Source organism: Notothenia rossii (genome assembly GCF_949606895.1).
Source record: "Notothenia rossii genome assembly, chromosome: 5".
NCBI classification, from domain to species: Eukaryota; Metazoa; Chordata; class Actinopteri; order Perciformes; family Nototheniidae; genus Notothenia; species Notothenia rossii.
The window spans coordinates 38,088,678-38,149,625 of NC_136903.1; the positions used below are offsets into that span (position 1 = coordinate 38,088,678).

Here is a 60,948-nt window from a genome sequence, read left to right on the forward strand (position 1 = left end):
TTGTTATTTTTGTTTGTTATTTTTGTGCATATACATGTTTCGAAATGTTGTTGTCATGGGTACAGCAGCAGCCGCAGCAGCCGCGTCCAACCCGGCCACAGCGGCAGGCGGAGAGACGCCCACAGCAACTGCAGCGTCAGATTCGCCCGTCGGCGGCGGCAGGGGCTCCGCCCCGCGTCTCCGCTCCCCCGCCAGCGGTGGGTCAACGGGGAGTGAGGCATTCCCGCTCTTCGTCTGCTCCACGAGAGCCTCCGAGGAAACAGAGCCGTTTTTGACGTGTTGCGGGGGATTGTGAGGAAAATAAAAAAAGTTCATTTTCCAACCTTTTGTCTGAGTCATCAGTATCAAATGTGTCTCACATATCCCCCACTCTGTGTGAGCCGGCTGCCGGTCAATAGCCAGCAGGGCTCGTTACAAAAGCCTGCAGTTTTTAATCTATCGGTTAATAAACTGCAGAGTTCGGTAACTAAGCCAGCTGCCACCAATCTGTTGATTAGTAGGCAGCAGGGCTCGCTGCAGAAGCCTGCTGTCTTAACCTATCGGTTAACAAACCGTAGAGCTCGCGGCATTCCTCTGTCCGAGATACGACACCTACACACGGTCATAATAAACCCATGAGCGCCGTTATAACGCCTCATGTGGACGTCACTGCACACACCTCCACTCATCCCCTGAGCGTGTACGCGCCTCATGATGAGAGTCGGAGTGAAACGCATCGTATGGAGGCTCCCTCACAGCCCTTTTGCTCTAGGCCCACCTTGGATTGCCTCACGGGCAGCGGTGGCGAGGGCTCTGGCGTGGCCCGTCGTCATGACGACCACAACACATCTCGAGCATGTGCGCCCGCTCTCAGAGTGTTTCTCAGAGTGGCAGCGCGTGTGTCTGATTGGCAGATGGATGAGCAGGCTGATCAGCAGAGGGTACACCCTGCAGTTCGCCTCCCCCCCCCCCACAGTTCAATGGGATACAGGAAACACTCCTGTCATCCCAGGAACAGTGTCTTGCGCTCCAGTCAGAGCTGCAGGAACTCCTGTTGAAAGAGGCTATTTCCAGGGTTCCTCGAGGGGAAGAAAATCAGGGGTATTACTCCCACTATTTTCTTGTTCCGAAAAAGACTGGGGGAATGAGACCCATCCTCGATCTATCAGCTTTCAACAAGGCAATAAAAAGGCCTTTTCACATGCTGACGATCAAACAGGTGCTAGAGTGTGTTCATCAGGGAGACTGGTTCACCTCTATAGACCTGAAGGATGCATACTTCCACGTACCCATCATCCCACAACACAGGAAATTCCTGCAGTTCTCATTCCAGGGAATAACGTACCAGTACAACCATCCGCCGTTCGGTTATTCCCTGGCTCCTCGCACCTTTTCAAAGTGTGTAGAGACGGCGCTGCAGCCGCTACACAGAGGAGGGACGAGAGTACTATTTTACCTGGACGACCTGCTATTGCTGGCTCGCTCCAGGGAGGAAGTTGCTTTACAGACGGTACAGCTCGTATCACTTCTGTCAAAGCTGGGTTTCGTAATAAACTGGAAGAAGAGCTGCCCTCTTCCCTCCCAGAGTATTATTTACCTCTGTGTGCAATTAAACTCAGCCCCCATGAGAGCGAGACTCTCGCAGCAGAGAGTGGAGGCACTGACAGCTCTCCTTCGACGCGTCACACCCCGCAGCGTGGTGACAGCCCTCTCCGTGATGCAGCTGCTTGGCATGATGGCAGCTGGTCACGTGGTGATTCCCCTGGGTCTCCTTCACATGAGGAGACTCCAGAGGTGGTTTATTTGCCTTTGCATTGACCCCGTGCGACAGAAGAGGCGCATGGTGGCCATCCCTCCTTCCGTGGGTTCAGACTTAACCTATTGGAAAAGTCCCCACGCCCTGTCAGCGGGTGTGCCCCTGGGCAGAGGTACGTCACACATCTCTGTGTTCACAGACGCATCTCTCTCAGGGTGGGGAGGAACGTGTATGTCGCAGGCAGTGGGGGAACAGTGGCCGGCTCACATGTCCCTCCACATAAACGTGCTGGAATTGCTCTCCGTACGGAGAGTAATTCAGCATTTTGCCCCGTTGCTGCAGAATCAGCATGTGTTGATTCGCACAGACAACAGAGCCGCGGCAGCACATCAATCGCCAGGGCGGAGTATGCTCAGCGCAGCTTCTGAACACAGCCAGGTGGCTGTTGATCTGGGTGCGCGCACACTTGCTCTCCATCAGAGCAATGTATGTTCCCGGCGAATTGAACAGAGGGGCAGACCTCATGTCCAGAGGAGGTCCTCGCCAGGGGGACTGGAGCCTCCATCCCGAGCTGATCTCCCAGGTTTGAAGCCGGTTCGGGAGAGCAGAGGTGGATCTGTTCGCCGCACGCGGGAACGCGCAATGCGCCCTCTGGTTCTCTTTGAAAGCGCAGGAAGGGGGGTGGACGCGTTCGCACATCGTCCATGGCCCAGGGGCAGTGGCGGACTGGCCATCGGGACGTTCGGAACGACCGGTAGCCCGGTACCAAAATGGGCCGGTCGGACCACTCGACGCGGCCCACTTCCCCACTCCGATCGGCCCACTTCGGTACAGGTGAAATTGTAATCAGCTTAATGCTTGGCCCATGTATACGAGTGAACGTGGATCGCTTTATTTAATGATCGGAAAAGCATTCCATGTAAACGGGGCTATTGATAGGTTGTCAAAGTTGTCAATCTTATGTTTTCGAAAGTAGGCTAATAGATCAACTGAGGGGTATGGCCGGGAGAGATGAGTCGTCTCTTCCAATTGGAAAGAGGGCGAGGCCCGCATCAGAGGTCCACTCACAGACAAGCTCCCTAGCTTCGTTTGATGATTGATCAGTAAGTTAGCTAGCGAAATTGAGAAAGACAAGATGAAGAACAGTAAAAAAAGAAAGGGTGGGACTGAAAAAGCCAGAATGAAAAAATGAAAAATGCGAAAATAACAGAGCTGTTTAGTAGAAGGGCTCCCGCTCCCAGTTGCAGTAATAAGGAGGAGAATGATGAACCACAGATCCGGCATATAATGACAGCAGGTGCAGTGTGCAGGGCTGTGTTAATTTATGTTACTGTTAGCAATAGCGTTAGTTGAAAAACCGTCAAGAAAAAAGTTTAGCGATGTTACGACTAGTATGCCCACGGCTGTGATTGACAACCTGGACAGCCAGTCAGAAGCTAGAATGCCAACCTAGAGAGCCAATCAGAACCTAGAACGGGCTGCAGGGCTGGCCAGACTATTATATTGTGCATAAAGTTAGATGCATTAGGATAGAGTCATATGCTCATGATAATCCAAGTTAAATTATATAATATTAATATTATAATTTTAAATAATATTAATATTCAATAATATTAATATTGAATAATAAGGACACAGAGATATGTGGCCAATTCACTATTGCATTCATTTTAGTGATTGACATTACTGTGCATGATATTGTATTCCTTGAAGTTGGTTATTTTATACTGGACAAGTGCTCTCATGACTATTAGAGCACTTGGCATTGATTGAATATCTGAGCTGCATGTGCATTGGCACTTCTTTTTGTTTACAGCCAGGCACAGGCAACCATTTTTGACAATACCCATTTGCTATACTATTGTACTGACTCCTACTTATCCACTTTGACACACTTCACACGGACATTTTTAAGAAACCTTAACTAAAAGGAAGGTTTCATTTTGCACCTTACTCCTGTTGTCCATCTATTTTATGTTATGGCTTGACTCTGGGGAATCTATACATAACAGTATACAGTATATGAGCATAGTAGATGTATAATTTATCTGTAGGCTACAAGGGTGGCCCGCATGCGTGGGCGGTGGCCCGGCGGGCCGGTGCGGTCTGAACGTCCCGGGCTGAATTTGTGTCCCTGTCCGCCCCTGCCCAGGGGACTGTTGTACGCTTTCCCACCAGTCCCGCTGAACCCTCGGTTCCTGGACCGAGTGCAGGAGGAGCGACTGTCAGTGATCTTAATTGCCCCGGAGCGCACGGGCGCTTCCTGGTTTCCATGCCTACAGCGTACGCTGTCAGGCAGACCGTGGGAAATTCCGTGGCGCAGTGACGCTCTCTCGCAGGTGGAGGGAGCGATCAGCAGTCACCCAGTGATAGGCCAGCACTTATGGGCATGGCCCCTGAACGGGAACACTTAGAGGGGTTGGGCCTCTCTCAAGATGTTGTACGTACCATTCAGGGAGCCAGGGCCCGTCTACCAGAGCGTCCTACACAGCCAAGTGGACAGCGTTCCAGCGTTGGTGTGTAGAAAAAAGCCTGGACCCCATTACGTGCCCCCTGCCTTACATGCTGTCATTCCTCCAGCTGTTGTTGGACAGGAATTTGGCCTTCAACACAATCAAGGTATATGCTGCTGCCATATCATCTTCTCACGTGGGTTTCGGGGTTGGGACGTTGTTTAATCACCCCCTGACTAAACGTTTTCTTCGCCTTATTGTGCACTATAGAGAGCACTCGATCGGGCAGCCTCTATCTGCACAACGGCTGTCACACTGGCTGTGTGAGGCTGTGTCACAGGCATATGTCTCCTCTGGGGTGGATCCCCCGGAGAACATCAATGCGCACTCCACCAGAGGAATTTCCTCCTCCAAGGCTTTGCACGGAGGAATGTCAGTGGAAGACATTTGCACTGCTGCTTCTTGGTCTTCCCCCTGTTCATGTATTCAATTGTATTTGAGGGATGTCTCCCATTCATCTCTGACACACCCTGTACTGAGTGTCTTGTCAGAGTGAGTGATGTCAGGGATCCAGCTGTGCGCCTCTCTCCTGCCTCTCGGCACGCGGAGAGCGGCCCTTTTTCCCTCAAATGAGAGGGATGTTTCCTTTTTTTCCTCTGACACATTTTGTACGGAGTGTCTTGTCAGATTTTGTGACGTCAGGGATCCAGCTTTGCGCTCTCCTGCCTGTTTGCACGCAGAGAGCTGCTGTTCCCCCTCTTTTGTTGCTGGGCAAAGTGTGACCTTCGTCTCTACTTCTCACAGCGGCGGGTATGTATTGTTCCCAGCCTTCGTCCCCTCATGGAGAATATTCATGTTATGCTATATTCCAGGGACGGTGATGCGCCATTACGCATGGCGCAATAGGCATGGGTTGTTATTGAGCAGGTGTGTCTGTGCTTCTAGTACTGGGCGGACCCAGTGGGGCGCAGACTACATCATGCTTCGCCCTTAACCCAATAGCGATAGCCTTAGAGGGCGAAGCCATATACGAAATAGAACTGAAGTTACCTACTGTAACTCCAGCTTCTATGAGTAATGGCATAGCCCTCTAAGTGCTGGGCCCCGCTGGCTCTAGGAATAGCTGAAGAAAAGTTGTTTTGTATGGGAGCAGATTGTCGGGCCTCCTTCCTATTTATACCGGAAGGGAGCCCGAGGGTGGGGCCCACCTTGCGGGTGGGCGTGGACTACAAGTGTTTCAGTGCTGCGCGGGTGCGCAGGGGGATTACCCAATAGCGATAGCCTTAGAGGGCTACGCTAATACTCATAGAAGCTGGAGTTAGGGTTCCTTGACTCCCTTTCCTAATGTGTTCTCCCGCGCTCATCAGCGCCAGCCCCGCCCCTGTTTGTTTTAACCTGTTCCCAGTTATCTCCTGATTATATTCCCCTGTTTCCCCTCTGTTTGTTGTCAGTTCGTCTTGTCCTGTCATAAATTATATGAATTATACTTTACCTCTGGCTCCCGGGTCGTGCATTTGAATCCTTATTCCCTTGTGTAACCAAGTTCTTAACCGTAATGTACAAGGATTAATAGTATCTCATGCATGACTTTTTAATGCAGGAACGATACCTCAACTAAGGCAGTGTTTCTCAAAGTGGAGGGCGCTCCCCCCCTGGGGGTAGCAGAGGCATGACAGGGGGGGCGCGACAGACCAGGAGGAAAAATTGTTATTTTAAAAAAATGAAAATCATAATTTGAAAGATTATTGATTCTAAAATAATATGATACAGTACAGTAACATTACGTCTGGGTCTCTTTGTTTCATTCAAGCTCGTGTGTGTGTGTGTGTGTGTGTGTGTGTGTGTGTGTGTGTGTGTGTGTGTGTGTGTGTGTGTGTGTGTGTGTGTGTGTGTGTGTGTGTGTGTGTGTGTGTGTGTGTGTGTGTGTGTGTGTGTGTGTGTGTGTGTGTGTGTGTGTGTGTGTGTGTGTGTGTGTGTGTGTGTGTGTGTGACGAGCCATTTTTGTGCGAGAGAGAGAGAGAGCGCACCGGTACCGGAGATCGTTGTTGTTAGCTTCTGGTGCTAGCGAACTAGTGGCCGGGTCTCAAACGGTTTGGTCACCATTAATGTAAACAATTATTTCCGAGGCACACGTTTATATGATCCTTATAATTATAAAAAATAAGAGAATAAATGAAAAACAGGTATGAAATACTATATGACAGTAAAAAAAGAATAAAGTTTAAAAGGTGAGTGATTTGTAAAATATCCATAAAGAAAAAGTAAATCTGTTTACAGTTCTGTTTCATATGGGTGTTGAGAGAGGTATCCATAGATCTCTTCATGTTACTCTCAAAGTGCACCAGATTGATGCTTTTAACTTCAATATTTAAAAAGAAATCTTCCAGGGGGAGCAAACCCCCGGCTACAGTGGAATTTTCTACTGCAACATTCCCCACGCAAATACACAGTGTACCCGCGACTGTTACAATGAAGGCTCGATAATCAGCTCACGGCGTATAGGTGTAAGAAGGGGTAAAGCACTATTTTTACAGGTGGTGTGTGGACCTTACATAGGGGGGTCGACCGGTACATCAATGGGAAATCCTAAATGTTTGAGCACCCTCTATGAAACGTCAAGCTACCCCACAGCGCCCCCAAAAGAAATCGCTGGCGCCGCCACTGAGCCTGCAAACCCGTTTTGAAGAAATGTGCAGTGCAAAACCGGCTAATTGCAGACACTAAAATAAAGAGCTTTTTGAACATTAAAGCATGGAGACATGTCCCCACTTGATACAACATGATCAACCTGAAAATGAGCATAAAATGTCCTTTTTTTTTTAGATCTATTCACCTATTCTCTTCTAAGACACACTTTGCCAAATATCAGCATTTTCTTTGCAAAGTGGCAAAGTATTATAACTTATTGTTCTAGCAAAGGGATTGCACAATTGTATTATGTATTTATTGTTTGAGCACACAGACTTATGGAGCATTGTTTTATTATCACTGTTCTAGCAAAGTGATTTTTTTTTTTAAAGGAATGCTCACATTCATATTGATGTATTTTAATAAATGTTAACTTGGCCCATTAGGTGACTATTTGTGTTGGGGGGGCCCAACTTTTTTTTTTTCCAAACTAAGGTATGTCAATCATCATGACTTCTGAGTTATGAATGATGTTCATGTCTTCTTCATATACACTGAACAAAAATATAAATGCAACACTTTTGTTTTTGAAACGTGCAGTTTTGCTTTATTGGGGGGGTCTGGGGGGGTCCGAAAACCAGTCAGGTTTAACCCTAACCCTTACATGTCACCCACTGACATGTTAGGGTTAGGTTTAAACCCTAAAACATTTTTTAATGTGTCAGTGGGTGACATGTTAGGGTTAGGGTTAGGGTTAAACCTGACTGGTTTTCGGACCCCCCCAGAGCCCCCAAATAAAGCAAAACTGCACGCTTCAGAGTGGCCTTTTATTGTGGCCAGCCTAAGGCACACCTGTGCAATAATCATGCTGTCTAATCAGCATCTTGATATGCCACACCTGTGAGGTGGGATGGATTATCACGGCAAAGGAGAAGTGCTCACGATCACAGATTTTTTCAGATTTGTGAACAATATTTGAGAGAAATGGCTTTTTGTGTATATAGAAAATGTTTTAGATCTTTGAGTTCATCTCATGAAAAATGGGAGCAAAAACAAAAGTGTCGCATTTATATTTTTGTTCAGTGTAGATCTGCAGTTAAATTGACAGGCCAAAAGACTGACCAGTCACAGCAATTCCAAGTGTTGTAATCATGATTAACTAAGCATTATTTGGTCATTACTTCATCATGTTTGTGCCCCTTCAAATAAAGTGGGGACCTGTTCCGTCGTTAACACTGATAAATCACATGTGATTAATGGCCTATGTGAAATCACCGTTATTAGCCATTTGGTGCTCATACATCAATCATCTTTGTGATCCCTCAAATAAAGTCAGCCCTTATGTCTATTTAGGCATCATGTATTTGGCAATATTACAAATGCAAATTAGATCATAATTTTGGACTTAATTTCAATTATCAATTATTTAGTTAGGACTTTTTTTTATTTATCATACAGTATTATCTTAAAGCTCACAAACCATTTAAGATAACTCATTCATCATATTAACAAACTTTAATTTATAATCCAAAGCCAACAAGATCATATTTTCACACATGTCACATAAGAAAGCAATACAATTTTTTTGGAAAAGACACAAGATACATGGCAATAGTAAAGTTAATAGTAAATCATACCATGTTTATATTGTTGAATTATTTGTGATTTTAACTTGACCACAACAGATAAAATGCACTGAAATTACTTGCATATAGATCATCAGGGATTTATCTTTCAGAAACAAACTCCTGACTCATAATGATAATAGATGTGAGGCACGAACAGGGGCTATCTTGAAACGTCCATCTTCTTCATATCTGAAGTCAGTGAGCTCTTGGTGGTTCAATCAGGGAAACATGACACGAATGTCCTTCAGTCAACGACCAAGAGGTCCTTTCTTCTGCCTGTTTCCAAGCCAGCAAGTCCATTCTATAACTGCAAGATGTTCTTTCAAAAGTTTCTCAGTTCGTTTCCCCTAAGCCGCCAAATTATTGATTTGTAGTTAATCATGATTACAACACTTTGAATTCAACAGAATACATGCACTGCTGTGACAGGGTCACCACTTTATTTGAAGGGGCACAAACATGATGAAGTAATGACTAAATAATGCTTAGTTAATCAGGATTACAACACTTGGAATTGCTGTGACTGGTCAGTTTTTTGGCCTGTCAATTTAACTGCAGATCTATATGAAGAAGACATGAACATCATTCATAACTCAGAAGTCATGATGATTGAGATACTTTAGTTGATGCACTTGTTACGGCTGCTGCCTTCCTGGTCGTCTGAGTGTTTTCAGCTGTGTGTGTTCTATGTAAATGAGCTGTGCGGTTGCCCTCCCGGCATTGGCTCCCATCTCCTGGTCCGCCCCTGAAGATTGCGATTGGAGCACGCCGGGCCCGACGCACTCCAATCGCAGCGCACAGCCGGCGCACACCTGCTGGAGATTATTACAAAGCTTGGGGACAATCATCATTCTGGAGGCTCTGTATGTGGACAGATGCCTCTCGCTACTTGCTCTTTGTTCTGGGGTTAAAACTTGTGTGATTAGTAGTGTCTAGAGTAGGTTAGTTAGAATGTAGAGTAGCTTAGTTAGTGTTTAGAGTATAGTTAGGATTTGTGACTGTTGCCTTTAGTTTAGCTGTGTTTTGTGTAGACTCCCTCGGTTAGTTGTACCATTCTTGAAGTGAGGTTTTGTTTCGTTCTTTATTTAGTATATTAGTATTTATTTTCCCTGTATGTCTTTAGACTCCTTTCTTAGAGTCCTCCTTTTGTTTGGTTATTTGTCAACCGGTGCCCTTTTGGCCCTTTTGTTTGTTTCAGGCTGCTTGCCTGCCATTTTGTTTACAGCTGTTTTTAAATAAACGCTTATAGTTAATACCAATTCCACTCTGGTCGTGTTATTTCCCTTTGGTTCCCCTAACCCAATAGGGAACGTAACACACTAATTAAGGTATAGTTCCTGCATTAAGTCATGCATGAGATACCATTAATCCTTGTACATTGCTGATAGTTCATGAAGTACTACATGAATGAATTCATGCTTTTGCATGCATTGAGTAATGCATGAATTCATGACCGGATAATTTCTCATCCCCAATTTACATTAAAATGTAACAATACTTAACTAGCAGATTACACAAAGTTATAATCTTTAACTACAATCATACGTAAGTCTGAAATAAAAAAAAGTGACCCTGAAGGTTTTTAGTTTATCTTTAAAACTGATTTAAAATTATGCAGATTGTTGTGATCTGTATAAAATAACAATAATAATTTGGATTTATATAGCGCCTTTCAAGAAACCCAAGGACGCTTTACAATAGGACGAGGGGCCGCATATGTACTCACAGGACATTTCTTTTTTATTTCTTTTTATTATTTTGGTATTGTGTGGTTACTTAGCTCCCTTTGGATTCCTACCTTGGGACTTTACAAATATGTGGTTGTTTTCGCTTGTGTAGGCCTTGTTTATAATTACGTTTTGTAGTTATTTTTGCTGTGATATTTAGTGTCTTACATAACCCACAGAAGGATATTTTCTTTATACTTCCAGTCTGCCCTGCTGGCTTAAACTAACATTGATGTTTTCTACCTTGTCTATACATTTCAATATGGAATTAGTTGAAAGAACACCTTTAATACCACCATTTCCATAACACACTGCTCATTATTTATGCAAGCTTTCAATCTCTCTGTTTATTCTAACCACTCTTCACAATAAAAGCTCATTCTCAGCAGACTCAGAGCAGCAGTAAATGTAGAAATGTTTTCTCTGTCCCGGTCCTGGATGTAAACAAGTTGATGGTCCCTCCTGGCTGGTCTACCTGCATGTGCCATCCGATCTCTGCAGCTCATCCAGAATGCAGCGGCTCGTCTGGTCTTCAACCTTCCTAAATTCTCCCACACCACGCCGCTCCTCCGCTCCTTTCACTGGCTTCTGGTAACTGCTAGAATCCAGTTCAAGACACTGGTACTTGCGTACCATGCTGCGAATGGATCTGGCCCTTCCTACATCCAGGACATGGTTAAACCGTACACCCCAGCACGTGCACTCCGCTCTGCATCGGCCAAACAGCTCGCTGCACCCGCGCTGCGATGGGGGACCCAAGTTCCCATCAGCAAAAACACGTGGGTTTGCTATCCTGTCTCCAAAATGGTGGAATGAGCTCCCCATTGAAATCAGGACAGCAGAAAGCTTACACATCTTCCGGCGCAGACTGAAAACTCATCTCTTTCGGCTCCACTTCGAGCGATAGAACTATTAACAAAGCACTTATATACTAATAAAGGACTGGCTTATCTAAAGCCAGGTGAGTAGCACTTGAAATGTTTGGCTCTATGAAACCTGATGTACTTATATGATTGTGTTTTCTTCAAGGTTGCATCTTCCTGGTCGAATGTACTTATTGTAAGTCGCTTTTGATAAAAGCGTCAGCTAAATGTAATGTAATGTGGTCCGGGCCAAACCCCCCAGCTGACCATGCAGCCCCTCAGCGTCACACTACTCTTTGTTACTCTCTCTGCTAACATTCCTCCACTCTGCATTCTTGCCCCTGTGTCAGCGCTGGGAACCAAGGCCTCAGCATGACTCAGGGTTCTGACATTCCCCATCACCGGTCAACAAGATGCTTAGTCTGGGAAAATATAAGCATTATCCAAAGGTTATAGGGCATATTCCTCAATGGCTCCTGAGGTAACATTACAAAAACAATTTACCTGTAAAAGAAAATGTGATGAGTAACCTAACCTAAATATTACAATATAAAAGTAATGTATCCTGATTTCTTTTCATTATTTTGGATGACCTCAGAATGAAATGCAAGGCAAGTTAATACAAAATCCCCTGTAGTGTGTCATACTGTATGGCTTTTTTTTGCATGTAAATGATACAAAAACAGGGAGTGTGTGGGAGTTTCTTTCCCAAACGCTCCCTCCCTGTCTGAAAAGCCTCCATTGGACTCCACTGTTTACTTCTGTAACATAGTGACATCACTGTGGAACAGTCGTGCTTCTATTGGCTAGCTCTCCAACACATTGTACGTAATAGGATAAGGCGGGGGGGGTTGACCAATCACAACAGACCCGGCCAGCTAACCAATCAGAGCAGACTGGGTTCTGGTTTCAGACAGAGGGTGAAAAGACAGGCAGTGTGAGAAAAATAAAGAGCTTTTTGAACATTAAAGCATGGAGACATGTCCCCACATGATACAACATGATCAACCTGAAAATGAGCATAAAATGTCCTCTTTTAGGGCTTTCACACCAACGTGATTCCTGTTCTAGCTCCGTGCTAGAGCTTTTCTGGTTCGGAACCGATTTTTCTTTTCAGCCCCCGTTTTGTTCACAATGCCCAGAGCCCGAATGGTGCTGCCGCTGCTGCGTCATGACGTCACCGTTTACGTCGCTGATTTTCTCCCCAACGGTGTTACGGCGCACACTACAACAACAACAGGGGACTGCGTCGATGATCGTGTTGCTTTTAATCATACGAAGCCAGATTAAATTAAATAACGACTTCTCAAAGCTCATACTTTTCTCCAGAGTGCCGTGGTTCATTGTTTATTAATGTGTTTCAGCGGCATTTACCGACTGCTGCAGTGCTGCTCTTCCACGGGAGTTTATTCTCCCGTTAGCTCCGGGTTAGCTCACACGGCAGCGTCCGCTGTAAAGTATTCACTGTCTGACTGTCACTCAAGCAGCTGATAAATATCCCCGATACCCCATAAGTGAATGTGTTTCAGCATGAATTGAGGCTGTTTGGCATCACAACGCTGTTATGAAAATGTCTCTGGTATAAAATGGGTGATGTTAGCATAGCAACCGAAGCTAAACTGACTATCTTGACTACTTGTTGTTATCCTATTGTGGCATAAGCCGTTTTCTACAGGCACATTTTACCGGCGTATTTTTCATTATGATTCTACTTGTGATAGTCGGATATGACAACCTGTGCAGCCCATGTATTGATTCCATCCGATAGCTGCTATAATACAAAACAAAACGTCTGCCTGCTCTCCACAATGATCAATAAACGGCGAACGGATGGCCAAAGTAAGGTACAAATAAACAGAATCACACTAAGCCTGGTTATTTTTGCCTGACTTTATAAAGTGTGTTTTTTTTTTTTAGAAGTGTGTGGTTGCGTTCTAGTCACTTTGCTCAGCACTACTGCTTGATACAACTTGTATTTGCCGTACTCGCCTTCAACTGTTAGCTCAGGTTAATCTCGCCCCCCTCCGACGTAAGCGTGACGTATGCGGTGCTTGCTTCTAGACCGACAATTGTTTGGTGCTTGAAACGAACCGGATTCCGGATCTTAGAGGCGGCTCCGCTGCGGTGTGAACAGGAAAAAACTGTGCTCTTCAGGCTCTAGCTCCGAACCGGCCCTGGAACCGCGTTGGTGTGAAAGCCCCCTTTAAGTGTATTATGACAATGGAAACCTAAAAAGAAGAAGCCAATATATTTAGTATCAAAAGTGTGTCCTCTGCTCAGAGAATCTATTGATAGAAAAACCTTCCTTTCATCAAGCATATTCAGGCAGTAGCTTATACACCAACAATGCAACACATGAGCACATAACTTCGGTTTAAAAAAGCAAAAGTAAAATCTGAGCTGAAATCTGATTACGTCTTTTTGTTATGTAACTGTAAGGCAATACAGTTATCTCTTTTAAGCGTCCTGATTATGTAAACCTGTTACATGTATTCCAGTACACCTAAGCCTGATTACATTATATTTTTTCTGTATCTTGCAAAAGACAATTTATAACAACAAGGACGGAGAGAAGACAACCTAAATATGTTTTGCTGTGTTACATAATCACTTCAAAGTTGTACAACGTATATTTTTGTATCCTTATTATGTATACCGTTATTTCCCAGGCTTGCCTAAACAACATGGATGGGATTACTGTTTTTAGATCCAGTGACATGGCAAATCACTGACCATGACACACTCTTGTTTCTTTGCTAACCAAGGGAAGGACACACAGAGAAGGATTGCAGCCCCCACAGAAGGCAGTGACCCCCACTCCTTCTGTGACCTTGCATTCCTTTCATCCCAAAGACACACCTTCACTCCCCCCTACTTTCCCATTCTTTTACCTCTTGTCTCCCTGCCTTACTCTCAAAAGGTGGGAGCGAAATGTATGTAAAACAAAAGAGGGCGGGACAAGAAGGATGCTAACTGACGTGTTCCTGACAGACACTGTTCATTTTACTGTGATGTAACCTGATACTTCTCCTGTGAGCAGAAAAATGCTGCAGAACACTCTTTTTGGCCTGAATGTGAGATGTAAAGACACTGATGAAGAAAGCTCTAACCATATATCAATCTGAAGAGTTCTCCATTTCATTACTCCATTTTTTTTCCTTTTGGCTTGCTCTGGTATATACACTACTCCCCCTAATCACTGCAGTAACTTGAGCCACTGCTCAAGGACAAAGAAGGAGTGGCTTTACATTTCAAAGTGTGCATTGAGAAGGTGGTCCAACAGGCTGACCCACAACCAGGCAGGGGGATAACGGATTACATGTTATATATAATCAGAGAACAGAAAACAATGGAATTATGGTCAGTAGAAATGGCCATGACATGGGACCTTTTAAGTATTATCGTATCGTTTATTCAGGCAGTAGGCTACACCAACAATGAAACACATAAGCACATACTACAGTTTAAAATAGCAGAAATAGAAGTATAGAGTATAGAAATAACACTCATGAGTCAGTTTGTCAGTTGTTTTCACTTTAATCATTGTTTGTGCAAAGCAGAAAATATCATTTACAGCCAAGATAATTCCAATGCTGCAGCAGGTCACACGAAACCTTTTTTTTCCAAAGTATAGTCCCTCATCTGAGTACATATTCATTCAGAGTAGCTAGATAGATAGCAAAGGTCACCATTGTGGGTCACATGATAGTTATGGGTGCTATTACAGAACAGAATGTGTTTTAAACAAAAATTAGGTGTATTATAACATGTTGATAGGAATGGTAATGTAACACATTTGTCCTTATATTTTTAGCATGACTACCTATATTTTTGTTAGTCAATTTCATGTAACTATACAGAAGAGACAATGTTTGTTTTTTACTGATGACCAATTAGAATTTGATTGAAAAATAAAACATTAAAAGTGTTGTTATTTTGGTGGAGTGTACACAATACTGAAGGTGAAGCAATAATTATGGAATGTACTATAGTTACAGATTGTAGAGTCCATTTCTACCATAACAAATATATAAAATAATGGTAAAGGACAACACAAACAAGATGGTTTTGAAACATTTTACAGTTGTAAACATAACATTCTAAATGTATCCCAGTTAATTTCCTGTCGCAGGGTATTTGGAGACTTCATCTGACAGGTAGTAGTCATGGATCCAGGCTGTTGCCTAGCAATGCAATTATGTTCAAATAGTCTATTGCTACAGAATGGATGTAGCAGTAACACTTCCAGTATCTTCCACTGCACATTCAGCTGCTAGAATATCCCTAATCCCATTGAATATCAATAAAAATTCCAAACTAAACATGAAACACATTGAAAACAAAATATAACAATAAAAATACACATACAAATACATTTGCAAGTAAAATAAACCCTTCTCAACAACATTCACAATTTGATAACCCTCACACGAAAACACTCAAGTACATATTGTTATTTTTTATATAGATATTTCCAGTCCAAAAATCAAAAGTGCCTTAGTAGACATTCAAACACCTCTGGATTGTTCCACTTTTAGGTGACTATAGAGTAGTGTCTTGTTAAGTTTCATGATCCAGCTCACTTCCCTCAGCTCTGTTACAGTAGTCATTCTAACAAGAGGTGAGCCAATTAATACTGTACACTACACCAGAGTCATTATGTGGCTTCCATACAATGTCTTAGTGCTCACAGCTAGACAGAGATACCCTGATGTATATATGATGCTACGAGTCAGCCTTTATGGTGGTTATACAACTTTTTGTCTGTGTATCATATAATTTGCAGCAACAAGTAGGCTATTCACTTAAGTGTTACCAGACGATATTAAGCTTTTAAATGGCTTTTTGCTAAACCCCAAACAGTGAATGTTCAACCATGGCTTAGCAACTGTTGTTGTTAGAGTAATAATCAGCTTACGGAGTTTGGATAATTATGTTATGTCATGTTTATAACTAGCATATCCCCTAAGCCGCCAAATCTGCTATCTGCTCACTGGGTGGAAGCTAGTCTTGGATGCTTGGATGTAGGCTAACTTTAGGAAAGTCATAAGGGTATTTTCTCTTATATTGCTGCTTTTTTTATTTCAATACATGCATCATTAGGAGGTGTGTAGCTTTCAAGTACATTATTAGAACCCCTTTTTACAGGGGTTATTGTACTAAAACAAGTTAGCCGTAGCCAGAAATAGCATTTCCAAAAAATCCTTAGCCAAATCGGCTCGCATCAGTTGTCATTAATGTAATCAGAATCGATGGACCCTGGCTAATAAGTGCTTCATTCTACAACTTTCTGACTTTAGAGAACCATCAATTCTAAAATGTAAACAAATGTTAGTGTTTAATCTACTGTTTGGATTTTAAATGAAAAGAAAGCTTGAGCATCAGCTACAGTTGCTAAAAGGGTTGTTGAGCGATAGGCTAATTTTGTTCTTTTTTTTAACCAGATCCTGCACCTTCCACATGTTATACTGTATGCTAGATCATATGTTTTAGCATGAAAAGCTTTACTGTCACATATGGCATTCATGAATTAGGTCTTAAAAGCACTGCTACTGAAATGGTGAGCAAACAGGCTCGCTTTTAATGACCCTAATTTGGGTGGAAAGAGGAATACTGATCAGGACAAAATTAATTATCACAAAGATTAGATGGTGTCCAGAAACTGAAATTCAAGACATGTATGTGTGGTTGAATGCCAAAAGAAGGCTGTTAGTATCATTTGATGAATCTGTCTATCTGTGAACAATAGCATAGTTGGAGCACAAATAATGACTTGGTGCGGTGAGGTAGAATCAAGCTGGTCAGCGTTTATGTCATTATTCTGGATGGGTACGCTCTGGGTACAATGACCCATGACATCCCTAAAGAATCAATTAACACAAAAGATACCATTCATATGTGAACTGTGTGATGTTTTCTTCAAATCATGGATAATATATAAAAGTAAAAAAACAAATATATGGTCAGTTAGCTCCCTAGTGTTAAGCAACACTTTCCAAAGCTTATAAAGCATGGCTGGAATGTCTTCGCCAAAGCAGACAATGCAAATGTTAATGTGTAAACTACATGAAGATATGAATCTACTTCACAGTGATTTATAAAAATACCATACATTTTAACTCTTTAGGAATCCAAAGATAAACAGATCTAATTTATTGGAAATACCTGAAATTCATGTTTTTGATTTTTTTTGATTTGGTGGAGTTAAGAAGCTACCCAGAAGAGGGAACTCAAATATTCACATACTTGAAAATGTACACTATTCCGATATTTGCCCTGGCCTGAATAACATTTATTATGCAACAATTTAAACAAATAAAATAAAATAAACAGCAAGTGTAATACCTATAAGTGTAGATTCTACCTGACCTGTAAATCAAGTCATGATTTCACCATCAGTAACAGACAAGGCCAGATTACTGGCACATTGGGGGTCTATATATAATATACATAGTTGGCAACTGGCGGCAATAGTAAGCAGGAATCTACCAAGCAAAGTTCACGTTTTGGTTATTCCCAGCAGAACATTTCCATAAGGGAATGATCAATACATTTACATTGATGCAATGTTAATATTTCAAATCTAGCTGTTCCCACCTCTCTCCTGCTCAAAACCCTTGTGTTAGTAAAATGGTTCGAAAAAAGGCAGAAGCAGACAGCAGTTCTGACAAGGGATGAAGGTAAGTAGTCAGTGGTTTTTTTGGCTCTCAGGGAGTTACACAGTGTAAACTTTGAGCTGCAATAGATTTTGGGGCGTACCTTAAGCACTTAGCCACGTGATCAAGTTTTGGCTTTGGTCAATACAACACCAACAGCGGCCAGTCAGCCAGCCAGCAACTCTGTCGAGGCATGGAATATAAGTGAAGCGCGGATGGTGAAGTCTCCTTCAGCCTGCATGTGCTCCACCTGCTGTTTGGCTGAATGGGATGTCAATCCATCTATTTATTTTGCTCCGTTAGCCCATATCTTCTTCTGCTGGAAGTAGGCATCAAATCTGGCCAGGGCATAATCCTGCAACACAGTCAAATATCGATGATGTTATTCCTATCTGCACACAACTGCATTTACTTGGAATCTTATAACTAAAAGAAAGATTCAGAATAATACAACATTACCAAAATCAGTTTAGAGTCCTATAATACTCTCCATTCAGTTATGTTTCTTTCTTTAAAAGAATAAAGAAAAGGTGAAATAATGTTTTTACTAATTACTAAAATACTACTTATTGGACAACTTCTTCTGTTAAATTATCATCAATTAAACATTTCCTTGCGATATTTCACAATTAAAGCCTAGGCATTGAGTGATGCACTTATTTTGGCCTTTGAGTAATTGAAGGACTTTAAGTTTTAATGTGACACATCTATATGTGCATATAACTAAACAAAAAACATTGGTAAGGGGAAGTTTTCACATGTGCTACAATGTTTCACATTTATTTACACTTATTTGCATACAAGGAACAACGCTAAAGTCGTTTAGGGCTTAATATTCGGAGCGAGTTTGAACATGTTAAGGATGAATCCTCTAAGTCAGTGGTCCCCAACCACCGGTCTGGTCCGTGTGTGTGTGTGTGTATATGTTTGCGTTTGTGTGTGTTTGTTTCCTGGGGAAAACACTCACAAGAAACACCGGCTGTTATGCCTGCTGTGACGTTAAGTTACTCCGTTCTCCGCTTGTAATTATGCCGTTACAAGCTTCAAAGTTGTAATTATCATCTGAATTTGCCGAAACAAGTTTAATATTCTGAAAGCCAAGACTTTGTTTATTTAAAATTTTAAAAAACACCCGAACCCCGCAAAACTATTTTTTTACACAAATCCACGTTTATTTAGAAATGAGCCGTTGTGACTTCCGACTGATTTCCCCCCACAACTTGAAGGCCGGCCCGCGAAAATATTTTCTTACATGAAACCGGTCCGTGGCGCAAAAAAGGTTGGGAACCGCTGCTCTAAGTAATGAATGGGGTCTCGCAAGGTACTGTACTCGGATCTATTGTATTCACCTTAAATATTGATGATTTGGGAAAAAGTCATCAGGAAACACTCAATAAACTTTCAATTGTATGTTGTTGAACACAGAAGAAACGTAGTTATTGTGCCAGCTATTATTGTAATTCCTTGTTATTAAGCTGTCCCAATAATTTGCTTAAAACTTGTTTTTCTGCAGGTGCTCTGTGTGAAATAAAGAATGGAATTAACAAAGCTTTTAATGGTGAGGCATCATCAGAACGTTAGAGCTCATAGTATGCTACTGCCTCACTAGAGCACTGTGCACACATAATGCAGGTTATTAGTAGTTCTTAGGGTCTCCAGAAGCTGGAGCCAAAGCCTTCAGCTATCTAGCTCCTGTTGTGTGGATCCAGCTTCCAGTTTGTGTTTGAGATGCAGACACCCTCTCTACATTTAAGAGTACCGTAAGCTTTAGTCTTTTTTCTTAGATAAAGCTTGTTAGAGCTGGGGCTTGTCTCAATAAGTAGTCCTAAGTCCTATATATCTTTACATGCATGTCCCATGGATGCATATTGTTAACTGCCCTCTGCTACTTCTATTTGTCATATTCTAAGAGTTATAGGAGTGGTATTAATATTGTTTTATTACTACTTGCGTTTTGGTATTATTATTTCTACTATTGTTTTTTACACCTGGAAGATGATTAACATGCTCCAGGATCCAATTTGCATCATATTTATTCACATTGTCATTTTTGGTCACATAGATTGTCTGTGTTTTAATTTTGTTAACAGGGTTATTCTGTACACACAACATCTATTGCACATTCTTGGAGAATTACATTATATGTATTATTTCACAGGATTGGGTCAACCTAATAGTTGTGACAAAGTCTACCTTTCTCTGTGTCTGTGACAGGCTGACATGACCTGACCTGTTCTTTACAGTAAATATTGACACTACCTCGCCCTCCAGGACTGTGTATATCTTGCTGAACCAACACACCTTACTTAGGGAAGTATATACTTGTTTACTATCTACATCACCATTTAAAGTAGAAAAACACACAAACAATGTTTACTCACCAGGTATCCAAACTTGATGGTGGATAGCCGGGCCTGGATGATGGACCACAAACCCCAGAAAAAGTGGGACGCCAGGGAGAACCTATTTAAAAACACATGGTCTTTATTGTAATGTATTTTATTGTCATCTCTTGTCAGTTCCCACTGTCATGCAGGGAGCTCACCTGTTGACCTCCACATACAGATCCTCCATCAGCCTCATTTGGTCCTCTTCACTCAGGTTGTCAAAACCTTGGTCAGACTCACACAGGTAGCTTTCAATGAAGATCAGCTGAACAGAGAGGTAAAGAGTCGCCATCAGTCAACAGTAGACAATAAGCCAAATGAATAAGATATTGTTGTGAAAACACATCATACACACCTGCTGGGCCTTTGAAGGGTAGGCCTGAGCATTGACTTTGAAGAAAGGAAACTCCTCACAGTTGTAGTCGTACATCCATTCACAGAAATGATTGCCAATATCAAATCCCCTGCAAGGTTAACACATGGAGAGAAACAGTTATGCTGATGATGTATTTACATTCATGAATACTTCTGTTCAATAATTGAGAAGAACAAAATTGTACTTTTTTCCTAGTGCCATGTGTAATCCAATCAAATGTTTGATTAATGACGTATGTATGTATATATGTAATTAGAATCATAGAATAAATATGTTGCTTATAACCTAAAAATGTGTTGCTTCAGGGTCAGTCTACAAAAATAGGCCATCACTGCACCACTCTATAGGAACTGTATTAGTACAACATGAGGTGGGGAGTATTGAGGAGCTGTAGTTATCTAGATGAAGAAGGGGAGGCGTTAGACTTTGAAACCCTCAGGTCTAGACGAGAGTGTCGGACCTTGTATCATACAGCCCATTGCTAGTGTCTGATGGGAATCACACAGCAGCAGACATGACAAATCCATACTCAATTAAAAGGCTGTTTATTTTACAATGTAAGCACCTATTTGAGAATGAAACTTGATCTGTGATTTAGACTGGAACAAATGGGCCGTAGGTGTGTGTGTTAATGCTCTAAAGCACCACTTTAGCATGTTGATTCCCACACAGTTATCAGCAGTCAATAAACTGGGCTCATCCCCTTCTGTTTCTAGCTCATGTGAGACAAAGAGAAAAAATTCCACAGTAAGTGTTTCTATTTGTGGGCGTGTTCTTCCTGCAGCTATATGGTACACGTGCTTGGTGGGTCACTTGTGCAAAGAGAATCACGTGTTAGCCGCAACATATGAGGAGACTTAAAGGGGCCACGCTGAGGGAGCTGCAGGGGGGTGGGGGTGTTTCTGCCTCAGTGTGGGGGGAGAGAGAGAGACTTTTGTCTGAGATCAACCGTAAGTCAAGGCCAGCGCGTTCTGCGCTGTTTCCCATCAAATGACTGATTTAAAAAATCACATAACCATACTCAACCGCAGTTAAACAAAGGCGTTGAAAAATCTACAGTCCCATTATTCTATTTTATCCTAACCTAGTCCTTTGTACCAGACTGTAGAGGAAATCCAGAGCACTATCATCACCATTTTTTCCACTGACAGCCTTCCCTTGCCTCCTATGTGTCCTCATTGCCCTGCCAAATTCCTATTACATAACAGCTGCAGTGAATAATATAACAGAGGGAGGTGGCCATGATGGAAGACAGATACAAAGTGAGGCTGCATTCTTCCCCTTTTGTTTTCCTTCAGATTATGCTTCCTTTCTACCTTAACATCTGGGTTACTCTATCTCAATTTGTCTCTCACTGCCTCTTCCACATTCTGCGACTATCACACTCCTTGCACATATCTCTCGATTGCAAAGCCAAGGTTAGTCGGGAGGCAAAGATCTGGCATGAGGATGAAAAGAAGTGACGCAGCAGTGGAAGGAGAATTCATTAGCAGTGCCTCAGGCTGCGGTGGTTAATACATTTGATGAGAACATATTGCGCTCTACTCCATGCTTTAATGTTCAAAAAGCCCTTTATTTTTCTCATGCTGCAGCACATCTTTTCACCCTCTGTCTGAAACCAGAGCCCAGTCTGCTCTGATTGGTTAGCTGGCCGACCCTTAGAGATGTCCCGCCCCTTAGCCTTTCACATACATTGTGTTGGAGCGCTAGACGATAGAAACGCGAATATTATATAGTGATGTCACTATGTTACTGAAGTAAACAAGGAAGTCCAATGGAGGCGTTACAGGCAGGGGGGAGGGTAACTCCCTCTGGAGGGAACAGAGGGATTCTAGCCTTTGAGCCTTTTAAATGTATATTATTTATAGATGTATTTCATTGACAAAGTGTGCAAAAACACTTACTCTCAAATACCGGTACTTCTCCTTAAATACATTTTCATCCTAGTACACATGGTAGAAGCAAATGGAGGATTTGAATATAATCATGGTTTAATAATCACACTTAACAGAGTCAAATGTAAACTCTGACCCTTTGTGTGAGAGTGGTTGTGTTTTGGTATGTGAATTAAAGAAGGAGTCATTGTATGCAGGCCCGCCCCCCCCCCTGCACGCAGATCACGCAGACTGCGGAGGGAGCATCATCTGAATCACAAATGCGGCGCACTTCAGCTTATGCGCCGCAATTCTGTCGACGCTCGCGACACAGAGGGCCTCATCACATAACTTTGCGTCGGCCCACAAGTTGGCCAGGGGCAGCCCTGATTGTATGGGAAACAGCATCGATCACTCTGGCGTGAGATCTAAGAAAATATGCCAAATGGCACCTTTCCCACTACCAGTACAGGCTTAGCGGGTGTGTTCAGGGACTTGAACCTGCAACACCCGTTACCAAGCTTCCAAACTGCCAAACAAACATTATGTCACATGGCTGGTTTTGACAATTGCAAGATTCAAGCATTGGCTCACATATAAAATAAATCTTAGTGATACAGAATGTCACTGGGAGGTCTGTGTGTTCAGCCAACAAAAGAACAATTAAGTTTAAAAGTCAGATACATTGATTAAGACAACCTTGATGTTTTCTTAAAAGTTATTTATTTTTAGATTAAATGCATTCCAAGAAAAAGGACTAAAACTAACTGTATTTGGGACTGAATAAAATGGATTCAGTTCCCACACTTTCGGACAAAAACGGAGCTCAATGGCAGAGAGGAATACTTGATATCAGGTATTGGATAAACAGACAACACTTGAAAGTAGGACCTTTTTATAGAAATCTGTGTTCCAGTAGCTGCTATCTTACCTGTAGTTGTAGCTGCTGTACTCAAAATCAATAAGCATTAGCTTCTGTTTGTCTGAGCTCTGGCGGCCATTTAGCAGCAGGACGTTTCCTGAAAGCAGCAATAAAATGTTAATATTTGATGACATATTTTAAATGTGTAAAGCAGATAGGGCCCCTTGGCATCTGTGTGTTTTACCTTCTTGACAGTCGTTGTGGCAGAACACGACAGGAGAATGTGTGGACTCCAGCAGAGACCTGGACGTACACAAAGAGGTTAGGAAGTCAGAGGCAAAGATCGCAATTATCCCAACACATCATTAAAGAAGCTACAAAATATCCTGGATATTACCAAAGAAGTTCCATATCAGTTTTTCAATTAAATAAAGCATTTGCACATAGGTGAAACTGAAACTATTGCCCCAAGGTTGTATAACCCAACCGAGCAGTTCAAATATTTTTTTTAACTTTTAGATAAACATAAGTCTATCCAAAATATTATCACTTCATTATTTTACCCTATTATACCTTTGAAAATGTCATGTTTGGTGTCAGAATTCTTGAATGTGGCTTGAACCTTGTGAAGTCAGTCACTTCAACATCAGTCCAAGAAGAGATTTGTGCCAAATTTGGGAAAATACCCCATCACGAGAGGACGTTGGTACAACCCAAAACAAATTCCAATACAAAAAGCAGATGGAAATCAAAGTGAAGGACCCCTTTTATTGGCAATTTGGTTAACATGGACCAGACGCCAAACCTCCGGCAAGTGTTCCATGATTCAAATCTTACCCAGAACTGTTACATGTTAATAGGGTTTGTCCTTGGTTCTGCTGTTCTGTTCTTTTCCAAATAGTAAGATTGCTGGTAATTGTTCAGTTTTTCACTATAAATAAAATCCATCACTGTGACATGAGTCTCATTGTTAGATGAAATGTTCTTCTCGGGGGAACTTATGTCCCAAAACATTCATTAAACAACTCAACAGCTGGAAAGAATACACATGGAAGATACTTAATTGTTACTTTAACAAACACCAAATTCAAAGTCAGTATAGAGAAAATGTCACTTCAAAATGCTGGAGAGAATGTGGTGATGAAAAGGCAAACCACAGTCATATATTTTGGTCTTGTAAAGTTTTAAGTGGCTTCTGGAAAATAAGTGTAATGTCAATTGTTTTTGGTATTTCTCTAAATAAGAATCCACTAATTATATTAGTAGAGGGACGTGTTAGTATCGTTATATTAAAACGTATTCCTAGTGATAAGAATAGCAATTATTAAACAAATTACAAGGAATTGGTTAAAAGATAATAACTTCATTAACTCACAATGGAAGAATCTTATGGAAGGGTAAAATAATAAAAATAATCATGAGAATCAAAAACCAGGTTCATATCTTTGATAAAAGTTGGGAAAAATTGGTTGGTTATAGAACACAAAAAATGTATAATGGCCAGGTGGTAGGATGTGACAACTAATGTATCTATGAGTATTCCTGTTGTGTCCATTATCTGTTAGCTATATAATATAATTTATTGTCAATCGGTTGGATTTCTTTCTTCTCTTTTCCTGATTTTTGGATGTTCATGCAGCTACTTAATTTGTTTAAGTTTTCATTTTGTTATGTACTCCTTGTAACAACAAGTCTAAACTGTGTTGTCATAGTGTATGTTTTGCTCAGGTTAATCTGAGATTTGCAGTAGTAAACAATGTCAGAGAACCTACACATGCTGTGACTCGGTTACATCACACCATGTGTGGAAACTTTCCCTGCATGTGTGCGCGTGCGCGCGTGTGTGTGTGTGTGTGTGTGTGTGTGTGTGTGTGTGTGTGTGTGTGTGTGTGAGCCTACTTGAGCAGATCCATCTCCTGCAGCAGGTTGTAGCTGAGCAGGCGGTTGTAGCGGCGCAGGTGGGACTCTCTGGTGAAGTTCAGCCTCATGACTTGGCTCAGGTACCTGCATGGTGAGAGTGTTAATCTAACATTTACTCCACCCTCAAAAACGACATTCCTGTGCACACTGTGAAGCCAGGAAGTTTTGACAGTAGAGTACATAAATCTTAATGTCAACATGAATTTAAACAAAACCATGTTGTAGTTTTGTCCTTTTAAAGATGTTTTGGGTCAACCTTTATTGTAGACAGAGTTGAAATGGGGAGACAGAGGGGATGACATGAGGCAAATGGCCCCCGGACGGATTCAAACTCGATTAAGAAAATATGTGGCTTGTCAGATGCATTGAAAAGTCACAAATATATAATCAGTTATCTAATTTAGTTACCGGTACCTTGAAAACAACATCACTAGCTTTCCTACAGGTCTAGTAGCTTTTGTTTGAATAATAATACAAATTAATCATCACATCATATCTATATCCACATATATATATTATAATATGTTTCAATTAATCGGTTTAGCAGTCTAGCCCACTAGATTAGACTCAAACCTTTGACTGTTATTTTTTGTATATTTACTGTCTATTTTTTTTTCTAGCTCCAATTGTATGTATATGTATATTTATGTCGATGTATGTATATATATATATATATACGCATACATGTATAACTGGGTGTTAGGTGTGTATCTATGTATATATACATATGTATATATTTATTTTTATATATAGGGATTACGAGAAACATAATTTTGATCCCTCTGTCTGTATAACACAAATAGAGGAATTGACAGTAAAGTTGACTGAAACTGTATGTGTGATTACAACAAAAATGAATTTGAATGATGGATCATGTTTTCCAAGAAATTATGAGTATTTCAGTCAAGTGACGTCTGCATTTTGGAGCATCAATCAAGAGCATGAATCAGACTCTGTCCGGAATCATTACTCAGTGCACACAAGGTTTACGAATAATAGGACATGCATATGATTACCAATAGTGCGGAAGATAAAATTGTTTTGACATTACATTGCATTTAGCTGACACTTTTATCCAAAGCTACTTACCATAAGTACATTCGACCAAGAAGACAAAAACTTGAAGAAAACAGAATCATATAAGTACATCAGGTTTCATAGAGCCAATACATTTCAAGTGCTACTGAACAGGCTTTAGATAAGCCAGTTCTTTTTTAGTATTTAAGTGCTTTGTTAGTAATTCTATCGCTCGAAGTGGAGTCGAAAGAGATTAGTTTTCAGTCTGCGCCGGAAGATGTGTAGGCTTTCTGCTGTCCTCATGTCAATGGGGAGCTCATTCCACCATTTTTGAGCCAGGATAACAAACCGACGTGTTTTTACTGATGGGAACTTGGGTCCCCCTCGCAGTGCGGGTACTGCAAGCCGTTTGGCTGATGCAGAGCGGAGTGCACGTGCTGGGGTGTATGGTTTAACCATGTCCTGGATGTAGGAAGGGCCAGATCCATTCGCAGCATGGTACGCAAGTACCATTGTCTTGAAGTGGATTCTAGCAGTTACTGGAAGCCAGTGAGGGGAGCGGAGGAGCGGTGTGGTGTGGGAAAATGTAGGAAGGTTGAAGACCAGACGAGCCGCAGCGGGTTGTAGCAGCAATGTTTGTAGTGAAGGACAGGTTGTTATCTAGGGTCACACCCAGATTCCTTGCAGTCTGAGTCGGGGAAACAACAGAGGTACCAATGTTAATTGTTAGGTCAAGAGTGGGACAATCTTTTTCCCGGAAGGAAAAGCAGTTCATTCTTGTCAAGGTTGAGCTTGAGAGGGTGAGCAGACATCCACTGAGGGATGTCCGCTAGACAAGCAGAGATGCATGCGACGACCTGGGTCTCTGAGCGGGGAAAGGACAGAATTAATCTGGTGTCGTCAGCGTAGCAGTGGTTTGAAAAACCATGCGGGCTAATGACCAATCCGAGCGAGTTTGTGTACAGAGAGAAGAGGAGGGGACCAAGGACAGAGCCCTGAGGGACCCCTGTAGTTAATTGCATGGGTCGGACTCAGACCCTCTCCAAGTTACCCTGTAGGTGCGGCCTTTGAGGTATGAGGTGAGGAGGGAAAGTGCAGAGCCTGAAACTCCAAGTTCTTGGAGAGTGCGAAGGAGGATCTGATGATTCACCGTGTCGAATGCAGCACCAGGTCTTTGTGGAAATGTATGTTGGACACAAGCCCATAGGTAGGTGCTGTCTTCCTTGATCTCAGGAAGGCTTTTGACACTATTGACCACCAAGTGCTCCTTACAAAGCTGACGTATTTACATTTTTCGGCAGATTCAATACAGTGGTTTGAGTCTTACTTATCGAACAGAAAACATTGTGTTTTGGTTAACGGAGCCAAATCCCCCTACCTTGTGAACCCTGTTGGGGTTCCACAAGGTTCCATTCTTGGACCATTACTGTTTTCTCTGTACATTAATGACTTGCCTAATGTATATCCTGAGTTTAATGTGCAAATGTATGCCGATGATGCGGTCATCTTCTTACAGGGGAAAAACACTGAAATTATCTCATCCTGTCTCTCATGCTTTGGACAAAGTTCAACACTGGCTGAACAACATTTGCTTACAGTTAAATGCAAAACAAACAGTATGCATGATGTTCAGTAAACGACCAGTCAAAATCGAAGGATCCAATGTGTTTTTAAAAACGGAGCAGAAATAGAACTAGTCCCCCAGTTCAAGTATCTTGGAGTCATACTGGACTCGAACTTGACTTTTAAGAAACATATTAAGAAAGTATCCAATACCATTAAATTCAACTTGCAACATTTTAAACAAATTAGACCTTTCTTAACTGTCAATGCTGCAAAGTCATACCTCCACTGTCTGATTCTATCCCACATTGAATACTGTTTGACAAACTGGTCATTTGCTTGTGCCACAAACCTGAAACCCATAGAACAGCTGTACAAGAGAGCTATCAAGGTATTTGACAGAAAGCCAAATTCATACCACAACTGTACCATCCTTGAGAAACACCATTTCTTGAGTCTTGACCATTTTAAGTCTTTCAGAAGTATGTGTTTTTTTTTTATAAATGTTTACATGGAATGCCCCCCCTCCCTTAGGGGAATTCATCCACAGAAAACACACTGGACGCTGCACTAGGTCAGAAACCAGAGGAGACTGTGAAGTCCACCATAGACGGACCACTTTTGGACAAAATGTCCTCTCCATTAAAGGCAGCTCATTGTGGAATAGCCTCCCAACTGAGATACAGGATTGTCCCACTCTCAATAGTTTTAAAGGTCAACTAAAAGAATGGTTGAGCAACAAACAGACGTGTAATCACCGCTAAATGCACTTTAACACAGGGGTATCTCCTCTTGCACTTTATGTAGCACTTTTATCTTATCTTGCACTTTATACAGTGGGGCAAAAAAGTATTTAGTCAGCCACCAATTGTGCAAGTTCTCCCACTTAAAAAGATGAGAGAGGCCTGTAACTTTCATCCTAGGTACAGTTCAACTATGAGAGACAGAATGGGGGGAAAGAATCCAGGAAATCACATTGTAGGATTTTTAATGAATTAATTGGTAAATTCCTCGGTAAAAAAAAAACAGAGCCTCCTCTGTCCTCCACTTGTTAACTGTATTAATGGCACCTGTTTGAACTCGTTATCAGTATAAAAGACACCTGTCCACAACCTCAAACAGTCAGACTCCAAACTCCACTATGGCCAAGACCAAAGAGCTGTCAAAGGACACCAGAAACAAAATTGTAGACCTGCACAAGGCTGGGAAGACTGAATCTGCAATAGGTAAGCAGCTTGGTGTGAAGAAATCAACTGTGGGAGCAATTATTAGAAAATGGAAGACATACAAGACCACTGATAATCTCCCTCGATCTGGGGCTCCACGCAAGATCTCACCCCGTGGGGTCAAAATAATCACAAGAACGGTGAGCAAAAATCCCAGAACCACACGGGGGGACCTAGTCAATGACCTGCAGAGAGCTGGGACCAAAGTAACAAAGGCTACCATCAGTAACACACTACGCCGCCAGGGACTCAAAATCAAACAAATAAATAAACACAGGGATAATTATGTGTTATTGTTGAGTAAATGGAGAATTGCACAGGGGAAAATAACGTATCTATGCCACAATTTTAGATGCGGATTGTGTTAAACTAATACGTTTGCGCTGTGGACCAACACTATACATTGACGGGGAAGGGGGTAGCACTAAAGATAACACCATTAAATAGTTACACAACATAACAGAAATAATATCGATAGCAGCGTCCCTAGCAACCACCTTGGTAACAATGAAAACGTTGAATGGACACAATTTCCTGAAGTAATCTTCATAATAACTAGCAAACTAAAGATCATGTACATCCACTGCACACATCATCTGAAATAACAACTCATATTTCTCGCATCAAATGACATCAAAACGCATTTTAATGGCCAAACTAACCTTAAAATAGGCATTTTCCACCGAGAATAAAACAAATGTCGGCCATGTTTTTTTTTTCTGCAGGGAGAAATTTGAAGATCACGTAACATAGACGCCAGCCATTGGAATGAATGGTGAAAAAGAACGTAGGGATCTTACAATTTCAGAGGCGGATTTGTAGAAAAACTACGTCCCAAGTTGTGGACCAACGTAGTTATTACACGTTTTTTTATGAGACTGGGTTGGCATATAATGTATTTATTTTTGCTGTGTATATAAATTTCATGTCCTTATATGTTGTATGTGACGGGACTACAGATGGAAATTAGCTCAAAGCTAAAATCCGGCTCATTTACACTTGTAAGCATTATTGTGTTTTAAAGTGTTCATCAATGTGCACTGTCCCGGTTCAAATAAACGATTAAATGAAAAGGATGATGACAGAGGAGAGGGAGGCTGCTTTAGCAGTGTGAAGTTCCTCAGAGACAGCAAGGAGAGCAGTTTCTGTTGAGTGACCTGCCTTGAAACCAGACTGGTGCGGATCCAGAAGGTTGTTCTGATGGAGATAACAGGAGAGTTGTTTAAAGACAGGAACGGGAGGAGAGAGACAGGCCTGTAGTTTATAACATCAGACGGGTTGAGAGTGGGTTTCTTTAGGAGAGGGTTTACTCTTGCCTCCTTAAGACTGTGTGGAAAGTGACCAGAAGTCAGAGAAGTGTTGATGAAATGGGTGAGAAACGGTAGAATATCAGGAGCGATAGTCTGAATGAGGTTTGAGGGGATAGGGTCCAGAGGACAGGCAGTAGGACGGGCAGAGGTAATGAGGATAAGAACCTCACTTGGAGAGAGAGGGGAAAAGGAGGTCAGTGTGTGGGTGAAAGGAGGGTCTGGTGACCCAACGGTGAGTAAAGGTGAGTCAGAAAAAGAAGAACGAACATCATCAACCTTTTTTTCAAAGTATTTAACAAAATTGCTTGACAGAAGGGAGGAGGGGGGAGGGGCTTTGGGGGGGTCCAAGAGGGTGAAGAAGATGGAAAATAGTTTTTTGGGATTCGAATAGGAAGATTGGATCTTATCTTGAAAGAAAGTGCTTTTTGCCTGAGAGATGGAAGCAGAGAAAGAGGAGAGGAGAGCCTGATAGGTTAGGAGGTCGTCATGGTGTTTGGATTTCCACCATTTCCGCTCAGCTGCCCGAAGGATGGTTCTATTAGCACGCAGTGCGTCATTTAGCCAGGGAGCAGGAGGGGGACTGACGAGCCTTCAGAGATGTGAGAGGACGGAGAGAGTCCAGAGAGGATGAGAGAGTAGAGAGGAGAGTTTCTGCAGCAGAGTTTGGAGGCAGGAGTTGGAACGAGTCAGAGGAAGGGAGGGCTGAGAGCACCGATGGGGCAAAGGTAGAGGGGGAGAGGGAACGGAGGTTACGGCGGACGGGTGCAGAATTAGAAGAGATTAGTTTGTTATGTTTGGAAAGGGGTAGAGAGAATGAAATGAAGAAGTGATCCGAGGTGTGGAGCGGGTTTACAAAGAGGTTAGAAGTAGTGCAGTTCCTTGAGAATATGAGATCAAGGACATTGCCAGCTTTATGAGTTGGTGGGGATGGAGACAGTGAGAAAGCAAAGGCAGTTAACAGCGATGTTAGTTCAGATATCTTCCCTGTCTGGAGGTTGAAGTCTCCGAGAAGTACAGCGGGAGGGACAGTTTCAGGGATGTGTGAGAGGAGATTATCTAATTCCTCCAAGAAGGTAGAGAACAACAATGGTTAATTGTATAGGATGGGTTACTGTGACGGCATGGAATTCAAAGGTGGAAGGAGTGAAGTTAGGTAGCTTGAAGAGGGAAAAGCTCCATTTGGGAGAGAGCAGGAGACCAGTGCCACCTCCTCTGCCAGTGGGTCTGGGTGTGTGGGTGAAGGAATATGCTTTGGAGAGAGCTGCTGGGGTGGATGTGTTGGATGAAGTAATCCAGGTCTCAGTGAGAGCAAGGAAATCCAGAGACTGCAGGGAAGCGTAGCCAGAGATGAAGTCAGCCTTAGGAACAGCTGACTGGCAGTTCCACAGGCCTCCTGAAACTAGATGTTGGATCTCAGTGGAGCATGTGGGATAGACGAGAGCAGGCCAGTTATAACGATTAGGAGATGCACGGGGCCACTAATAATTGCGAGAGGACACATGAACAGGATTGGAGAATATACACATGATTATAGCATGAGGGGCTACAAAACACCAGCGATACTTAGCTCAATCAAAGTAGGATTTGCCTCCTCTTTGCCTCCCTCGTGACTCCCGCAGGACTCTATTGTCTTTGTCAGTCTTACTCCTGCAGGACTCTATTGTCTTCGTCAGTCTGACGCTCCAGGAAATTGCTGCCTAAAATGGACACTATTCCTGATTGCTGAGTTGTCACAGCTGTGGGCCTACGCCCCTTTAATTAGTTAACTTTCTGCAGCTGATGGGCACCAGCTGAAACTGTCTCACTTCACACAATCAGCATAGCCTAGAGGTCTATTGAAATGCACTTTTTACAGACAAATGTCAGACTAAACCCTTGTTACAAAGGTTTTAAATTAACCCTACTAAAATTACCCCTAGTAAAGCACTTACTATTTGTACAATTGTTTAATCAAAGTGACAGGCAAATGTTTCAGTTTTTAAGATTTCTGAAAAAACAAGTTTACCGAGATTTCTGTCTGGAAAAACAGGTATTTTAGCTGTTCTGAGATTTCAAAACACAATTTTAGCCAGAATAACTACAGAACAGTTATACAGAGTAGAATGAATGAAACGGAGAGGTCTAGAAACAGAAATAGAACTTAGACAGGTTTCTGAATCAGCAGTGAGTCCTATCTGGTCGAGATTACTCACATTTTATTGTTTCAGCACCCAAAGTGTCACAATTGCACACGTTGGAAATGGAAAATGTTTTTGCATTAACCTGAAGTTTTACAATTCAATCTCATTAAGAAACAGAGACAAGAAGGGGGAAAAAAGAAAACAGAGGGAAAGAACAAAAAAGCTGTTGTTCCTTTAATTTCTTGCATCAGTCAGACACAAACTACACCTTCACAGCTAGCTTTAGCAAATGTTGCTAGCTAACTGTAAATATTTAGTTCATAAGTAATACATGGAAATCAAGGACTAGAATCAAATCCTCTTCTAAGATGCTATGATATTTAGTCTTTACATTCATCTATCCAAGTAGCAAAAGCCGTGGGCCGCCAATATACATACAGCCCCCAGGCAGCAGTGTGGGGGATCAGCTCAGAGTTGCCCTTTTACCTCCTGGTCACTGCAGAGGGGCCCTCTGCAGTGACCAGGAGGTAAAAGGGCAACTCTAAAGGTATCGTTCCACACTCCGCACTTGATCTGTTGTCTACAGACTGAGCTAAAGCAGCCCAAATCTTAGCTATTATCATTTTAAAAGAGAGTGTTTCTGCTAGCTTGCCTAGCTTGTGTGCTATTACCAATAGCCTATGGTAGTGGTTCTCAACCTGTGGTACGCGTACCACTGGTGGTACGCCAGCTCCCGCTAGTGGTACGTGGAGGAATCTGACATATAAAAAAAAAAAAAGAAGATTTTTTTTTTTTTTATTCAAAGGTGGGGTAGGTAATTTTGGAGAAACCAGCTCGAGTGAGCTAGAATTTGAAAATACACAACTGGAAAAAATATGCCACTTCCTTACAGAGCCTTCCACAGATGACATTTTTTTAAGGATTTTTTGTCAAAGCATTACAGATATTCATTGCTATCGGGATGTTAAGAGCATTCCATGGAATATAACAAAAGTGTATCTCGAGCCGGTTTCTCAAACGTACCTACCCCACCTTTAACCTTTACACATAACACAGACATATAAAATACAGGAAACAGAACTAAGTAAACAAAAAGACGAAAAGCAGTCACTACATTGTGCACATTTGGGACATTAAGGTACACTATTATTACTGCAAGAGCAGCTGATGGTAAGGACCTCAGACAACTTCAATTTAAAACAGGCTATAGGGACAAGTGCCATCAGTTTGAGGCTTGATTGAATAACATTAATTAAAAAATAAATCATACTATCAAAATACTACAACGAATGAAAATAAGCTTGAGATAATTGAAACTGTGGTTTAAATTAGTTCTAATAGGCTATTGCTGTTTTTAGATTTAGAAACGAAAACATTTATTTTATTTTATTTCTGGCGTTGCTAATTACGACCTTACTACCCGCTAACGTTGCAAGCAAGCTAAAGAAAGAAGAAAGCTGAATGATGTTAAAAACGTGGCTCAAAACGGGAGGTATTCGGAAGAGAGGTACAGAGGAGAATATTACCAGCGAAAGTGAACAAGTGAATGAGGAGGAGGACAGTCATCAAACGAGCACAAGCGCAGGCTCCGCAAGCAACGCAAAAGTGATATGCACAGCCGCTGTGATGGAGGAGAGAAGTGCCTCAGGAAGAAGGTATTTGCTCAAATAATGGAGAGAAGGCTGTGAAAGAGGTCAAATGCTGAAAAAGCACACACTTGTCCTTAATTGTTGTCTTTTTTCTTATCTCTTTTCTTTTTTACTTTGCCACCACAGAAATGGCAATAGCAAACATCAGCAGACTGAAGATGAGCTATTAGCCCTTAGGCTCATCTGCTCCTGGAGGCTTCATTATTATTGTGGAACTGAATTCCCAATAGGACATTTTCTGTTACGATGTAGGTTGTTGCAGGAGGCCTACATTCAAACTTTGGTATAGGTCCAGGAAATGACATGTGTGTACAGTTGACATTTGTTGTGTGAGAATAAGTTATTATTTTGTTCTTTATATTCTCACTTGTGGTGAGTGTGAGAGAGAGTGAGAGAGAGAGAGAGAAAAAAATATATACATTTGCCTCCGAGTCCTGCATGGACTGTATTTTAACATTGGTCATATGGTGGTACTTGGAGAGCCAACTATTTTCTCAGGTGGTACTTGGTGTAAAAAGGTTGAGAACCACTGGCCTATGGTAACTAATGGTTGCAACCTTCATGTATATTGTCCTGGTTGGCTAGTGACTCTTTATTTCCTGCTATTTGTCATCACCCTGTAAATGTCACTGATCAACAACAAACTGCTGCTTCAAAAGTGGACAACAGGATGAATAAGCGAACAAGAGATTAGGGTGGGTTGTTGCATTTCACTAAGGTAATGAAAGAAACCACTTTGTAACACTGTACGTTTTTGTAACCATGACATAGTGTTATTTATTGAAATGTGTCATGTTTTTTTTCACTAATGTTCGCTTGCACTTTACTAAATGTCAAGGCCAAATGATCAGATAGAAATAAATGACTGCTGGGGAATCGGTCGGCTTTGGAATCACATTATTGGCTTCTGTTCAGAATCTCTGACACGTCTAGAAATAAAGACAAGATCACTACTACACAAAATATAGTCTTATTTTGTATGGAATTTGGCTTTAGTCAAATCATGCATTGTGAGTTCGGCCCCGACAAATTCCAATCAGGATGAACTGACACTACTAATGCGTCTGATCTTTCACCCTCTTTGTTGTCTGACGTGGACATTTACAGAACCAGACATGGGGCAGTACAAACAAGTTTGGAATAATTAATCCGGGTGATGATAAACAAGTTGTTAGGTAACCAGTTGAAAACCAGTAGATCTGGATAGTGGACTTTATCCCCACATGCTGTCAAATATATTGCAATGCAAACCTTCTACAGACAAGTCAACATAAAGGAAATGAAAAGAGATTTGCATTACGATAAGCTAATTGTTTCCCTATACTTGTCGATAAATTATCAGCGACGCAATATGCTATATAATGAATCTAAACTTCCAGTAACTGATGTGGGAGCTGTTACAAATCTGCTCAGTTGGTCACTCATTTGAAACTGTAGACTAGAACATCTGGAGAATAGGCAACCAAATGGTAATCAAAATATTTCTCAAGACAGGATACAAGATGGGGCAGGACAGGACGGGACAAGACTCAAAAGACTTACTTGTCCATGGTTCCAAACAGCCACTTTGGTTCCTTGTTGAAGGGCATTCTCATTACATGAAACTTGGCCATCTTCTCTGCAACTTCTGCTGATATGCTGGGGTCGCTTAACTCACAGGTGTCCAGTTTACGACTCTGTCAACACGATAATATGAATGTAATCTTATTTAAAAGTGCATGAGGATTGTTGTGGTGCATTATGCAAGATTAAATCATTAAAACATTTTAGAGGCAATATTAGAACTGGTAGCAACCCCCATCGGCCTGGATGATGAATATGATTAGGCAACGTTCAGTTTACGGATGTTCTTGCATGATGTAGCAGAATTACATTTTAAAGTCTTACAAACCTGTACTGTAAACTGGACCATGGTCTTGACATACATGGACATTGTGCGTTTTTTCACGAAATTTCTTTAAGTTAAATGGTATAAACCAAGGTCAAAATGTTATTCTTTCATTAGATGAATTAATTATGTAACATGGTAATGTATAGGAGATGTTATCGGGTTTATTTATTCTCCCTGAACATCGATTACTGTTGCATCATTGAGCCATAAACAACACACATGCAAAACATGTTGTTTCATTCATTCCCATACTTCTTCACATGCCTAACCATATCTAAGCTCTCTATCTCAAATCCTAACCCTACACATATTCGCAACCTCTTTTTATACTGAAGATCATTTATAAATGGGCAATATAACTACGGCCAGGTCATCTAAATAAAAAAAAAGATGAACACCAAGGGGTTTGGGTATGGATTTTGTAATGCCTTTCAATACCCATTTTTTTTAAATAAAAAAATAAGCCATGTCAAGAATATTATGAAAGTGAAACACTAAATACTTTTTAGTTCGGCCCTACACATACAACACCATATAAATAAACAAAATTATGCCTAATTGCCTCAACAAAATGTAATAATTGAATCTATTCCAGAACAAAGGGGTGTTTGTCCACCCCTGTTCAAAAGGTTCCCACAGTATATAGAGATGAAGATATGTGTACATGAACAACAACGTGGCGACTTACAGGGACATACTGCTCCAGCCGGCCCTGAGGGAAAATGCCATATAGTTTAGGTCCAAGCTCCCTCTCTGCCAAGATAGCAAACATCACACTCTCCAACACCATGGCCTCCGCCCCCTGAAAACACACAATAAGACACTTATCAGCAACGTTAAAGTTATGAGAGACACCATCAGTGTGGTGGAATGGAAATTAGACAAAGAGCTTTGTTCACCATGTCCTAAACAAAGAGTAAGGGATTACGTCACTAATGAAGCACGTGTCTTGTCAACAACTGACTGTCACAGTGCTTGGTTCGTGAAAAGGTAATGTGTATATTTGGACAATTAAGCTTTGTGCATGACCCTTCACATGGTTAGTCTGCATTCAGAATTGAATGGAAATAAGGTGGTGGGGAGAAAGATGAGTTAGTTGTGTCTACCAGAATCTTCCTTAAAGCTTCAAGGAGGCCCACTTAGGCATTTAAAAAAAAGCTGAAGTAGAGAGTACAGCCTTATGATTCTCCCTTTATCTTAGAGACGCACAAAAGTCACACACCAACACACATAGCCTGGAGCCCAACGGGGGCTCAAGGTTAACTGGGAAACCTTCTCTCATACCAACACAAACACATGCCCTGGAGCCTGGAGGACTAAAGCTGTGTGCTGGCTTCTCATCGACCCCATTCTTATCCACTCCATTGTGTAGGGAAGACAGAAAACCAGGCTTCTCACCAACTAGGCAAGAGGCCATTAGCAGAGGACAGATTTAAACTGTGGGAAAACTGAAACTCCCAAAGGTAAAGTTGTATTTCATATGGCTTTTCTGGGGGCAATGAAGAGAGAAATAGGTTCATTGATCAAGTTGAGAGAAGTTAAGAGTACATTGGAGGAGTGTTATACCAAAGTAAATGATCACTTTTTAGTTCTATTCACACGAAGAATACTAGCTAGAAAGCTATCAAGCATTTAACTAGCAAAACATTCTGTCATTTGAATTTGAATTCGTTGACCAGATATTTTGACAAAAGGCCTGCTTAAATCCTTCTACAGATAAGTTTCATTTAGGCTAACTGTAAAAACTGCCTCCATATCAGCTCTTCCTCTATAAAAAAAAACATGTAAACAAATTATTGCTGATATAGCTAAGCCTGCTAAAGTATACAGTTAACATTTCTTGGGGGGTCAAACTATGCTAATCAAGTTGCTTTCAGGTTATGCGAAGGGCTTTAGTATGCATGGCCCCATCATACAGTTTTTCTTCAGGGTTTAGGTTTTCTGGCTGATGCTGCAATCTACTGCATTTAAATGTAAGCATTACTGGCTGCAATAGATGCTAGAATAGCATATTGCAATCTCAACCCTTTTAAGTGAATAACCTTAAGACACATTACTGCAGAGAGAGATTTGGAGCTGATCACTGGGGTCTTTACCAGGGAATTTGCTTCATACTAATTGTCCAGCAGGAAGCCAGTTCAAAGGAAACAATACCGCCTGCCTCCAAGATTACCGTACTTATTATTTCTACAACAAGACTGTACTGCACCCCATACAGAGACGCTAAATACTGACATCTTACTCTGGATCTCTGTTGTGATGAAGTTAGAAATACACCTCTCTCTGAATAAAAGGTCAAAATTAAATGAAGAGTTCTTATTTATTTCGTTTTCCAAGTAGCAGCTATCAGTGCTAACAGCAGTAACTGCTGTATGAGCGCACTGCAGAGCAGCGGTTAATAGCATAGATTACATCTTGTAGTTAGCATAATTTGAAACTTTAATCACACCGCATTATGAGAGAATGTGTGTCAACGCAAGGTTCATCATTAGCCTCTGTGCTAACTGAAGCCTAGGGTACGGGGAAAGGATGCTTCTTTCTTCGTTTCTCTTCTTTGTTCATCAAAAAAAGAAGAAGCTCAAATCCCAATACTCAAGAAGTTGCTGGAAGCAGAAGCATATAACAATTACTTGTTCTCTGCAACTGCACGTTCATATTCCATAAATCAATTTGAGGTGATTAAGACGAACAAACTGGAATTCTCTAACATGGTACGTCCAAGGTTATTAATAGCATAAGTTTTATTCAGTATAGATCCCAGCGTGATTGAATATTCATCTTGACAGACAGGCTGCCAGACAACAAGCCATCTGCCAGTCTGTGTAAAATAGAGCATAGACTTATCAGGTGTATCATTTCTCTGACAATATGAATCAGTGAGGATGTTTTCAGTTAGTGTGGTTGTAGCGACCCAGATCTGCAGCATCTAGCTTATGGACAAAGCTCCCGTATTTACAGAGGTTTAGTTGGCCTTTACAAGTCAGTGTGCGTATTTTAAGTGTGCTCCTGTAAAGTGCAGTTTAAATTTAGCCTCAGGGATTAAGACAAATGGGCCACAACAAAAGCTATAGACGACACAATGCCTGGGAATTTGTAGTGATGATCAAAGCTACTGTGAGACTGCATTGATATTTAACAGGTTTAATATAATTATTTATAATTAATTAATCAAAGATTTAAATGACAACAACCTACCAATGTGATAATTATGCTAAAAAAAAAGATATTTTCCTCATGATCTCAAACAGCACACTTCAAAACAAGGAAAAAAGTACCGGACTCTCATGGGAAATAACTTTTGAAATTAGTGTGTAAAGTAGATATTGCACTTTATCGTCATTTGGTGCCAGAGTCGGCACAGCATTGATCAGGGGGCGGAGCCACTGTATTGACATCCCGCCCACAAGCTCTGAGCGTCAGCAGAGCAAGGCAAAAGCTTGTTAGCATGAGATAACCACATCAGTCAATCATCAGAAATGATACACTAGAAACACTCGAACATTCTTTATCGTGATGAGACAGAAACAATCTATGGGAAAAATGGATTTGACATTGACCTAGTTCTTTTTGTTTTGTCTATGTTCCGTGGACTTGTACTATTAATATTATGTCGTCCATCTTCATTCACAGTCTATCTATGGTATGACCCCATAGTAAGAAGCTGATTGAGAAGTTCTTCATTCAAATGTCTGAATGCACAAGGCCATTCACCCTTGTTGTTTGGAGGCTGTAACACCCATTGACTGGCCTCTAGCAACCTCTGTTTCATTTCCTCTGACCTATTTTAAATGTCACCGTTTGTTTTTGCTGTGTTTGATTTTTATGGACTTTCCCAGACAGGTCTTCCATCGGTTAAAAGTTAATTATCAACATTAGATTTCAAGCCAAGATCCATGTACTGACAAGAATTTCGACATCCCTAAAAAGCACCTCGGTCACACTATTTCCTGTTTTCTGACAGGAAACAGAAACTTCCTCTACTAAAGCTAAATGCACTTTTTGAATGAATACCTGGAGAGGTGCCAGATGGCTCCATGGCACTGCTTACGTAGGTATATTTGATAACTTCATTTTAATAGGAGGTACTGATCTTACTGTGGGTTTTGTATGTCCTCTCTGGAAATGTGATTACATTTGAATCTGAATTGTTAGACTGGTCCCATATCAGTGTCTCTGAGATAGTTAGCATCTGGCCTTGGAGTGATACAGCAGGTGCATTGTGCCGCCCACAGCTGCTGCCTTAACCTCAATACTTATCTGCTCTAAGTCAATAAACATGTGAAGATAGATGACTAAATACAGACTGAACTGAGATGAACCCAGGTGACACTGATATTTAAATGTGTAAAATATCTGTATATCTTTGGGTTGATGAGACAGTTCTGCATTAGCCCTGTGCTAACTGAAGGCTGGATTAGAAGGGAGGCAGGCTTCCGATTCAGCGGTGCTAACAGTATAACAGGCTGATGACCTCATCTCATCACATGACGGGGAGCTTTGATTCAGCCGCAGTCGAAGGGTCAAGGGTCCCCATGAGTGACACGGTGAAGAAATTTCTAGGTCACTGGGAATGAGGCTTGTCAGTTCTTCCGGCTGCCAGCAGTGAAACATTTGGGTGTTTATTTATTAGCTTTGTGTATTTGTATGTCCTAAATTGATATCTTAGAAAATTCTAATTTAAACATTTGAGATGAATTGCTTTAAAAAATAGTATTGTCTTTATTTAAGTAAAATACTGGAGGAGTTTTTTTATGGATATCTATTAGTTACATTTTACCCTTGTCACCTGTTGTGGGTCTTGTAGGGATAATGTGTGGAATTTTTCAAAACACAGCAATAAAGGCTGTTATCTCAAAACGATCTTTTTACTCATACCTTGAACTGGAATTCTCCTTTAAGTACATCCGAAAAAACGTTCCAGTTTAATTCCTATCTATATTCTGAAGGTTATTACGTAGGCTTTGCTTATTATCCTTTACAGTCTGATTGTGTCTCAGTTTAAAAGTCCCATGTCATGCTTTTCCGGTTCTTACCCGTCCCCTTGTGTGTTATGAAGCTTTTTCTGCATGTAAACGGTCTGCAGAGTCAGAAACCCTCAAAGTACACCCTGTAGCGAGTAAAACTCTAACACAGAAAATACCTGTCTATGCTGCCCCAGAACGCCTCGTTGGAGATTTCTCATTTTCCATAGTTTTCTTCCTGGGTTCTGTGACGTGTGAATACCCAAATCAGCAACAAATGACTGGATTGGGCCAAATGGACCAATCCGTGGAGCACCTCACACACCAGGATCCCTTGGCTAACTAACAGGGAGTCCCCATTGACTTGCATAGAGCTCCCTGAACGCTGGTAATAGACGAGTTGGGATAGCGGCGAAATGCTCTCCGCAGACCCATTCTCACAGCGTTATAAACCTTTTTCTTACTCAATATCAAGCCACACTTATTGTTTTTACTTCGGCTGTGAGTGTTTGTGTGTGCTCAGGATGAGTTTCGCTTGTTCTCGCTGTATCGCCGACCCGGAAACCTGTCTGCTCCTCACAGCAGCGGCGAGCAGCAACGAGCCTCACAACGCCCCGACCAATCAGAGCACACTGGGCTCACAGGGGCAGGAGCTCCAACAAGCCGTGTAGGACAGAGAGTGAATACCTGGTGAATACACATACTATACAGAGATGCTGTATGAGAAACCAATGTGATTTTGGAAAATTGCACAATTTAAATCTATTCTAGTAGACCTCAACAATGGAATTATGATCAGTAGAAATGGCCATGACATGGGACCTTTAATCCTAAAGATGGTGACAAATAATGTCTTATAACTATTTTCTGATTCACAGAGAGATACAAAGGAATATCCCAAATTATTTTTGTAAAAACCTTTGACTTTAATGTCAAGAAAGTGAAACATTGTCGCATATTTGAGGAAAAATTTTCAGAATACATGCTTTGCTGTTTTTATTGTTAGTTTCATGATAATATCTGGTAGTTAAAATGTGTCCACTATTCACCTGGAGCGTCTCCTATTAAAGTTTTGGCAGGTAACACTAGAGAGGAAGCAAGAGGAAGTTAGATTTGCTAACTCTTTCCCATTAAAAGTTACTAGCAGCATTAGCTCTAAGAGTTGCTAGGTTGGCCATCCAATCATTTTCATTCAATCCATTGTAGTACAAATACAGGTTTATTGATGTTGCCAGGATGTAAAAAGAATTGCAACAAATATAACAAAAAAAACGGAAGGAAATCAGTTACTAGCGTGTTTAAAGTTCCAAACCTCTCATGGATACAAAGGCTCAACCTTCTCAGTAGTGGTGGAATGTAACTATTATAGATACTATATAGGACATTTACCCAAGTACTGTACTTTTTTTCTCACACCTCACTACATATTGAAGTCAAATATTGTACTTTGTACTACATTTATTTAACACTCATAGTTACTAGCTATTTCTTACATATAAAACATAACATTTTTGATGTGATACCGGTACTGTACTGTAAAGTACCTGCAATTGTCTTAACATTGACCAAATACAACATTACATGTTCTTACATGTATTTGTAAGCAATACAAACTGAATAATATAATATTATTGTATGATATAATACTTTGAAAAGAGCCATTGTGCATAATACTTTTGATACTTTAAGTACATTATTATTCTATACTCCTCGCTGAACTAACATTTTGAATTCATGACTTAAATGGAGTATTTTTGGACCAAAGTATTTCTACTTTTACTGAAGTAAAGGATATGCTTCTCACGTCAAATCCAACCTAAACCACTGCTGCCCAAAGCCCAGCCAACAAAGAGGTTCACGTGAGTGAAAAAAAAAAACTTAGGGAAGGAAAAATGAACATTTTCACACATCATCAGGGGAACATGGGCAGGTGAGTAGTGTGGTGACAGGATGGCAAACACTCTGGTCGGAGGAGCAGTGTATGGTGGCACCATCAACAGGTACTTACTTGGAAGAGATTTTCTTTGTTTGACTGTCGGGAATCCCCTTTATTACAGGACATCTATCAACAAAAGAAAGAGGAAAGAACTATCCATGAATACATGTAAAGCTGTCCATGAGTGTCAACATCCAAACCTAGAGAGGCCTGCAGTGCAGACAGTACGAGTTCAAGTCTTTAGGACATGATGGTGCAGAGGATTGGTCAGAATAATCTCTGCCTCCCTAAATCAGAATCAACCAGAATACTTTATTCATTCCGATTCTGAATACCTGCTTACTAAACAGACCAACAAGATAGAGATCAGCGGAGGATAAAACCACGTTCTACCACCTGACTCAACACCTGCTGTTGGATGAGTGGATTAAAGCTAAAGAGGCTAAACATATGTATTTGTTGAATCATTCAATATGCTATTAAAATATCTTCATTGCTGAGAAACACAGACTCTAGTGCAGTTAGGCTTTGTTCAATCATTAGTAGCTGTGCACTCTCACAACGTCATAGAGTCCTTGATCCCATTAGCTTTTTGATTAGACATTACTAATTCTTGAGAGGCGGTTCTGTCCTGATGGAGATGGCTGCAGTTACCTTGGTGAAGGACACCGTGCTTCAGCTCGCTCGGACATCCCTAGCAATAAAAGCTGCAGTTCACTTTTATTACACAGCCTTTTAAGCTAATGTGGGTATCATAGAGCAAATGTTAAGGCTGAGAAAGCAGCGAGACAGCAGCACTTTGTTTGGTCTCTTTTTTATTTATCTCTGCGGGGCTTAAACAAACAGCATGTGCTGAGGACACCCACTGAACCGCCAGCAGGAGATTAGAACGAGCTGATTTCAGGAGTTTTCAGGTTCTTGAACTCTTGTCGCTCAATATTTGAAAGTGAAATCAATGCACTGGGACTAGTCTTTGGGGTAGTTCTGTTACTCTTAGCAATATTGGGATCTTGAACCCTGTACACACCAGACATATCATCTGAGGCGCTATCTCCAAAAAGAGACAGGCCAAACTGTACTCTCAGTTCTTTATATTTTCTGGTGAGCAGGCTGCAAATGTACCAATTGCTCCTCAGGCTCCTGTTTTAGGTAGTTTATACAACTTCTTGAATCACGAGGCAGGGGTTTAGAGAAGGAAAAAGACAGACAGGAGATGTTTCAGCCCTTTTGTTTTCCCTCCATACTGTGTGTTCCCGGCACTGTCAGCCACGGGGGTGCTACATGAGTGTGTGTTACGTCTTTGTATTAGGCTGAGATTTCAGTGATCTCATACTGTACCGTGTTTTTTGGTGGGTTCACATTGGGAACAAGAGTGCCCAAGGCACGCTCCTTTGGGAAGCCTACGGCAAAGAACACATGCATGTACAGCCATGGGGGTACATCATTATGTACAACAATGGCTAACACGCACACACACCAACATAAGCCACACACCAACATAAGCGACACACACACACACACACACACACACACACACACACACACACACACACACACACACACACACACACACACACACACACACACACACACACACACACACACACACACACACACACACACACACACACACACACACACACACACACACACACACACACACACACACACACACACACACACACACACACACACACACACACACACACACACACACACACACACACACACACACACACACACCTCTCTCTGGAGGTGGGCACTGTCAAATCACATGGTTCCAAGTATTATCTTTGTTTTCTCTGATTATTAACTCAAGCTTTGACCCCACTTAATGAGTCATATCTGTGTCAAGTCAAACATTCTTACAATGAATTTCAAAAACAAACAGCGTATGACTTTACTTTTGTGTGCAGTATCAACACTCATCCTCATTCAGAGCAGTAAACATTTAGACTGATAACTCCACAATACCTCAGCAGACTAGTTTCTAAGATACAACACATTATTGTGAAGGGTTTGGCTTACTTGTACCTCTCTGTTTGCACAGTAAAACAACAGGCTTTGTCAAAGACAGTGATAAGAGATGTGTTTCCCACCTGCAGGATGGCCCCATAGAGGCGCAGCAGGACGCTCCGCGGCTCGTCCCCGACAGAGAGCTGGCTGTCGGGGAGGCTGCACAGGAAGAGCTTGTTGCTCAGACCACCCCTGCAGGACAGACGGGAATAGGATTGTTCATTGCAGGTAGATAAGGCGTCCAATGGATGTTTGAAAGATATATCTTCTCATTTTTATACTCCTAAAATAAGCCTAATAAAAACCATTCTAAAATGGAGCAACTTTCACCAAATCCAATTTTCCCCTGGATAAATAGAATATTCTAATTCTGATTGATTAATACAGTTTAAGAAAATGATACATTTGAAAATAAATCAATCCAATTTTATTTAAATAGCCATACATCACAAGTTACCCATGGGTCTCTGGTGGCTTTTCAGTATGTAAAGCATGACACCATAAACCCCTGCAGCAAACAAGAAAAAATCCCAAAGACCGTGGGGAAAAAATTGATCAGATCCTGGTCTATGGGCTTCGATTTGTCTCGTAAATATTTGTGTGAACATAAAAAAAAATTGTGTGTAAATATGTGATTTGTAAATGGAAAACACCATCCACAAATGCATTTAAAAGATGTGCATGCAAACTCACAAATAAATGTGCAAATACGCTAAATATTTAAAGTTTGTCTCAAAACTCTGTGTAAAAAGACCAAGCAGAGATTTGAGATCCACAAGCACATTTTTGGTTGACAAATACAAAATGGATTCACAAATGCCTGATTGAAAGTTGTCAATGTTAAAGAGATATTCACAAATTCCTTTTGTTTATTTGTATATTAAATTATAGTATTCACAAATCTTTTTTTTTTATCTGTGAAAATATTTTTGCGTATTTGCAGATCCGTTTTACATTGGCAAATGTATTTGTGAGTTTGCAAATCTTTTAAATGCATTTGTGGATGGTGTTTTACATTTACAAATCACATATTTACACGCAAATTATTGTCAAATTGACAAATCTAAGCCCATACTGGTCCGATGTAGGAAACGTGTAGAACTACAATCGCAATTACCTAGTTCAATTAATGCCTATTAAAACTCAGCATAAAGTGGTTATATGGTACAACATACACGTTTATGAGGCTTAAAACAGCAGCTTAAAAAAAAAAAAAAAGGAAACAATGATTGGCCACCCAGTGTTTCCAAACACCATTTGAAAAAGGGGAAGTCCAGCTTAGGGCAGAAATAACTTTGAACGATGCTATGACATGAATTAACTGGTACAATTCCAGTTAGAACGCAAACATATTTAACAACATATAATTGCACATTTCTATATACCCAAACTCTTTCTAAATCTGCACAGCCCTCCACAAAATATATTATAATGCAGATTGTCATATAAAAATTGCATTTTGTATATTTATATTTGGTGTTAATAATTGTCTTTTTTTAACGTTAAAGGCCATGTAATGCATCTAACACAGGTGTTTTTTAACATGTAGTTTAGATATCACCAGAATAAAAATAAATAAAAATGTTTAAAGTTTCGTCATAATTAAATGACATATACGTTAAAAACCGATGTTGGTTCCGAAGTTTGCCGAGTACGCCCCCGATCATTCCCGAACGAGCGGTGACGTCACACGTGGCAAACATTGCCATTTGATCAAATCAGTCCGAATGGCAAGCAACGCGATAACTTCAGACAGCGACAGCGACAGCGATCATTCAAGCTCAGATTCGGTGGGTTATCTGGATACAGTTACAGAAGTAGAGAGTCAACCAGCTAGCCTTTCACTTCAAGGCATCTTGCCTTATAAGTACGAGCCTCCTGCCCAGCAATCGAACAACGAGGCAGAAACTTGTGAAAGAGAAGCGGATTCCGCAGCCGGCGAGACTCGAGTCGGCAATACTGAATGGTAAATTCTGTTTTATTTAATTTGACCTGCACTAAATGTCGATCTTAATTTGTCATCTGTTCCTCACACGTCCGGCAGATATTGTTTTGTTTTTTAATGTTCTGTACAATATTCAGGTGTACATGTCAATGCTGTGAAAGCATGCCCCACTGCAGATGAATGTGTATGCTGCAGAGAGATCTGGCAGGTGATGGAACAAATAGACAGTTTGCAACCTACTGACCAGATAGCAGAGTCCTGCATCGGGTCGGGTATCCGCGGGTACCCGACGGGTGACCCGCAAAAAAGGTGATTTGCGGGTGGTATTTTTTCAAACGCTTTTTTCCGGGTTCGCTTCTGGGTAAAACAAAGATGATGCGGGTCCGGTTGCGGGTGTTGCATAATAAATATATTTAAACAATAATAATTTAGTTTAATGTTTAAATCCTCAGACCTCTCCTCCGCGTTACCGAGCATAATCATAACCTCTGCAGTGCATCTATCTGCTGCTGAGCGCACCACATTCTGAATGGCTGAGGTGAAGCTCTCTATAGGGGAGAATACAGCATTTTCAATAACTCTTCCTCAAGAGCGAAATCCAACGTCTGGGAGGCTTTTGGTGTCATCCTAGATGGAGAAAATAAACAACATCCCAGGCTTTTTGAGCCAAATATGCAACTGCGTGTGTTAATAATTGCACGTTGTCACTGCTTATAGGCCTATATATGCGGGTTCGGGTCGGGTTGCGGATCATGTGCCGGCGGGTCGGGTCGGGTTGCAGAACTAATTGGCAATATGTGCGGGTAGCGGGGCGGGTTCGGTACTGCACGTCACGGGTGCGGGGCGGGAGCGGGTCTTGAAAATCAGACCCGTGCAGGACTCTGCCAGATAGAAGACACCGACGAGAAACCAAGGTGCATTATTAGCCACCCAGGCTTTAGAGAAGGCTGTCTCAGTGTTTGGACACTGAAAATAGCGTATCTTCAATACAAACAACAACACAGAGCAGTTGATGGCCCACTACACCAGTAAGTAAATATTGATTGACCCAACTGCCTATTGCAGCTTTGCTTTCATATAATACTTTTAGTCGCTACAGATATGGTACACTTTTAAAGATACCATTAAACTCTTTCAAGCAGTCAAAAACAGCTTGGCTTTTATTTTTTCTGTGTATGCAAGTTCAATGTATGCTTGGGAAAAGAAACAACTACACATGTGAGGAAATATATAAGAGGTCTATGATTCTGTCAAGCAGTCATGTAAAACCTCATATTTATTTTGTACAAGTAAAATACAAATATCATGTTATAAGCCAATTTGTAACCATTGCTACATAATAGTACTACATAACATTTTATTTTTCTCCAAATATATTTATAATCTGTATACTTTTTTTTCATTAGGAAGTATCGATATACAGCTTATCGACAGTTTGTACGTTGGTGCTGGGGTGTACTCGGCCCAAAAATCAGAATCCCGCTGCCTGCATGTGCTGTAACCGAGATACGGAAGACTTACCCTGAACCGGGAGGCCGCTATCAGGGATTTCAATGGCCAAATCTGTAATTTGACATAAGTCATGCAGCTGAACTGGTTAAAATGGTTTCGCATGATGTAAATAATTTACAAAGTACATCATTTACAATATTATTTTTCCAAAGAAACATGTAAATAAAACAACATTTTCCAAATCGCAAATTTGTAAGATTGTATTAATTTACTGTTTGATAAATAAAAAAGGGTTCTTTTGTTAATTTTTCACTTGTAACATTTTATCTTTATTGCAGTGTACATTAGTCTATTTTGGTATATGTGCGAGCCCACAAATAATTAAAAGTGGTAAAAATAATAAAGATATTCAGACGTAATTCATTTTTGGCCTTACTTATTTCACTTCAACTTTTATATATTTCAGTCACTAGGCAAGTTCACTGTACTCTGGTGACATTTAGCTCAAGCTGGCATAACACCTGTAGTAACTTAATTCTGACCCGAGTTTTGTGCACAATCTTCCAGCACCCATGATCAATGTTTATAGCAATCAGGAAACATTCACAGCTCACAATTACACATCGCTTCCCCATCATGAATTGTTAGATAAAAAAAGTTTAGCGAGGTCCGGTTACACATATGTTGAGCGAAAATAGCGGAAGGATACAAAACAAACAATCCAGACGGGGCTGGTGTTTGCCACGTGTGACGTCACACAGCTGGGTTAATGGCTGGCAAGCTTTTTGCTACCGGAGCGGAATAACACGGGAAAGTGGCACACATTTCATGTTATTTGGGGGGTATTTATGGAAAGAATCATTGATGTTGATATGTCAAATGAAACAGTGGAAAGTGATGAAGCGATTTATTAACACAGAATAACATTTATTTTGGACATTACATGGACTTTAAATAGCTTCTTTTTTTAAATTGTTATATTTTGGACCTTCTCTTAGAAGTTATTTCCCCATGTTGTTTTATGTTTGCACTTTGCACCACCATACACCAAGGCATTTCTTTAAACGTAAACTGGATACTGAAAGGGATTCTATTGTCATAGTTTCCTGTGTAGCAGCTAAGGATCACATCACTGCACAAATGTATTATTCAGCCTCTAACGGTGAGACTGTGTAATCACTCCAACCAAATGGGCCTATTTTCACCAAACAAGCGCGTGCACACTGTACCGTATGATGGTGATGTGGAAGTGTTCCTCGGCCAGGCTCTTCCAGGCTCCATGGAGGAACTCCCGGCACCACAGATAAGCCTTGCGGCGGGTCTCCAAGTCGGGCAGCTCGAGCTGAACCAGCGCCTTGCAGTCCCCCTCGGTGTCGCCCTGAACCTGCAGGGCGTTTTCGGTCACCAGCAGACCCAGAGACAAGGAGGGGGAAGAAGATACTCCGTTGATAAATTTAGTTTTCATACTGCTTTTTAGTAATAAAACGCAAATTCTGACCCCCTCTGAGCGACTAAGCTGATCGTTATCCTCTGGCTGGTGTCGCAGGAGGATTTATTTCCGTTATCCGCAACAATTATTTTCTCTCAGTGGATGTATAAAGGACAGAGGGTTGTAGTTCTCCTTATTTTTCGTTGGAAAAATGCGAAGCTCTGTGGAGAGGTCTGATAAACAGTCTGCAGCAGGCTCCGTTTCTGGCAATGTATGAATAAAGTGTGAGGAGGGACGCGTTGATGTAAAGGAAGAGTACGCAGGGCGGGGTCACATGACGCGTAGGGGGCATACTCTTCCCTCATTGGTCGGCTCGGACACGTCCCCGAGGCACCAAAACAAACCATATGGTGACTACCAGTGTAGACGTACCGTTATAGAGAACCGCAGTGACGCGTCGCAAACCCGGAAGTAAGTTAGCATTTTTAGCACTTCCGGTTCCTTCTTCAAAAAGCAATGCATTTTTTCCATAGGGTTTTGGAAAATAGCTCGAAATAAGGTCTGTGGTTGACACAAATTTAAGAGATGAATCACGTTTTGTTCTACGACATTAAATACATCAGCAGTGACCCCACTGGGGATTTTTGAAGAGTTTACGTCTCTGAAAAACGATGGTTGTTACCGAGTGGCTGAATAGGACTACAGAAATTGTCGAGGCCGTTGTACGTCATTACGCCGAACACGTAAACACTCCCGCTAAGTTTGTTTTCCCCTGTGTTCTGCTTGAAAGCAAGTACCTGCCTATCTTTAGTATCTGTATATCTATATCTGACCATTAGAATCTGTATTTTTGAAATTGTCGTTTTTAACACCGTAGTTTTACAAATTATAGAATAATTAATTACCAGTGTTTTCCAATTTTACTCGGCAGTTCGTTTCGTTAGCTAACGTTAGCTAAAGCTAGCGCTACTAGTTAGCTACTGCTACACAATGGTTTGTTGCTTTGCTCCGGGTTGCAGCCACAGGTCTTCGCATGAAACGTGCTTGTTCTATCGTCTCCCGGCCAATGTTTTCCAAAGGAGAGTCTGGATTCCGGCCATGAGGTAAGCTGACGTTACATTTTTGTCCATGTCACGGTGAAATGTAAATTATGGGTAGTGACTGTATCGCCGTTTTAGAGATGGCGCTGCTGAAAAGACCGCAACATAAGTAAAGTTAATGAATACATCCTATTAAAACCTGTGTGGCTTATATGATAAGTCTAATTAGTACAAGCAGCATAACGTTTCACCATGTAACTAAAGATTGTAGTCAGGGAAATCAGTTTGACATATTGAACCAGTGTTTCCCACAGATCTGAAATATACTTGGGGGGGAAGGTGCCAGGGGTGGGGGGGCTGCAAGCGGACCGCGGGGCGGGCTCTGTGACGTGCAACACATGTGACAAACAACACGTTTTAACAACATGTTTATTCATTAACTTTACATTACTGTATGGTGTAGTGCCGAGAGATAGGGAGTCAGAGGCGGTGCATCGAAGGTGCAAAGTTGTCTTTAATAGAGAGCTGCAAAGGACATGTTGTCGGGTCGCAGCCCGGGACGACAAGAGGAAGAGCCAGGAGGGCACACAATATATATAAGGAACACACAACAGGTCCGTGTGGAAACAAAACCCCAATTGTAGTTCCATGTGTGAATTATGAACCAGTGTATCAATACGTGGTCACCACAATGGCAATATTCATTTTGTACAAAGATGGCACTGTTTGTCAGAGCACTTAATCCGTCTGGGTTTGTTGAAGAACAGCTCCAACGCCTGTGTGTATGGGAACGCCTCTGGTGCTGGTCCACTGACTGCTATCCGCATGCAGCCAGGTGCTCCCCTTTCAATCGGTTTCTCATGTCAGTTTTCACCTGTAAAACAGACAGTTTGTTTTAAATGAACTATACAGAATGCCATGCAAGACACTTACCCTGTTCATCGTAGAAAAATCCCTCTTGCAGTTTACACTGGAGACAGGGATGACCAACCCCGCTGAAGAGAGAAGGCTGAGGTATGGGTATATTTCTGCCCATTCGTCTTTCTCACTGGCCAGGAGCTGCATGATCTCAGCTTGTGTCTTGTCCTTCAGAGATTAGCCAAGGCAGGGCAAATGAGTATACAGTATAATTGAAACATTTACAGATGTCAAAACAAGCTATTCTAACCGTCAAGTTCATATTAATTTAGGTATTTACCAACCTTAAATGTTCCTTCAAGAACATGCTGCTTGTAGGAGGTCCACCCTTGGATAACTGTGGCATCCTGCCCTGGGATGAATTTGTTGGCAAGGGTCTGCAACATTGAAATGTTGGTTAAATCATTGGAGGTAACTGCCTTTGGACCCAGGACACTGAAGGCCCCCAGCTAGAGCCTCCAGAAAAACGCGGGCAAAAATCCTTTATTATGCGGGCTAAATTCCTTGATTATGCGGGCTAAAATCCTTGATTATGCGATCAAATATGCGGGGTTTTTATGTGATTTTATGCGGTGAAATTGCGGGAAGTTGCGAAATATGCAGAAAGTTGCGGAATATGCTAAATATGCGGGGAAAAAGTATAACAATTTTTTTAAATATTGGGCTGTCTTATTTATTCTCTCTCACACACAACCTGCCACTAACGTTAAACCCCTTTACTATTCAATTAAACACATTTAATGTTTATTTATTGTAAAAGCAATTGGGCTATTTTAATCTCACACACACACACACACACACACACACACACACACACACACACACACACACACACACACACACACACACACACACACACACTTCTCCGCCTCATTCCGTTTTCATTTACTCGTTCGTTATCTGACCAGCTTCAATCTTGTAGGCTACTCACTTCGTTTCTTGTAGCCCTCGAAAGGGTTCTGGAGGTTGATGCCTCGCTGAACGTGAGTTGTTTGGCTTTCTTGTCCGCAGCAGCAGAAAGCATTTTCGAATGTTTGAATGAATCAAAGTGGGTCGTCCCCGTCGATTTTCTCTTATGCTCCAACACACAGTTGCACGGGGTGCAGAATAGTTTCCCCCCACTTTTTGCCCGGTCTTTAGTAGAAATTTTCGTCGGTATATGAGATGGATTCAATTTTTTCATCTTGGTGTTTTCTCTATCGTGTGAGTTCCACACGTTCACTCCATATGTGGAAAAATGCGGGGATTATGCGGCCTTTTGATAAATATGCGGCCTTTTAAAAATCTGCGCCATTTTGCTAATTATGCGGTAAATTCTGCGATCGCAGAATCGCGTTTTTCTGGAGGATCTACCCAGCACTTCAATATGCTGGAACCTGCTCTCAATGTTGCTCTCCAGGCTGCAGATGTAAGGTTTGAGGACCTGGAATGATATTATACATTTTTCAGTTCAAGAAAAATAAATATTGGAATGTAAAAGTAAGAAGGGATGTATTTACATCTCTGACAAATCTGGCCCACATATCTTCCCGGGGGCGCTCCAGAATTCCGTGTCCCCTCCTGATCCTCTCCTCCTCTCCGGCAATGCAAAACGCCCCAAGTCCACCTGGGTTGTCCAAGTCTTGGTGTAGGCGAGCAAGGAAAGTTCCGGGGGGTGGGGTCTCGCCTGCCTCCAGAATTCTCCTCAGAGTAACAAGTGTGACTGGCACCTAAATGTGGAAAAAGACAACAATATAATAGGATGGATAATGCAAATAACTGGGAGCATCAAATGCATTTCTTTGTAATCTACCTGCTCCTTTATGTGGAGAAAGTTCACATCAGCTCTCTGAAACACCTTGGACAGCATTGCAATGTGGGGCAGCACATCTGCCTGAAGGTAGAGGGCAGCCACAAAGCGGTATGTGGCACAGAAGGTGTATAGACCTTTGGCCACTGGGCACTTCCTTGTGCTCGCTTCTTCCGCCAGAGCAGCCAGCACAGCTGTAAGGTTCCTCTGGAGGTTTTGAACGGCTAGGTGCTGCGATAGCCACCTTGTATCTTTCACCTCCTAACAACAAGTAGAAACACTGGTAAGTAAAATATATGTAAATAATGACACCACAATAGTATTATGAAAATAGATGAAAACACTAGGGCCGGGAATTTAACGCGTTAATTAAGATTAATTAATGACACAAAAATTAACGCGTAAAAAAAATTTACGCATTTTAATCGCACTTGTTTTTGCACCGCGGAACGTTTCTCACTGGATGAGTTTCAGGGGTACCGATTATACTGGAGCACCAACTAACGTTCATGACTTCAAACAACAACAAACCACAGTGAACAATAGTCAAACGTGAACGAAGAAGCTGATGAGACCGCTTTGGGTGGCCCCGTGGATGGGACATTTTGTTTTAAAAAACGGACGGATGGAAGCATCGATAAGAGCACGGTTGTTTGCAAATTATGCAAAAAGGAATTTGCATATCACCGCAGCACATCCAGGCTCAAGTATCACCTCAATGCAAAACATATAGCAGCTAGCGTGGACGTTAGCCCGACTCGGAGTACAAGGACCCACATCCAATTCGCGTTGATCAAACAGTGGCCTATGCAACAGAGAGATTTTATTTTTCATCAGGATATTGGAAGAATAGGCGGGATTGAGGTCAATCACTGGCACTTTTTTATTTTATTTTAAATGGTACACTTTATGTTGAACTATTTATTACGTTGTTGGTGCAACTGGCACTTTATGTTGAACTGTTTATTGTTTTGGCCAAGGTTATTGAGAGAGTTGGACTGAAATTGATTACATTTTTTAAATCAACTGTTGGTAAAGTCTGTTATGGCCTCTGAAGCAACAGAGAGATGTTTTCGAATAGTCAGGGTTTCCAATGTTCTGAATGTACTTGAAAGTATTGTGTCTTACTTAAAAAACAAAGTGTTATAGTTTACAGAAGGTCTACCTACCTATAGGCTACCTGAATCTCTGAAATGTACTATATTCCTAAATATGCTATTGCTACACTTTATGGCAAAAATTGCACTTTTCTGTTGGTCTTGGTTAAGTACCACCTTGAAAAAAATAAACAATGTTTTGTTGCTTAAGCTTATGTATTCAGTCATTATTCAATGGTATACTAAAATCCATGTGAAAAAAATTGCTTCTCACTGTTCTCAGGTCAAATATTTATATGTGATTAAAAATGCGATTAATTGCGATTAATTAATTACAAAGCCTGTAATTAATTAGATTAATTTTTTTAATCGAGTCCCGGCCCTAGAAAACACACCTTGACTTTCAAGTCGTTCAGACCAAGAGTGGTAGCGGCAGCACTCAGTGTGGCTGACCTATTTGCACTATTTCGGAAGAATAGGTGCAGTTCCTGCAGGTGGTTCCTGAAGTTTGCCATATACCTGACAGCATTTGAGGCATCTTTGCATGCCAGTGCTAGTCTGTGAGCAGCACACGCTACAGAAACCAGCTTTGGAAAACTGTCTGTGAGCTGCTTTGCCACTCCATTCAGACGGCCTAAGTTTAAGAATTAAATGCAGCGTGGAGGGCGTCATTTTGTTTCCTTTCATAACAGCTGACAATACACATTTCACACAATCCATTAGATTTAAGAATAAACTCCATACCCGTCATCACTGCTGCACCGTCTGTGCCGAGTCCGTAGAGCCTGTCTACCGGGAGATCCTTCTTCTGTAGTACACTCTTGATGGCAGCTACAACGCTGTCAGCTTTCCCATCTTCCAGAGTTACCAGGTCAAGGAAGTGGTTGAAAACATAACCCTCTTTATCCAGGTGTCTAAAATAAAAATGTATAGGTTTTCACACATATTAATAAATATTAAGTTTAACTAGGCCTACATCTTTATTTAAATGCACATCATTCCTTTAAAAAATACCCCACCTAACATGTAAATCCAACTGGCGGTTTACAGATACATCTGTGGTTTCATCAACCTCTAGGCTGATTGCTTGAGATAACCTTATCTCTTCCAAAATAGGCGACTCTACTATCTCTGCAAGGATCTCCAGCATTTCATCCACTATTCTGTGTGATTGATAATTGTTTCTTTGATCCACCTGAGAAAAAGAGATCATTTAACATTTAGCTGGTTAAAGTTCTTAGTTTCACAAGCATCATTTTGTACTAGGTTTACCTTCAGCTTTTCAAAGTAATCACAACCCAAAAGCTGAGCTAAACTTAAGAGCTTAGGGTAGTTGGTGTGGTGAGCAATCTCGTTCTTTACTAGCCAGTAAAGACATTTGAATCCACCTATGACGGCCTCATGCTCCATAATAACTGTGGGCTCAAAAGCCTGCATCACTGAGTAGCCTAGACCAAGGGCAAAGACATAATTCATTATATGAGCCAAACATGGTTGATAGGTTGCAGAAATTAGCTTTAGATTAAAAAATGATATACCTGATGCAAGTGAGACCTGATGCTTTACACTATATTGATGAAATGTAACATTTGTGATATTGGGCTATATAAATAAACATTGATTGATTGATTGATTGATTGATTGATTGATGAGGCTCTGAGGAGATGTGGCGCTCGATATAATCCTTGCGGAAAACAAGAATCCCAACTTCTATGAAAGCCCGTTTTAAGGGGCCTTTCTTTATTGGAGGCTTGTGTTGCCTGCAGATTCGGCAAAACATTCCTTTTTAAAAAGAAAAACGTGTCAAAAAATAAGTTTTATTACAAATATGAACTTGCAAATGCCATTCATACCATGCTGGGTGAGGTAGAGCTAATTCTTGAACTGTGGCATTTTGAGCCAATCAGGGTTCCATCCTGAGTGGCGATGCTTGGAATCTGAAAATAATGCATTGGTATTACTGCATTTAAATGGTAGAGTTCTCCTTGCTATTATACTATGTCTGTGAATGTGATGCTTGGAACTGTGTTGCTTGTTCACCTGCACCTGCTTGTACCACACTGGGACCTGCTGCTGCTATCACACTGGGACCTGCACCTGCTTCTACACTGGGACCTGCTGCTGCTTTTACCACACTGGGACCTGCTGCCTCTCCCTCAGTACTCTGACTAGTTGTGCCAGCATCTTCACTGACCACCGGCTAGAATTGAAAACAAGCTTGAATCTAGTTTGGTCTCTGCATTGCAACTAACTGTTGACTGCAATTGTATAATTTCAGGTCAAATGATCCGACATATATCATTATTGAGACTTATGCATTTATTATTGCCATTGCAAGCAAAATGCTAACATTGGCTAAGTTACCTGTGGTCTCTCCTCCTCTCCTCGTCTCTCCTCCTCATCCTCATGCCGTATTCTCTTAAAATATTTTTGAATACTCATATCTGAGGAGTAATGCAGGGGAAATTAACAGTCTAACCTTAGCTAAAGTTAATCTGTGTCCTTCTAACTGGCATAGCCCGAAGAGAATACAAATTATAATCTTTTTTATATTTAATTTAGCACACGTAACTTGCAAGCAGCAAAGTTGGCCTGATTACGTTAAATACACTCTTAGTTGCCACTAACTTCAAATAATTCGAATCTCCTACCAAAGTCAGAAAACAACAACACAATAAGGAGAAAATAGTTACTTTACCTTAGTGTCCGCGTCTTCTAAATTAACGTCGTCTTCTCTGTTTCTCGTTTCCCTCCACGTGATGGCAGCACGAACAGGAGGTGTCGAGCGAGGGATCATACACTAGTTAATCGATCGCAGAGCGAACAGGGGGGGATTATTGTCCCCTAGTTAATCAACAGCAGAGCGAAGAGGCACAGGAGACGTAGAGCGAGGGCTCATTGTCCATTAGTTAATCACTCGCAGATGGCGTCGCTCGCGGACAGATACATTTTTTTTTAAAAAGGTCCGAAATATACTTGGGCGGGCCTTAATATACCTGGGCGGCCCGCCCAAGTATTAACATTGTGTGGGAAACACTGTGAACTAATAACAAATCACCTCTGGCTGGCAGAGAACTCTGCTCCATAGCTTCTCTTGGACGTAAAATCACATGTACATTTTACATTTATATTAAATGTAATATTCCATCCCTCACATACTTTTGTATATATAATAACTTATATTTTGTTTTTCTTGTTATGCTGCTGCAACACAAACATTTCCCAAATTGGGATCAATACAGTAATATCTTATCTTAATTAATTAAGAAATATAGCTATTATAATTAGTGTAGCAGCTGACACCTATTTTCAATATGGATTAATCTACCATTTATTTCTTTAGTTCAATTAGCCTATGTACTGTATGTCTTAATGCTCTTATATGTGACGGTGTGACTTCCATGAAACTAATATTTTATATCTTCCCAACAGACGAGCTGACAGGAAACCTAACACTCTAACAACCACAACATTGCAAAGGCGAGTAAATGTAAATTAAAAACAATTCACAATTTTTTTATTTCTTCTTCTTTCTTGCAGTGAGGTGAAGCTGACCTTGCACTTGGTGCCAGTGAGGATGTTCCTCACGCAGGCTGAATGTTTCTCCTTCCTTACTGACACAGAAGCCCTTGATTTGCAATGCTTCACTAATTGTCATTTCCCTGGCTCCGTAGGGACACTTTACCTCCAGCACAACGGAAGACCCTACCAGACCATCTGGAGATGCCCCCAACAATCCTGATAGGGAGAGCCACAAATCTGACTCATGGACCTGCATCTGAAGAATGCATCTGGCCGCAAAATGTGGCCAGAAATGTGTGTCAACCACAGACCTTATTTCGAGCTATTTTCCAAAATCCTATGGAGAATTTGCATTGGTTTTTCACGAAGGAACCGAAAGAAGTTTACTTCCGGGTTTGAAGACGCGTCACTGCGGTTCTCTATTAAAAGACCAATTCAGATTCTAAACACTGCAGCAGATCACGGATCTTGTTCTTGAATACAAGTAGAAGTACCAGAGTGTATGAATACTCTGCAAGTCCTGCATTAAAAAATGTTACTCAAGTAAAAGTAAGTATTAGCATCAAAATGTACTTAAATTACCAAAAGTAAAAGTAGTCATTGTGCAGATTGGTTTATTTCAGAATAATATATGATATGTTTTATAATGATTGATCATTAAAGTGTTCTCAAAGCTGGTAAAGGTGCAGCTAGTCGTAATGAATTTGTATACTGCAGGGTAGCTTGTGAATTTACTCCAGGTCAGTGCTTGAATAGGAATAAAAAAGGTGCCAGTACTCTAAATCAGCAACGGTTTCAAGTGAATTTATTTATACAGCCCAAAAATAAGTATTTGGCTCAAAGTCATATTGTATATCCTATAATGCTGGTGGGTTTGTCTCTTTACTGAATATTTTAGAATGGCTCACTGTACTTAAACAACATGAGATTAGAGAGGGTGCAGTGGTAAAGTGCTATTTTTATAAGTGGGGAGTGGACCTGACACCCTATGGGGGAGTCCGGGGGCATGCTCACCCGGGAAGATATTTTTTAAATATTGAAGTTAGATGCATCAATCTGGTGCACTTTGAGAGCAACATGAAGAGATATATGGATACCACTCAACATCCATAATGAAACAACTGTAAACAGATTTACTTTTTCTTTATGGATATAAAAGAAAATAAAGCCTGACTCCTACTGGCGGCTGGTTAAATGACTCCTCGTCCCTGAGTACACTCACCATCTTTCAGCAGGAAAGGAGAGAGGGAATCCTTGTCCGGCGACAACCGCTGTCTTTTCGCACTATTATTAAGCCACGCTAACATTTTCGAAATGCTAACGTTATGTGATGTCTTTCTTTTCTGCTCTCTGAGGCGCGTCATAGGTACGCTGGGCATATTTGTTGTCATGCGTCAATCAGGGCTGGACTGGGACAATAAGTCAGGCCGGGAATTATACACCCAGCCAGGCCACTACCAGTTTTTTGTGCCATTTTCCTCGATTTATTTTTCAATATTTACAGCGTTGCTGCCCATAGTGATTGCCCTGTAGTTTAAATGCACTACCCACACTCACAGTGTCACATACTGTATGCAGAAGTATTATTTTAAGCAACACATTAAGTTGACGAAACATTCGAGACAAGTGTAGCTAGTCAGATCCAGTCGTGTCTTAGACGGGGCAGTGATATCATAAACCTGTTAATATACGCATTCAAACACTTTTTCTTTTACCAGCTGTATTCACCTTGCAGGTTGTCAAAACCACATAGGTTGCACCTATGTGATTTTTATCCTGGATAAAGTGTTTAAGTCATCGATGTTTAAAGTTTAACTTTCTTCATATGTCTAATATTATAGTTGACTTTTCATTCAGGAAGTATGACGCTACGCTGTCAGTGTGCTTCTCCATGTTTGTGATTGGTCGAATGCTCCAAATACCACCCCTTTCATGTGAACGCGCACCTAACTAGATAGGACACGGCTGGCTTGAGCAATCCACTTGATAACCCGCGTCGTAGTACAGGTTAGCGAGAGCGCGTATGTTTTGGATTAGACCAACCGGCTAACTCAAACATATCCAGGTTAGGTTGAACCAGCTTCGTAGTACAGGGGGGGTATACTACGAAGCAGGATTTTTGCTTAGCCGGCTAACTTCAGGGAAAACTCGGGGTTTCCGGTCCTATGAAGCTGGTTCTGGTTTTAGCAGGCTAGATCTCCATGGTAACTTATGCTGTGCGGCTAACCTGGGCGGTATACTAAGAAGCAGGATTTTCGTTTAGCAAGATAACTTCTGAGATTTCCGGTACTACGAAGCTGGTTCACTTTTTAGCGGGCTAGATCTCCATGGTGACTTATCCTGGAATCTAGTCTCGGCTCAGAAGCAGGATAGGTTCCAGGATAAGAGATCAACTCAGCGAAAGCACCACGCCTGCTGACCAATCAGAGCTCAGTGTGCGGAGGAAATACAGTTTAAACTGCCGTTGCAGGAAAGACGGCCGGACAAAATCACTGACTGAACGTGAAAATGAATAGAACATCACCTCCCATCTTCAGAGCAATCTGACCGTCTTTCCTGCATTTCCTTTCTCCTGTAATATGACTTGATCGCTTTAAACTCCGCACACTGAGCTCTGATTGGTCAGCAGGCAGTGCTTTCACTGAGTTGAGCTCTTAGCCTGTAACCTAACCTGGTCCCGAACAGGTTAGCCGCACAGCATAAGTTACCATGGAGATCTAGCCTGCTAAAAAGAGAACCAGATTCATGGACCGGAAAGCCTGAGTTTTCCCTGAAGTTAGCCGGCTAAGCGAAAAATCCTGCTTCGTAGTATATACCCCCCAGGTGAGGCTTCATTGCCCGAGCCAAATACTAGATGACCCCGGGCCATCGGGCAGTCGTTAATGTCGAGCCCTGTATGTGACACTTTTATTATGTAAGATAGCAAGGTGTGCATGGCGTGGCAAAAATATGCTGTCA

General features: G+C 41.4%; 2 protein-coding genes and 1 long non-coding RNA gene across 7 annotated transcripts; 1 reads left to right on the forward strand and 2 right to left on the reverse strand.

Annotated features, from left to right (window-relative positions):
- Nucleotides 1-14,551: 14,551 nt before the first annotated feature.
- On the reverse strand, nucleotides 14,552-49,906 carry chka (choline kinase alpha). 2 transcript variants are annotated; one of them, XM_079681163.1, is made up of 12 exons: nucleotides 49,425-49,906; nucleotides 44,882-44,990; nucleotides 42,855-42,908; nucleotides 36,574-36,687; nucleotides 35,537-35,670; nucleotides 25,089-25,193; nucleotides 23,434-23,492; nucleotides 23,259-23,346; nucleotides 20,433-20,541; nucleotides 20,236-20,342; nucleotides 20,072-20,153; nucleotides 14,552-18,045 (listed from the first exon to the last, which is right to left on the reverse strand). In XM_079681163.1, exons 1-12 carry the CDS (start codon nucleotides 49,658-49,660, stop codon nucleotides 17,977-17,979), a joined length of 1,266 nt encoding a protein of 421 aa, XP_079537289.1. In that variant the 5' UTR covers nucleotides 49,661-49,906; the 3' UTR covers nucleotides 14,552-17,976. The 2 variants fall into 2 exon arrangements, with proteins under 2 accessions (XP_079537289.1, XP_079537290.1); XM_079681164.1 differs by lacking the exons at nucleotides 44,882-44,990; nucleotides 49,425-49,906 and adding an exon at nucleotides 44,121-44,801.
- A 171-nt stretch (nucleotides 49,907-50,077) lies between these two features.
- Nucleotides 50,078-59,169, forward strand: LOC307039276. Of its 2 annotated transcripts, XR_013808193.1 has the most exons (3): nucleotides 50,078-50,727; nucleotides 57,901-57,948; nucleotides 58,143-59,169. It is a non-coding gene; the product is annotated as an uncharacterized lncRNA (long non-coding RNA). The 2 variants fall into 2 exon arrangements; XR_013808192.1 differs by having other exon boundaries at nucleotides 57,901-59,169.
- Nucleotides 51,467-56,435, reverse strand: LOC307039273 (zinc finger protein 862-like). Of its 3 annotated transcripts, XM_079681159.1 has the most exons (9): nucleotides 55,741-56,044; nucleotides 55,488-55,663; nucleotides 55,213-55,382; nucleotides 54,864-55,102; nucleotides 53,375-53,632; nucleotides 53,082-53,291; nucleotides 51,867-51,959; nucleotides 51,598-51,750; nucleotides 51,467-51,538 (listed from the first exon to the last, which is right to left on the reverse strand). In XM_079681159.1, exons 1-9 carry the CDS (start codon nucleotides 55,942-55,944, stop codon nucleotides 51,482-51,484), a joined length of 1,560 nt encoding a protein of 519 aa, XP_079537285.1. In that variant the 5' UTR covers nucleotides 55,945-56,044; the 3' UTR covers nucleotides 51,467-51,481. The 3 variants fall into 3 exon arrangements, with proteins under 3 accessions (XP_079537285.1, XP_079537286.1, XP_079537287.1); XM_079681160.1 differs by lacking the exon at nucleotides 55,741-56,044 and adding an exon at nucleotides 56,322-56,435 and having other exon boundaries at nucleotides 51,520-51,750; XM_079681161.1 differs by lacking the exons at nucleotides 51,467-51,538; nucleotides 51,598-51,750; nucleotides 51,867-51,959 and adding an exon at nucleotides 52,814-53,005 and having other exon boundaries at nucleotides 55,741-55,959.
- Nucleotides 59,170-60,948: the final 1,779 nt, after the last annotated feature.

Bases quoted from the DNA above. Each gene is read 5' to 3' on its own strand.
- chka (XM_079681163.1), bottom strand. From the start codon at position 49,660: ATGAAAACTAAATTTATCAACGGAGTATCTTCTTCCCCCTCCTTGTCT. The intron at 36,688-42,854 runs GTAAGTACCTGT...GTGTGTTTTCAG, and splicing joins ACAAAGAAAATCTCTTCCAA to GGGGCGGAGGCCATGGTGTT. The intron at 35,671-36,573 runs GTAAGTCGCCAC...TCGTGTTGACAG, and splicing joins GGCTGGAGCAGTATGTCCCT to AGTCGTAAACTGGACACCTG.
- LOC307039273 (XM_079681159.1), bottom strand. From the start codon at position 55,944: ATGAATTATGTCTTTGCCCTTGGTCTAGGCTACTCAGTGATGCAGGCT. The intron at 55,664-55,740 runs GTAAACCTAGTA...TCTTTTTCTCAG, and splicing joins ATTACTTTGAAAAGCTGAAG to GTGGATCAAAGAAACAATTA. The intron at 51,751-51,866 runs GTTGGTAAATAC...TAATCTCTGAAG, and splicing joins TTCTTGAAGGAACATTTAAG to GACAAGACACAAGCTGAGAT.